Source organism: Phaseolus vulgaris, chromosome 8 (genome assembly GCF_051622355.1).
Source record: "Phaseolus vulgaris cultivar YP4 chromosome 8, ASM5162235v1, whole genome shotgun sequence".
NCBI lineage: Eukaryota > Viridiplantae > Streptophyta > Magnoliopsida > Fabales > Fabaceae > Phaseolus > Phaseolus vulgaris.
The window spans coordinates 54,398,727-54,455,897 of record NC_143505.1 but is presented as its reverse complement, the minus strand read 5'-3'; the positions used below and the strand labels follow the sequence as shown (position 1 = coordinate 54,455,897).

At 30.1% G+C, this 57,171-nt stretch overlaps 7 protein-coding genes across 20 annotated transcripts; 4 read left to right on the top strand and 3 right to left on the bottom strand.

The window, feature by feature from the left end:
- The first annotated feature begins 10,953 nt into the window (after positions 1-10,953).
- LOC150025665 (uncharacterized) lies at positions 10,954-13,875 on the top strand. Its single transcript, XM_090294160.1, has 4 exons — positions 10,954-11,008; positions 12,663-12,964; positions 13,065-13,432; positions 13,545-13,875. The coding sequence occupies exons 1-4, from the start codon at positions 10,954-10,956 to the stop codon at positions 13,873-13,875; spliced, it is 1,056 nt and encodes a 351-aa protein (XP_090150286.1).
- Positions 13,876-16,085: 2,210 nt separating this feature from the next.
- On the bottom strand, positions 16,086-18,284 carry LOC137823821 (uncharacterized). The gene is made up of 5 exons (XM_068629106.2): positions 18,033-18,284; positions 17,695-17,837; positions 17,298-17,395; positions 16,788-17,014; positions 16,086-16,621 (listed from the first exon to the last, which is right to left on the bottom strand). The coding sequence occupies exons 1-5, from the start codon at positions 18,175-18,177 to the stop codon at positions 16,215-16,217; spliced, it is 1,020 nt and encodes a 339-aa protein (XP_068485207.1). The 5' UTR covers positions 18,178-18,284; the 3' UTR covers positions 16,086-16,214.
- A 2,975-nt stretch (positions 18,285-21,259) lies between these two features.
- Positions 21,260-24,332, top strand: LOC137823820 (elongation factor 1-beta 2). The gene is made up of 6 exons (XM_068629105.2): positions 21,260-21,509; positions 21,618-21,734; positions 21,844-21,910; positions 23,205-23,322; positions 23,597-23,710; positions 23,937-24,332. Exons 1-6 carry the CDS (start codon positions 21,424-21,426, stop codon positions 24,098-24,100), a joined length of 666 nt encoding a protein of 221 aa, XP_068485206.1. The 5' UTR covers positions 21,260-21,423; the 3' UTR covers positions 24,101-24,332.
- Positions 24,333-27,213: 2,881 nt separating this feature from the next.
- On the top strand, positions 27,214-29,776 carry LOC137823819 (putative E3 ubiquitin-protein ligase RHC1A). 5 transcript variants are annotated; one of them, XM_068629102.2, is made up of 2 exons: positions 27,214-27,348; positions 28,550-29,776. In XM_068629102.2, the coding sequence occupies exon 2, from the start codon at positions 28,585-28,587 to the stop codon at positions 29,590-29,592; it is 1,008 nt and encodes a 335-aa protein (XP_068485203.1). In that variant the 5' UTR covers positions 27,214-27,348; positions 28,550-28,584; the 3' UTR covers positions 29,593-29,776. The 5 variants fall into 5 exon arrangements, with proteins under 5 accessions (XP_068485203.1, XP_068485202.1, XP_068485200.1 ...); XM_068629101.2 differs by having other exon boundaries at positions 27,244-27,348; positions 28,530-29,776; XM_068629099.1 differs by having other exon boundaries at positions 27,294-27,409.
- Positions 29,777-34,678: 4,902 nt separating this feature from the next.
- LOC137823817 (uncharacterized) lies at positions 34,679-38,143 on the bottom strand. Of its 3 annotated transcripts, none has more exons than XM_068629097.2 (2): positions 37,677-38,143; positions 34,679-36,695 (listed from the first exon to the last, which is right to left on the bottom strand). In XM_068629097.2, the coding sequence occupies exon 2, from the start codon at positions 36,675-36,677 to the stop codon at positions 34,731-34,733; it is 1,947 nt and encodes a 648-aa protein (XP_068485198.1). In that variant the 5' UTR covers positions 36,678-36,695; positions 37,677-38,143; the 3' UTR covers positions 34,679-34,730. The 3 variants fall into 3 exon arrangements, with proteins under 3 accessions (XP_068485198.1, XP_068485199.1, XP_068485197.1); XM_068629098.2 differs by having other exon boundaries at positions 37,926-38,135; XM_068629096.2 differs by having other exon boundaries at positions 37,656-38,115.
- Positions 38,144-41,291: 3,148 nt separating this feature from the next.
- LOC137826264 (uncharacterized) lies at positions 41,292-45,241 on the top strand. Of its 6 annotated transcripts, none has more exons than XM_068632164.2 (6): positions 41,292-41,540; positions 43,109-43,181; positions 43,306-43,399; positions 43,798-43,911; positions 43,984-44,038; positions 44,415-45,241. In XM_068632164.2, exons 1-6 carry the CDS (start codon positions 41,508-41,510, stop codon positions 44,898-44,900), a joined length of 855 nt encoding a protein of 284 aa, XP_068488265.2. In that variant the 5' UTR covers positions 41,292-41,507; the 3' UTR covers positions 44,901-45,241. The 6 variants fall into 6 exon arrangements, with proteins under 6 accessions (XP_068488265.2, XP_090150650.1, XP_090150649.1 ...); XM_090294524.1 differs by having other exon boundaries at positions 41,353-41,540; positions 43,989-44,038; XM_090294523.1 differs by having other exon boundaries at positions 41,423-41,540; positions 43,767-43,911.
- A 368-nt stretch (positions 45,242-45,609) lies between these two features.
- On the bottom strand, positions 45,610-53,757 carry LOC137826749 (uncharacterized). 3 transcript variants are annotated; one of them, XM_068632885.2, is made up of 7 exons: positions 53,583-53,757; positions 53,414-53,492; positions 52,259-52,349; positions 51,839-52,177; positions 51,538-51,648; positions 46,409-46,929; positions 45,610-46,295 (listed from the first exon to the last, which is right to left on the bottom strand). In XM_068632885.2, exons 3-7 carry the CDS (start codon positions 52,344-52,346, stop codon positions 45,735-45,737), a joined length of 1,620 nt encoding a protein of 539 aa, XP_068488986.1. In that variant the 5' UTR covers positions 52,347-52,349; positions 53,414-53,492; positions 53,583-53,757; the 3' UTR covers positions 45,610-45,734. The 3 variants fall into 3 exon arrangements, with proteins under 3 accessions (XP_068488986.1, XP_068488983.1, XP_090149508.1); XM_068632882.2 differs by having other exon boundaries at positions 52,259-52,346; XM_090293382.1 differs by lacking the exons at positions 51,538-51,648; positions 51,839-52,177; positions 52,259-52,349; positions 53,414-53,492; positions 53,583-53,757 and adding an exon at positions 47,153-47,293.
- Positions 53,758-57,171: the final 3,414 nt, after the last annotated feature.

The following is a 57,171-nucleotide window of genomic DNA, read 5'->3' as shown; positions in this document are numbered from 1 at the left end:
GTTTTTCACACCTTGGATGGTGAACTGTTGGAAAATTTGTCTTATGTTTCCATGACTCCTTCATCTGGATATTTTTCTTATGCTTCCATCACTTCTAACTTACTTTTATTTTTCTATTTAGCATTATTTTATTTTTATTTTTTTATCTAGCATCATTTTAAAAGTAAAAAAATAAAATAAAATTAATTTTAAATGTATTAAAAAAATATTTTTAATATTTAAAATAAAAAATGAGTTTTTACAAAATAAAAATAAAAATAAAAAAGTAATAGATTAAAAATGTTTAGTTTAATTTTTTTTAAGAATGAAGAAAAAAAAATTAAATCCTACAAGAACATCAAAATTGAACCTATAAACATAAATTAATATATATATTTATTATTATTGATGATGTAATCATGTTAATTTAAAGTAAAAAGTGCAGAATATAATTATAAAAAAAGTCAAAATCAATTAATATTAATTAGTAGTGAACACATAGATAATATTGAAGTGTCTACCCTAAATACAAAATCCTAAAAAAAAATTAATGCAAATGTTAGTTACACTTGATGCTTAAAAATGAGAAGAAAAAAATGTAAAAATAAATAAATATAAATAATAAAAACAACAACAATAAAAATAAAAACAGAAACATAAATAAATAAAAAATAACAGAAAAAATAATAATAACTAAACACAGAAAAGATATAAAATAAAAACAAAACAAAATAAGATAAAGATAAAAAATATAAAAAAAATAAAAACAAATCTAAACAAGATGATAAGAGATAAAAGGCAATAATAAAATTTTCATGTTTTGTTTTTTTTAAATAAAAGCTTTCATGTTAGGTATCACTATGCCACTTAAGATCTCAGCTAGGCTGACACCTCAAGTAACAACAATCATTTACCATTTTCATGTTTTGCTTATATGCTTTATATCTATAAAAATTTAAGTGTGAGTTTGAGTTTTAAATTAAGTAGAAATAAAAATATTCAACTACTTATTTGAAAAAGACTTACAATTTTATTAGTACCAAGTACCTCAAATGAATCTCACTTTTAAACAAACAAGTATTATGATGAATGAACACGAAAAAAATTGATTGTTTTCATTTAAAAAATTAAATGTTTTTTTATGAAAAAATTGATGATTAAAACAGGACACTATAATTTCTCCGCCTAATATATTTTCTAACTTCCTCACTTAATATACATTTTTTAAAACTTACATTTTTTTTAACATTGTATTATTTAAACTAAAACTGTGGATAAAAAAGAGTTAGATCCTCCTTTAAAGAACTTGAAGAATATAACAGATCTTAACAACCAATAATTTGAATATTCTCTTGCCAAAATTTTATAATAAATCTTTACAGTTTTTTAGTAAACTAACTAACCTAACCCACAAGTCCATTAGGTAGTTTTTATTTTAAAGATATATTAAACCACGAAACATAATGATATATCATTATTTATTTTAAAATATTAAAAAATTCAATTATTTAGTTTCATATTTTTCATTAAATTTTTTGAAAAAGATATAAAAGTTTTTATACATTATGTTACAACCATTTCAAAATATAACTAGTTTAAAGTTTAAAATTTAATTTTTTTCTCTATTATACTTAAACTTAATTATCATATTCACTTATTATTATATTATATTATTATAGATAACAGTTATATTACGAATCTTGAAGTGATATTACTCCTTTAAATACAACATCTACCAGTTCTCCACACAATAGAAGTTCTCCACACAGTTCTGAAAGAGTGAAAACGAATCTACAAAGATGATCTTCATTATTCTTATTATGATGGCAGCAACTTTGCCCTTCTTCCTCAGAGGTACGTAATTAATGGTTATATTTCTTTCTTGACTTCATTTATTCTTTCTTGATTTATAACTATGTCTGTTATATACATGTTCCTGTTGAAACTGTTCATAAGATATCTATGTGATTAGTATAAAGAATAAAGACTTAATATTATGTTAGTTCTTTTTGTTGTTGCATGTAAACATGAGTCTGATTCAAAGTTTCATCATGCACCGCCATGCAAATGTAGTTCTTGAAGGTTGCTATGATTTCTTTAAAAAGCTGTGAGTTCTGGAATGTACTGAACAGGTTTCTGTTACTGTCTAAGACTGTAGGATTTCAAACAGTATTCAAAAACCAGTGTGAGTGATGAACTACTTGATGAGAATACATTGCAGAACTAGTGTGCAGTGTGCATGCACACACAAGAGAGATGATTAAGAAGAAAAGTGTTTTTTCAAACCAAATCTCTTAAATTTTTCTTAAAATGCATTAGGGTTTATCTTGGTTAATTTTTTTTAATCTAAAAGTTGATATTGATTAGACTATAGTTTCATATATATGTTTATGATGTAAACAAATTACTACTGAATTATTACTATAAATTAACTGCTAAACACTTAAATAAGTTACTGTTTTATTATAATATGATATTTTGTTTTTAAAAGTGGTTGTAGACTGATTAATTTTATAAGCAAACTTTATTCTATTGCGCACTATATATATTAGTATATATGTATGTTTGAGTTTAATTTGTATTTTTTTTTCCACTCACAATCCATTGTGATACATTTTTATTATGAAAATAGTCTCTCACTAGTTGTCAATGGTACCTAATTGTTGAAATATATATATATATATATATATATATATATATTTATTTTTTTTGTTTTTTTTTTTTGTTTTTTTTTGTTTTTTCATTTATTTATTTTATTTCTAAAGAATATTAATTATTATTATAATAAAATTGAAATAATATGAAGAATTACGAGTTCAATAATAGCTCAAAATATTAATTGTAATATTATTGAAATAGTTTTTTTTATAATATTTTGACTTTATTATGATAGTTATTATAAATATGAATATTATAAGATAAAAAAGTAAAAGGTTTTCTAATATCCTAACACATTAGGTCAAGTATTAGCCGAATAATAGTGATTTGAGGAAGAATTGATACGTTGAGAACTCTCATCATATTATAATTGAAAAGAAAAATATTTTTTTAAATGAATTAATTTTAAAATTACATCAGTCAAATTATAATTATAAAATAATGTTTTCCAATTTGTAATTTTCAAAATAACATTTTCTAAATATTTATATGAAAAAAAAGTTTATTTCACACTAGTTTTTTTTCTTTCATTTACCATTTTACAACCCTTTTAATAATAAAATATTCTATTTTCTTAATAAAAATTAATATAAGCAAAATTTTATAATAATAATACCATGTATCAAATAATAATAGCATGTACCATATCATTGTTAATTTATATCTTACAATTTATTACTGACTAAGTTTTATATCTCTACTTTATAGTTACTCTGTCGTTATCAGGTGAGGATAGAAGTAGTGATGAAAATAATCTAAAGAAGGGGCCATGGACAGCAGCAGAAGATGATATATTGGCAGCATATGTGAGGAGACATGGATCAGGAAATTGGAACGTAGTGCATAAAAACACTGGACTAGCTCGTTGTGGGAAAAGTTGTCGTTTAAGGTGGACAAATCATCTAAGACCAGATTTGAAAAGGGGTGCATTCACCGATGAAGAACAACGCAAAGTCGTTGAGTTACATGCTTTGATGGGAAATAAATGGGCTAAAATGGCACAGGAGGTCTCAATTTCTTCTTCTTTTACTTCTCACATTTTCTATCAAAACAACTATATACACTTATTTTCAACAGTACTTACCCTTTCATGTGTTGGTTTAGTTGCCTGGACGAACCGACAATGAAATAAAGAACTTTTGGAACACTAGACTCAAGAAAAGGAAGCGAATTGGCTTAGGAATCTACCCAGATAACATAAAACCTGTGTTTAATGCTCACTGTGTCAATGACTCGGAAGTAGGCGCATCATCTTGTGTACCACAAGAGGTCTTCAACAATTTCAACACTCCAAATCAACCACTCTCTGTACCACCAATTTCTGAGGTACCTGCAGACATGCAACTGCCTGAGGTACCCGAAGAGATGATGCAACTCGAGGTACCCGAAGAGATGATGCAACTCGAGGTACCTCAAGAGATGATTCAATTGTCTAGGGTACCTGAGGAGATGATGCAAATGTCCGAGGTACCTGAGGAGATTCTACTTCAAGAGTAGTAAGTTGTAATATTTTTTTACTAGAATTGCAATCTCTTTGTTACCTTCTTGCATTAGACTCACTCCTTCATCTCAAAATAACATAGTTTTAATAATTGATCAATAAATGCAGTGATGAGTTCTTGGAGGATTTCGTGAATGGTGGTAACTATGAATATTCAGGTGACCCTTCTTCGATATCAGAGCTGCCTCCATTGCCATCATCACTTGATGCTTTACAATTTGATGAGCCAATGGTAGTAGTGAGGCAGGTTCCTGAGGCTGTGACTAACCAACACTATATACCACAATCTCCACGCAGCAATGGATATTTGGAGTCCATATTTTATCCACCAAAGGTTTCTCAAGAACCAGAGAATTACTCCAACATGCAAGGGGACTTAAATGCGGGAAATAGAGAAAATCCTTCTGAGCAAATAAAGCATGAAAATGAAGATATTTCAAGTGACTTTATTTGGGTAGAGGAAAATGGTAGTGATGCAATGAAGGATACTTTATACAGCATTATCCATCCTTTTTTCCAAAGTTAAAAATTAGACTTCTTTTACAAATTTTATTTTATATACTTTATATATATGTTATTCTTCTTTTACTTATATATCATGGCCTTCTACGTCATGTATCAGGGCGATAATCAATCCCAAGAAAACAAGTCTTAGCCCTTTTTACTTGTAATTGCTGAATGACAGGTTTCAATCACAGGATGAACTACTTATTAGAAAAAGACTTACAATTTTATTAGTATCAAATACCTCAAATGAATCTCACTTTCAAACAAACAACTGTTATATATGATGAACGAATGAACATGAAAAAATTGATTGTTTTCACTTAAAAAAATTAATATTTTTTTTATGAAAAATTTGATGATTAAAACAGGACACTAATTTCTCCATCTAATATATTTTCTAACTTCCTCACTTAATATACATTTTTTTTTAAATATATTTTAAACATATTTTTATTTTAATCATTGTATTATTCAAACTAAAAAATTGTGTATACACAACGAGTTAGATCCCTCCTTTAAAGAATTTGAATAATATAACAGATCTTAACCACCAATAATTTGAATATTCTCTCGAGAAAATTTTATCAATAAATCAATCTTTATAGTTTTTTTTAGTAAACTAACTAACCCAAAACTCCACATATTTAGTTAGTTTTTATTTTAAATATATATTAAATCACGAAACATAATAATATATCATTATTTATTTTAAAATATTAAAAAAAAAAATTAGTTTTATATTTTTCATTAAATTTTTTGAAAAAGATATAGAAGTTTCTTGCTACACCATTTCAAATCTCCTTAAACTAGATATTTTTCTTATGTTCCATGACTTTTAACTTCTTTTTTTATTGATTTAAATGTAGCTATACGACTCAATCTTTCGTATAGTATTACTTATACTTTTATTTTTTTATCTATCACTTTTTTTACCTTTTTATTTTTATTTTTCTATCTAACACCATTTTAAAAGTAAAAAAAAATAAAAATAAATAAATTTAATTTTGAATGCATTAAAAAAATATTTTTAATGTTTAAAATAGTTATTAATGAAAAAAGAAATGATTTTTTCAAAATAAAAATGTTTAGTTTAATTTTGTTTTAAGAATGAAGAAAATAAAAAATTAAACCCTATAACAACATAAAAGTTGAATCTATAAACATAAATTAGTATTTATTTTTATTACTATATTGATGATGTAATCATGTTAATTTCAAGTGAAACATATAGGATATAATTATAAAAAAACAAAGTCAATTAGTATTAATTAGTAGTAGACACACAGATAATATTAATAATTTTAATTTTGAATGCATTAAAAAAATATTTTTAATGTTTAAAATAGTTATTAATGAAAAAAGAAATGATTTTTTACAAAATAAAAAAATAATAATAAATTAAAAATGTTTAGTTTGATTTTGTTTTAAGAATGAAGAAAATAAAAAATTAAACCCTCCAACAACATAAAAGTTGAATCTATAAACATAAATTAGTATTTATTTTTATTATTATTGATGATGTATCATGTTAATTTCAAGTAAAACATATAGAATATAATTATAAAAAAACAAAGTCAATTAGTATTAATTAGTAGTGGACACACAAATAATATTGAAGTATCTACCCTGAACTAATGCAAATGTTACACTTAATGCTTAAAAATAAGAAAATAAATGTAAAATAAATAAATATAGAAAATAAAAACAACAGCAATAAAAATAAAAATAAAAACAGAAAAGATATAAGATAAAAACCAAACAAAATAAAATAAAGATAAAAAATTAAAAAAAAAAAAAAAAACCAATTTAAACAAGATAAAAATAAAAGATAAAGATAAGATAAGAGATAATATATATTACAAATTTAGAAGTGATATTACTCCTTTAAATACAACATCTACGAGTTCTCCACACAATAGAAGTTCTCCACATAATAGATTGAAAGAGTGAAAACGAATCTATAAAGACGATCTTCATTATTGCAATTATAATGGCAGCGACATTGCCCTTCTTCCTCAGAGGTACGTAATTAATGGTTAGGTTTTCTTCCTTAACTTCATTTATTCTTTCTTCATTTATAGGAACTAAGTCAGTTTATATACAAATTCCTATTGAAACTGATCATAAAATAAGATTTATGTGATTACTATTAAGAATAATAAAGACTTAATATTATGCTAGTTCTTTCTGTTCTTACGTGTAAACATAAAAGTCACATCATGCACCACCATGCAAATGCAGTTCTTGAAGGTTGCTATGATATCTTTAAAAAGCTGTGAGTTCTGGAATGTAAATGTTGATATTGATTAGACTATAGTTTCATATATCTTGAAAATAAAATATAATGTTGTATTTGGAGATACAAATTACTACTGCATTGTTACTATAAATGAATCAGTTGTTAAACACTTAAATAATCTATTATTTTATTATAATATAATATTTTATTTTAAAAAGTTATTGTAGACTGATTATATTTATGAACAAACTTTATTCTATTACATATTATATATATTACTATATATGTATGTTTGAGTTCCTTATATTATTTTTGGTATCGAACTTCAAAACTATTTTACAATGTTTTAATTTGTATTGCTTTTTTTCACTCACAATCCATTGTGATACACTTTTATCATGGAAATAATCTCTCACTAGTTGCCAATGGTACCTAATTGTTGAAATATATTTTTTCTTTGTTTTTTTGTTCTTTTTTAATTTATTTATTACTAATACTATTAATTATTATTATAATAATAAAAGTGGAATAATATGAAGAATTACGAATTCAATAATAGCTCAAAAATTAATTATAATATTATTAAAATAGTTTTTTTATAGCATTCTCATTTTATTATAATAGTATTATTATAGATGTGAATATTATAAAATAAAAAAGTAAAAGCCTTTTCTAATATCCTAACACAGGTCAAGGATTAGCCTAATAATAGTGATTCGAGGGATTATATGTTGAGAACTCTCCATCCTTAATATTTTTTTGAAATGAATAATTTTGAAATTGCACCGATTAAATTACAATTCTAAAGTGATATTTTTTAAGTGTACTTGTAAAAAATAACATTTACCAATTATTTATATGAAAAAAGGTTTCTCAGACACTAGTTTTTTTTTCTCGTTTCCATTTTACAACCCTTTTAATAATAAAATATTATATTTTCTTAATAAAAATTAATATAAACAAAATTTTAAAATAATAATACCATGTATCATTGTTTATTTATATCTTACCATGTAGTATTGACTAAGTTTTATATCCCTACTTTATAACTATTATGTCCTCATTCTCAGGTGAGGATAAAAGTAGTGATAAAAATAATCTAAAGAAGGGGCCATGGACAACAGCAGAAGATGATATATTGGCAGCATATGTCAGAAGACATGGATCGGGAAATTGGAACGTAGTGCAGAAAAATACTGGACTAGCTCGTTGTGGGAAAAGTTGTCGTTTAAGGTGGACAAATCATCTAAGACCAGACTTGAAAACAGGTGCATTCAGCAACGAAGAACAACGCAAAGTGATTGAGTTACATGCTTTGATGGGAAATAAATGGGCTAAAATGGCACAGGAGGTCTCAATATCTTCTTCTCTTACTTCTCATTTTTTGGCATAACAACTGCATGCACTTATTTTCATCAATACTTACTTTTTCGTGTGTTGGTTTAGTTGCCTGGACGAACAGATAATGAAATAAAGAACTTTTGGAACACTAGACTCAAAAAAAGGAAACGAAATGGCTTAGGAATCTACCCAGATGATATAAAACATGTGTTTAATGCTCACAACTCAGAAACTACTCTACCTACTTACACTCACTATGTCAATGACTCGGGAGTAGGCTCATCATCATGTGTACCACGTGAGGTGTTCAACAATTTCAGCACTCCAAATCAACCACTCCTTGTACCACCAATTTCTGAGGTACCTGTAGACATGCAACTGTTTGAGGTACCTAAAGAGATGATGCAACTAGAGGTACCTGAGGAGATGATGCAATTGTTCCATATACCTAAGGAGTTCCTACTTCAAGAGTAGTAAGTTGTAATATTTTCTTACTAGAATTGCAATCTCTTACCTCTATATTGACAACTTGCTTCACCATACAATCTTTAATTGATGATATAAAAAAATGATATTTTTGTCATTTCATACAAAACTTGAAATTTTAGAAAAAGAAAGAGAGTTGTATATCGTAGCAAGATTGTCAATGTATCATTTTTCTGGTTACCTTCTTGCATCAGATTCACTCCTTCGTCTCAAAATAACATAGTTCTTATAACTGATCAATAAATGCAGTGTTGAGTTCTTGGAAGATTTCATGAATGGTGGTAACTATGAATGTTCAGGTGGCCCTTCTTCGATATCATCAAAGATGCCTCCATTGCCATCATCATGTGATGCATTACAATTTGATGAGCCAATGGTAGTAGTGAGGCAGGTTCATGAGGTTGGGACTAACCAACATTATAGGCCACGTTCTCCACGCAGCAATGGATATTTGGAGTCCATATTTTATCCACCAAACGTTTCTCAAGAACCAAAGAATTACTCGAATATGCAAGGGGAGTTAAATGCCCAAAATAGAGAAAAAATTTCTTAGCAAAGAAAACATGAAAATGAAGATATTTGAAGTGATTTTATTTGGGTGGAAAAAAATGGTAGTGATCCAATCAAGGATACTTTATACAGCATTATCCATCCTTTTTTCCCACGTTAAAAATTAGTCTTCTTTAACAAATTTTATTTTATATACTTATATATCTATTCTTCTTTTACATATTTTATACTACAAAAAGCCACCTTTTATGTAAATTTTATAGATTTTATTTTCTTTTGTATGATTATATATTTTTCTACGTATTTTATATTAGTTTAGTTTAAATATATGTTCTTATTATTTTGTTTCAAGTTGTTTAATTCTTTTATTTTATTTTTGTTTATCATCACTTCATGTAGGCAATATTATTCGAACTAAGCATCAACATTTTTATTTTTATTTCTCTTATAGAAATATAGAATAGTTATATTTGATTAATTTATTTTAAATAGTTAGTTTTTACAGTGATTAATATTGAGTTGTAATATTGCACTAGTTAATAGTTAATTTGTTTGAGTGTTTTTTTCTGCACCCATCAAAGTTCTTCATGCACCCATCAATATATGAAAAGACGATTTTACTCTTTTTTTTAAAATAACTTTCAGAATATCAGTTTTGGAATCTTATTGGACATTCCCTTCCATAATTTATAAATATATTCTAAAAAATATATTTTGGCGAAGAAGTAAATTTTTCACACCTTGGATAGTGAACAATTGAAAAAAATTTCTTATGTTTCCATAACTTCCTTTTTTGTTAGTTTAAATGTAGTTATACTACACTTTCTTGTTTTGTTTATATGCTTTGATATTTATTAAAAATTTAAGTGTGAGTTTGGGTTTTAAATTGGGTAGAAATAAAAGGTTTAATGATTTATTAGAAAAGAAAACTTACAATTTTATTAGTACCAAATATCTCTAAATCTCACTTTCAAACAAATAAGTATTATGATGAACGAATGAACATGAAATTTTTTTTTGTTTTCACTTTAATGAAAAATTTGATGATTAAAACAGGACACTAATTTCTCCCCCTAATATATTTTCTAACTTCCTCACTTAATATACATTTTTTAAAATAATTTTTAAACTTATATTTTTAAAAAAATATTGTATTATATAAACTAAAAATGTGATACACAACGAGTTAGATCCTCCTTTAAAGAAATTGAATAATATAACATATCTTAACAACCAATAATTTGAATATTCTGTTGAGAAAAATTTATCAATAAATCTTTACAGTTTTTTAGTAAACTAACTAACCTACAATTCCATACATTTAGGTAGTTTTATTTTAAAAATATATTAAATCACGAAACATAATGATATCATTATTTATTTTAAAATATTAAAAAAATCAATAATTTAGTTTTATATTTTTCATTAATTTTTTGGAAAAAAATATAAAAGTTTCTATACATTATATGTTACACCATTTCAAATATAACTATTTTAAAATTTTAAATTTTAAATCTTTCTGTATTATTATACTTAAACTTCATTATCATATTAACTTATTATTTTATTATAATACTGATATTGAAAATATCTATAGATATAAACAGTTATTCTCGCTATTATAATATTGATTGATAACAAATACATTTCAAATTTAGAAGTCTTTTAAATGTAACATCTACCACCAGTTCTTCCCACAATAAATCTGAAGAGTAAAAACGAATCTATAAAGATGATTTGCATTATTGTTATTGTGATGGCAGTAACCTTGCCCTCCTTCTTCAGAGGTACGTAATTAATGGTTAGGTTTTCTTTCTTAACTTCATTTATTCTTTCTTCATTTATAACTAGGTCAGTTCTATACACATGTTCCTGTTGAAACTGTTTATAAGATATCTATGTGATTAGTGTATAAAGAATAAAGACTTAATATTATGTTAGTTCTTTTTGTTGTTACATGTAAACATGAGTCTGATTCAAAGTTTCATCATGCACCACCATGCAAATGTAGTAGTTCTTGAAGGTTGCTATGATATCTTTAAGAAGCTGTGAGTTTTGGAATGTACTGAACAGGTTTTGTTATTGTTCAAGACTGTAGAATTTCAAACAGTATTCAAAAACCAGTGTGAGTGATCATATAGGTTGAACTACTTTATGAGAATACATTGTAGAACTAGTGTGCAGTGTGCATGCACACACAAGAGAGGATTAATGAGAAAATCAGTTTTTTTTCACATCAAATATCTTATTTTTTTCTAAGATTGCATTAGTGTTTATCTGGGTTAGTTTTCTTAATCTAACAGTTGATAAAAAAAATCGTGGAAAAAATATTGTTTTAATATAACGATTATTAACAAATTTTAATAATACGTCATCCGACTAACCACCACAATTATTTTTCAAAATGTCGTCACAATTATTTATGAAAACTTTTTCTAAAACTTTTTTTTTTCACCCAAAACTTTTAAAAAATTCCAAAACTTATTGATTAGACTATAGTTTCATATATTTTGTAAATAAAATATAATGTTGCATTTGGAGATACAAATTAGTACTTATTGTGTATTATTACTATAAATCAATTATATGTTATTTAAATAAATTATTATTTTATTATAATATTTTATTTTAAAAAAAATTGGTTGTAGAAGGATTAATTTTATAAACAAACTTTATTCTATTGCGTACTATTTTTGAGTTTCTTTTGTCTCCTTATATTATTTTTGGTATCGAACTTCAAAACTATTTTACAATGTTTTGATTTGTATTATTTTTTTTTTACACTCACAATCCATTGTGATACATTTTTATTATGAAGTTGTCAATGGTAACTAATTGTTGAATTATATTTTTTCTTTATTTTTTTCATTTATTTATTTATTACTAATAGTATTAATTAATATTATAATAAAATTAGAATAATATGAAGAATTACGAATTCAATAATAGCCCAAAATATTAATTATAATATTATTGAAATAGTATTTTTTTAATATTTTAATTGTTATAATAGTATTAATATAGATATGAATAATATAAAATAAAAAAGTAAAAGTTTTTTCTAATATCCTAATTAGGTCAAGTTTTAGCCTCATATTAGTGATTCAAGGGAGGATTGATGTTGAGAACTCCCATCATGTTATAATTAGAAAAAAAAATAGAACAAATAATTTTAAAATTGTAGTGATCAAATCATAATTATGATGTGTTTTTATGTTTAGTTCTCAAATTAATATTTTTCTAATCATTTATAAAAAAAAATATTTGACACTAGTTTTTTATATAAATTAATTATGATACATGGTATTATTATTTTATTTTAAAATTTTGTTTATATTAATTTTTATTAAGAAAATATAATATTTTATTATTAAAATGGTTGTAAAATGAAAACAAAAAATTAACGTATTACTGACTAAGTTTTATTTCTCTATTTTATAGTTACTTTGTCCTCGTTATCAGGTGAGGATAAAAGTAATGATGAAAATAATCTAAAGAAAGGGCCATGGACAGCAGCAGAAGATGATATATTGGCAGCATATGTGAGAAGACATGGAACAGGAAATTGGAACGTAGTGCAGAAAAACACTGGACTAGCTCGTTGTGGGAAAAGCTGTCGTTTCAGGTGGACAAATTATCTAAGACCAGATTTGAGAAGAGGTGCATTCAGCAATGAAGAACAATGCAAAGTGATTGAGTTACATGCTTTGATGGGAAATAAATGGGCTAAAATGGCACAGGAGGTCTCAATATCTTCTTCTTTTACTTCTCATTTTTTCTATCAAAACAACTAGATCATGCACTTATTTTCATCAATACTTTTTTTTCCTTGTGTTGGTTTAGTTGCCTGGACGAACAGATAATGAAATAAAGAACTTTTGGAACAATAGACTCAAGAAAATGAAACGAGTTGGCTCTGGAATCTACCCAGATGACATAAAACATGTGTTTAATGCTCACAACTCAGAAACTAATCTACTTACTTACACTCATTGTGCCAATGACTCGGGAGTAGGCACATCATCTTGTGTACCACGTGAGGTCTTCAACAATTTCAACACTCCAAATCAACCACTCTTTGTACCACCAATTTCTGAGGTACCTATAGACATGCAACTCTCTGAGGTACCTGGAGAGATGATGCAACTCGAGGTACCTCAAGAGATGATGCAACTGTCTGAGGTACCTGAGGAGATGCTACTTCAAGAGTAGTAAGTTGTAATATTTCCTTACTAGAATTGCAATTCTTTGTTACCTTCTTGCATCAGATTCATTCCTTCATCTCAAAATAACATAGTTTTAATAACTGATCAATAAATGCAGTGATGAGTTCTTAGAAGACTTCATGTATGGTGGTGACTATGAATATTTAGGTGGCCCTTCTTCGATATCAGAGATGCCTCCATTGCCATCACCACGTGATGCATTACCATTTGATGAGTCAATGGTGGTAGTGAGGCAGGTTCCTGAGGCTGAGACTAACCAGCACTATAGACCACGTTCTCCACGCAGCAATGGATATTTGGAGTCCATATTTTATCCACCAAAGGTTTCTCAAAAACCAGAGAATTACTCAAACATGCAAGAAGAGTTAAATGCGGGAAATAGAGAAAATTATTCTGAAGAGAGAAAACATGAAAATAAGATATTTTAAGTGACTTTATTTGAGTAGAGAAAGATGGTAGTGATCCAATTAAGGATACTTTATACAGCATTATCTGTCCTTTTTGCCACGTTGAAAATTAGTCTTCTTTTACAAATTTTATTTTATATGCTTATACATGTATTCTTCTTTCACATATTTTATTTTATCAAAAACCACCTATTTATGTAAATTTTATAGATTTTATTTTCTTGTGTGATTACATATTTTTCTTCTACATATTTTTTATTAGTTTAGTTTAAATATATGTTCTTATTATTTTGTTTCAAGTTGTTTCATTCTTTTCTTTTATTTTTGTTTATCATCACTTCATGTAGGCAATATTATTCGAACTAAGCATCAACATTTTATTTTTATTTCTCTTATAGAAATATAGAATAGTTATATTTAATTAATTTATGTTAAATTAGTTAGTTTTTATAGTGATTAATATTAAGTTGTAATATTGCCCTTTTTTTTTTTTGATCGGCAAGTAATTTGGGATGTTTCTTTTTCATCCATCAAAGTTCTTCCTGCACAATGGAAAGACGATTTTACTTTTTTTTTAAATGACTTCTGAATTATTATTTTTGGGATTTTCTTGGATCTTTCTTTTAAAAATTTATAAATATATTTTGAAATTTTTGGAAAGTAGTTTTTGGAAAAAATTTCGAGAATAAAATTTTCAAAATGTATAATACATTTCGGAATGTGTTTTCTAGAATATTTTTTTCTTAAATGAATTTTCGAAAGAGTCTTTTAGAATGAGATGAAATTAGATAGCGCATTTTTAATATTTTATTTATTTAATGGGGGTGCGGGAAGAACTTTGAGAGGGTGCAGAAAGAAATAGCTACCCTTTTTTTTCATGAAATGAGACGGACCAATTAAACAAATTTAGATGGGTCATATAAGGTAGTAGAGTCTATTGAGATTTTTTTAAGTGATGAAAAAGAAATTCAAGGGGCCAATATATAATTTATAATATATAAATTAAATAAACCTTGATTGTAATATTTTTATAGTGATTTTAAACATGTGTTCATGTTATTATTTTTTAGACCTTTCGCAATGGTTGCTAAACCAAAATTGGGTTTTGACATTATAGTTTTCTTCTACATGTTTATGAAAACAGCCTTAATTAAATATTTTATTAATAAAAAACATTTTCAAACTAATAATAAATACAAAAAAAATTAAGTTTATTACTCATTAATTATTTTTTTATCAGCAAAGACTCACTAGTGAATATATATATATATATATATATATATATATATATATATAAAGATCTATAAATAAGTAGTTTATTAGAAGTTATGGAATATTACCACTTTAATAAACCACTGGTTACTTTATTTTTCACTTCTTATTTCAATCTCATATCTCATCTATACTAATTATATTTTTTTGGTAAATAATAAATTTGCCATATGCAATGACAAAAATAATGTAAAAAACTAAAATTATTGACATGTTTTTCCATTTGTGCCAAATAAAGGGCCTATTTGATTTAAATGCTACTTGAGAAAGACTTATCTCTTACTTCTCCATGTGTCATTCTAAGACATGTGCCCTTATCCCAACAAAATTTTGTCATTAGACAAGTACTTTGAAGAAATTGAATATGAATTTTTTTTATAATTAAACTAAAATTAATGTATATAAAAGTTAATTTGTACGAGTCTGTATTAATTAGTTTTTTAAATGAATTTTAATATATATTGATTATAATTTATAGAAAGTGTTTTTTTATTTCCTTTTTTGAAAAGGCTTACACAAATTGTGTTTTGTTTGATCATTGAAGACATTTCTAATGATAGGGTAAAAAATTATATAAGTAAAGGTATTGAAGAAGAATACTAATAAAAATTATGTAACAACTAAAAATGTATCAATATTTTTCAAATATAATGTGAAATTATATTATTTCTGAATTAGTTAAATATTTTTTCTTTTTTAAAAATATTATAAGACCTACTATTAAAAAGGTTAAAACAAGTTTTATAAAAATTAAAAAATTAAAATAAATAAATAAAATTGATTAAAAAAATATAAGGATTGACTAAGGAAGATATAATCATAGTTCAAAAATATCTTGCTTGTAATTATTCTCTGCATTAGTCATGTACCTTGCTAGTAACTATTCTTTATTACAGATGTATATTGGTAGTAATAATAGGAGGATTATATATTTAAAAACAATTCCATAATATGAGGAAATCATACTATGACAGATACAAATTCGTTACAAATTGGTTAATCTAACAATCACATTTTAGAGGTCACTAGAGAAGAATAAGATACGTTGACACAAATGTATGATGCATATTATAGGCATAAATTTGAAACTAGTTTCTTACATGAAAATTACTCAGACTAAAATATTGTTCACTCACTGTGTACTCTTCAGAGCTTCCAAGAAAGAAGTTTTTAGCTCCACCAAGAGGTTGCCAACTTTCTTCTTTCTGATACATGGTGTATGAGTTTTCCTTGTTGCTACCACCACAAGTTATGTTGTAATTTTCTTCTTTTAACTTGTGTTCAGATTCTAGGTCCTTCTCCTTATTACCATGGTTTCTGCTTGCATTTTGTTCTCCATCCTTCCGGTGTTGGCCTCCTTGTGTTTGATTAACCATTTGCTTACTGTTCTTTTTTTCTGTGCTCAGTTGATCAGGAGTTGAGTTCCATACTTCATCATGGTGGCTCTTTTGTTCCTGTTGTTGTTTGTGGTTCATTGAATAATCTGTTACTGTACCTGCACAGATAGTTAGAATATGTAAACTATAATAACTTTGTTAGTTGCTAGGAAAACATTTGCTAATGTTAACCCTCATGTGAATTGCAGAAATGAAATGTGTAGAAGCTGATAAGGATCACAATTAATGCAACGAGATGAAATCTTGAAGTGTTGGAGTATTTACTGTTGGGAGAAGTCTCAGTGCTGAAGAGGTAAAGAAGATGGTCTGCTGAAATGTCTGGTAGTGGTATGCTGTCAGTGTATGTTTCATGGGTGCTGCTAGTGCTGGGGCGTGATTCATGGGGGAGGTGTAGTGGTCCTCTTAAACGTATAATTTTATTGAAACGCCTTACTCTTAATATACCACACGAAAGCTTCTGAAGGAAAAACTCCTCTTCATTCTTCATCTTCCTGTGACCAGGTTGTAGTAAGATGATTCACTAAAGAAAGATTAGATTATACAAACTATATATCAGAATTATGTTGTGATTTTGTTGTTAGAAACAGAATACTTGAACTTGTAAAGGGTGATTAATTTCTAAGTGATGCTCAAATCTATGTGTTCATTTGGTAGGAAGGTATGATTTGCAGAAATTATGCTTTAATGGATTTGATAACAGATAATCAATGTATAATTTCACATATAGCTCATGAGAATTGGATAATTCTGATAGTTAATTTAAATTCATCTTACCTGTCTAGTATAAGCCAAGTTGCCTTTAACTTCAGGGCTGATTTGAGTGCAACAGCCTTTAATGATGATCCTATAGCCATTTCTATCTTAAATCCAACCTGAAAATATGGTGTGCAAAGTTAACAAGATTAAAAGCTAGTGGGTTTATAGTTTTGTTCTCTAGTTAACTCTTGATAATCTCGTCTCAACATAATCATGTGTATAGATGAGTACTAAAAGAACAGATGAAATCATAGAATGATCTTTGTCATTTGTTCTGTTTATTGAATAGTGTTAAAAGGAATATTGGTCATGTTTTGAATTTAGAAGAAGCTAATGGTCACAAAACCTGGTGAAATTCAGAAGGAAAACAAAATAGAGAAAGATGTTGTTTACTAGTGTTTATAAATTATATGACCTTTTCTGATTTGTATAGCTGAAAAGTTTGAGCAATGTTTTTATTCTTCATATACTCTTCCTTCTTTCTGGCAGCTTGTTCCTCTACCATCTTCTGGTTTGCTCCAAACATTAACCTGCTATCCACACTGCTTTTGTACCCCACTACCAAAAAATTGATGCAAAGAGAATCAATAAAAACGATTAACATGCTTTGGAAAAGATAGTCAGATTACTCAACACAACATTTATAAATTACTGTCTTTGATTTTCCATTTTCTTTCTTCCAAAAACTACTTTAAGGGGTGAATAAAACAATATCATAAGAAGCACCCTGCAATCTGTGGAATGATTACTCACTAGGAGTCATAACTTGATGCATGACTACAATCAGTGTGAGCATATCTCCTGGCACAAGTGACAAGCTTCTTAGAGACCATTCCAAAATTCTGCCATTGATTTCTCTAGATGCATCATGGATCACTACTACACTTTGCCCTTCCATAGCCCTACCCTTATAGGGGAACTCCACCTTTTGTAATTTTTATTGCAGAATAAGTGTTGTTGTATAGCACAGTAAGTCCTAAGGGGCCAAGACTAGCAGCAACTTAATAAAGGACTAGGTGTTGGAGACAGCTTGTGTCCAAAGTGATAATATCTTAAGATAGCATTTCTTGTTCTTATCCAGTATCCTAAGTAACCCCTTAAAAGTTAATTATTATTCATTATTGGCCTTAATGGCTCAGCTTTGGTAAAACCTAAGCCAATTCCCCTAATCATTGTCCCTCAAGGATTGCCACATTAGTAGGACAAGATATTTGACCAAACTTTCGATGAGAACGAATGGTTTCTTTGTGAGGTAACGAAATTACCAAGCCTCTCATCCTTCTGCATGCCTAATGCTCTGCACTTGTAGAATTTTCATGTTATTTTCAGGAAAAAATACCAGTTTATGATTATGAAAATTGTTCTATGATGCAGGTTTTCAGCATATAACTATTTTGAATACGTTAATAACAACAAAGTAAAAGTAAGTTGTATCTATAAAGTACAGATTTGTGTCTTTGCCGTACATGTTATGTGGGGAATCGTAAAGAGGGTAGAACCAAAACTTGACTTAAATTTGGGGCATCTGATTGGATTCAGCAAAATTTGATTCTAGAGCCAGCAGCATAGCTAGGGATATTGTTTATTACTAAGGATGATTTATATTAACTATGCGGTAAAAATATTTATATTAGAGCTTTAATATAAGGTTAAAATGTTAAATATAAACTAGTTCATGCATTTCAACTTGCAACTCTAGTCCAACACAATCGCATTAATTCATTGTTTTAAGAAAAAATATATATTGACAATCTTGCTTCAGAATACAACCTTTTTCTTTGCTTAAAAATTCAATTTTTATATAAAATAAAAAAGGTTCATTTTTTAATATCATCAATTAAAGATTATATAGTAGAGCAAGTTATATATCATTCCTCTTGTTTTAATTTCATTCACAGGATTTTCATTATTATATTAATTAACATCTCAATAAAAATAAATGAATACTTATTGAGTAAATTATCCAGAAAATCATGATATTTTCTTAAATTATTACACTTATATTTTATAGTTTTTTCACCATTAGATATGTGTAAGCTTTGAAAACTTAAGAAGGTACTAAAAAAGAAAACAATAATTTTTTAAAAATAATGGACAAATTTATGTATTTTTTTTATAAGGAAACTAGTGTATTAATGTTTTTTAAAAAAATACAAAGGGTGTGTTTGTTCAAACTTAATTCATGTATTATGCACAACAAAAATGTCAATTTTAGACTTTGTATGCTTCAAGGAGTGTTGAATGTAAATGGTTTGGATCAAAAGGGTGTATAAGAAAGGGAGAAAATATATTCGTGTGAGTATTGATTTTTCTTTCCTCCTCCTCAGATGCAAAGATTGAAGCCTTGTTTAATATTTCATATATTTTATTTTATATATATTTTTTTCTTTATAAATAAATTTGTTGTGCAATTCACTCTACATATAACATTTTTATTATAAAATGTCCTCTAAAATATCTATATGGTTATGCATTTACATACAATATAATTCAAAGGATAAAAAAAACTTTCAAAATGTATAAATAAATATAACGGTAAATAAATTTGTATATATGTAGATAATAATAATAATTATTATTTAAAGTTATCAAAATAACTTATTCAGTACCAAAAATAATTTACAATATTTTAATTAATTAAAAAAAATCTCATATTATTATTTAAATATTATTAAATATAAAGATAAATTTATAAATTTACATTTTACACCTTTTAAAAATATTAAAATATTTGTCACAATCATTGTATAGTTTACCAACTTCAATAATTTTTTTTTACAAAATCAAAATACAAACATGTTCCTAAATATTCATACATTCATTTCCTCAAATTCCCACGTGTACTCTCCCAAACCACAACCACGCATAAACTTAAAAAACCACACATAAACTTAAAAAGGAGCTAGAATTAGTAAAATCAAAATATTATTATCTTAAAGGTAGAATTAGTAAAAAAAAAAAAAATCATGATCCACGACTTTATCTTTGAGAATTTTTTTGAACAAAGAAATTGTGTTTTATATACACAATTTGACTTCATATAATTTTTTTACTAAAATTATATTTGGTAAATACAACTTTAATAGAAAAAATATTAAAAGAAAAAAATAAGAATCGTACTTGATAAGCACGATCTTAGAGTAAAAAAAAATAAAAGTCACACTTATCAAACATAATTTTAATAAAATAAAATAAAATTTGTACGAAACAAAATCTTATACGTCAAACACAATGACTGATATTATAAAAAAATAAAAGAAAATTAAAATTATGTTGATGAAGCACAACTTCTTCCAAATCATTATCTACAACTTAATCTGAAAGTACAAGTTAAGTAAGTTTTGTCTATTTTAAATAAATTAAAAGATTTTGGTAATGTTTGATAAATCAAGACATCAAAATATTATTTTGATTCCATTTAAAATAAAATAAAACAAAAAAAAACAATATTAAATTTAAAAGAAAATACTTATTTTTTAAAATTAAGCCACACAAGTAAAACTAATCTTAATTTTGAGATGCAGTAACTTGACATATAAACTTTAATAAGTGTATATGTTTGATAAAATAATATATATATATATATATATTTAAATATATTAGTTCATAAACTTAGAAATTGGTTTTATTTAACAAAACTAAAATTGATTTATTTAAATTTACATAACTATGTTTTTCAACTTGATTCGACCTATTTTATTGAAGAACACGCACAACAAAGTCTATAACAAATATCCTTTTGGGTGAAAAAAATTAATTTTTTGAAATGGCATATAATACTATTGAAGTGAAATGAAACAACTTTATGAGTTGCTTTTGAATTTTCATTTTAACAAGAGAGATATTTATTTGAAAATAACTAATTTTTGTTTATAAAATTTATCTTTAAAAAACATCTAATTTAGTGCCTTTTTTAAAGACTTAAAAATTTAGAAATGATAATTACAAGAATTAAAAAGGATTAAACAAGTAATTAAAATAAGGTTTTTAGGTGAATTTCAGTTCAGAAGTATAAGGTTGGGACGGATTAGGGTTTGTGAGTATGCAGACTATAAATATCAATTATTGAACGCAGACAGAGGCTTTTACTATTCTCCTCACTCTTCTTCACTCTGCACTGCCACTCTTCAATTCAATCACACCAATGGCTGTCACCTTCTCAGATCTACACACCGAAGAGGGTATCAAATCCCTCGATCAATTCCTTTCTGGGAAAACCTATATTTCTGGGTAATAATTATACCATTCACTCAATTTCTATTAAAAATTCAATCTTTCACTGTTTCTGATGTTTGGGTGATTGAATCTGTATGTGGCTTGTTTTTTGTTTGAGTTCAGGGATCTATTTACAAAGGATGATATCAAGGTGTATGCAGCTGTTGTGGAAAAGCCTGGGGACTCTTTCCCCAATGCTTCCAAGTGGTACGATGTTGTCTCTTCTCATGTTGCCTCAAGGTTTGTTCCTCTCTCATTTCTTTTCCTCTTATCTATGCTGCAAATTTTGTTTTTTTTTTCTTCGTAAGATTTTGCCATTTTTTGTTAATATCAAATTTTGTTTGAGTAGCTTCCCTGGGAAGGCTGAAGGGGTTAGATTCAGTGCCGTAGCTGCTCCAGCTGCACCTGCCAAAGCGGTATGTGTTTTCTTTAATTGTACATTTGTTGTCTTGTGTTATTTTCTTTTAAAAAATCGTTTTTATATTGAAAATGTATGAATAATTTTGTCTTAAATCGTGAATTTTGTTGTTGATAGGAAATTAATGGGAAAGCCTTATGTAAATAAGAGCGTGAGGGTTGTTGATTGCCATGCATATTGTCGTATGTTATGATTCTAATTTTTATAGTTGTTTTGTGGAATATGTTTGATGAGGGAGGTATGAGAATGAGAGGCACGGTGGAAATGCAGGATGGACAACTTCAATTAGATGTTCAACACAGTTTTTATAACACTGATCCCACAATTCATTTTTTCATAACTTCATTTTACTTTGTGAAATTTGGAAAACAACATAAACAGTAAAGATTCGACTTTCACTCTCTCTCTATATGATTTGTTTTCTCGTCAATCAATTGTAAATTGTAATATGCGTGCGTGCACAGAAGATTATCTGACCAACTATACCACTTCTTTGCTTATTCATAATGAACTATGAAGATATTGACTTAATGCATGCAAAACATTCTGCCATTTTTTATCCATCCCAAACGTTTTTTTTTGTTTTAAAATTTCTTACTCGCCAGCTTTACCTTTCAATATTTTAACCTTGTAGCATCTCAAATTTAAAACTATCTTTTTAATGGAAAGTGATTATTTTAAAAATTATTGTGGAAATCTTAGATAAGTGCTTAAAATAGATGACAGCAATTGTATTATTATTTTCTTTTAAAGAATATACTTCCATTCAGGTAAACACCTGGATGAAATTACTTTAAAAAGATAGTTATTAGCCATACTAATGTGAAAAGAGCAGAGTTTGATTTTTTTAACCATACTAAGTGAAATGTTTAATCCTGAATGAGATAGTTATTAGCTAAGATAGCAACGTTGGAGGCACATTGTAGAGTTGAACAGTATTATAATTTACTATTTCTTAGAAAGTGGATTAAGTCTAATTTAACTTCACAAAATTATTTAATAAAGGAAAGGTTTATATATACTTATATGTTATAATTTGGCCATATTCTAATTCGATATAAGATCTTCAACACACTCTCTGATTGGATTCATCAAGATATGTTTACTAAGTGAACTCGTTATCTAGTATAACAAATATTAGAGCAGTACACGTATTGTAGAATATAAACTTTTGGCTTTTATAGTATACAGATACTTATTGTGAAGTGTTAGATATTATTGTAGTTGTTCTGAAGCTGCTAAGTGAACTTATTCAACTGATTTAACCATTGGGATTTATTTGAATTTGTCAGGCTGCTACTGCTGAAGAAGATGATGATGATCTAGATCTCTTTGGTGATGAGACAGAGGAGGATAAGAAGGTAGCAGAGGAAAGGGAGGCTGCTAAAAAGTCTACCAAGAAAAAAGAGAGTAAGCCTTCTTAAGAGCATTGCGACAGTAATTTGTGGTCCACGAAACATTTCCCATAAATACAATATTGATAGAAGCTGTCCTTGACTTTGTTTAATTCACGTAAACTTGCTTTTCTATTTGGGGAAGGTAGGTACTAGGCATGTTGTTATATGGTAGAATAATATGTTGAAATTTATGATGACTTCTCACATACAGAGACCTTTTCTTATCTCTAGATTTTACTTTCTTGCTGAAATTGTTTGAAACTGTCACTAAATGACGTTGTATATAGGTGGCAAGTCTTCTGTCCTACTCGATGTTAAGCCTTGGGATGATGAGACCGACATGAAGAAGCTGGAAGAGGCTGTCCGCAGTATTGAGATGCCTGGTTTATTGTGGGGAGCATGTATGTTCAAATTTTCATAAACTTTTCTCCTGCAAATTTGATGCATTCACTATAATGGCTATGCATTGTCTGTAAATTTTGTTATCCTATCAGTCAATCAGTCAGAAATCAGTGTTAACATGATTTTTAAGACAATTAAGTCCAAAACAGCTACTATACATAGTAGTTTGTGGCTGCATGACATCATGGTAAGTGTATCTAAAATGGTTTGTTCTAATTGATACAGCCAAACTGGTGCCAGTGGGATATGGAATCAAGAAGTTGCAGATCATGATGACAATTGTGGATGACCTTGTTTCTGTGGACACCCTTGTCGAGGAACAACTGACAGTTGAGCCACGCAACGAGTATATCCAAAGTTGTGACATTGTTGCATTCAACAAAATTTAAATTTTCTTGTTGGACTTTGAGTTTGGCCATTTTCAAGCGGCTGATCAGTCTGTGAGTCTGATTGATACTCCCTCCCTTTCATCCTTCATGTTTGGTCTGTTTCAGTAGTGGTTTTGTTGCAAGAATTGTGAGAAGGAAAAGAGACATAGATATATCAAGTATCCATGTTATCATGTAACTTTGAATATTACTTCTTAATTTAGTTATAAATGAATGATATTCTTGCATTTAATTGTTTATAGGTTCTCAACTCTAATTTCATTGAATGTGCTTCAAGGGTGTGTTGCATAAACAATTTTGGTTCCTGACTCGTTGTAACAATTATATCTATATTCTTTTCAAGCTGTTTATCGGTGCTTAGTCGTTCTTGGAACCAACCAAGAATATTCTTCACCAAAGCCAAATTTGCTGACCTTGGCTTTATCAACATCACCCATCAATCATTACTGCCACCACAGCTACTGCAACAAAACCCCTTATATAAAATTTGTGATTTCATTCTTCTATATTACACACTAGTATATTTTTAAAAAACACCATACTTAAGTATTATTCTTTAGTTTTTACCCTTTACTATCATTTTCTATGCTTTTGGTTGGAAAATACAAAAAAAAACTTTTCTTCTATAGTTTGTGAAGAAGTGTTAAAGTTGACTTTCAAAAGAAGCTAATGTGTTGACCCTCAAATTTTTGAAGGTAATATATATTTGAAAGAGTGACATGAAAGAATATGATATCATAATTAATTCTACTACAATGACCCCTTTTATAAACAACTCAAATTTTGTTTAAGACTTTTTTTTTTTCATTTCAACTTTTATATCATCTTAGCCTGGAGCCATTAGTTTATCTGTTCAAATCCATTTGGGCATATGGACACATTCACATAATTTCTACAAGTATTATAAACTGATCATACTAAACTCTCTTTATCACTTTTTTTAGAAGTTTATTTGTAGTATTTAATAACTGAAATTTTGAAAAGGTGTAAGATGATATTGACACCCCATAACTTTTTAGAAACATGATGTTACTTGACTAAAACCACCTTTTACTTATATTCTCATTCCATTTAGTGGAGGCAAACTTAAAAAAGAAAATAATACATTATTTTTTAAATAACAAATGAACTATTTTTTCTTCTTTACAATAATGTTTAATATAAATGTAATATCAACAACAGTTATATATAATATTTAAATTTAGACCTAAATTTTACGTTCTTTTAAGATAATATTAGAGTGAAGTGGTATGTTAAAAAATCTACATTGTTCATTTTGTAAATTCAAGTTAAAGTTAACTTTCATTTCTTAAATATTCTATTATATACATTATCTACTACCACCAGAAAATGCATACTTAAATATTCAATTATGAGTGACATAATGCTTAAACAAATGGGGTTAATGCATTAATTAGCCACCATCACCTTGTCTATATATATATATATATATATATATATATATATATATATATATATATATATATATATATATATATATATATATATATATATACTCATGGTCCTTCATTAGTTGTTGGATCCATTCATAATTGATGTAGGTCACTTCTGTATTGTATTATCTGTCTCTCCTACATAACTTTTTGCAAATTTTTTAATAAAATAAATTGTTGAGTTTAAGACAAATAATATGCTCTCTTTTAATCAATCCTTAAAATATTTTAAAATTCTCTATAGGTTTCTACATTTGTTTTCTATAATGTATATTATTAACACATGTTTTGATTGACACGAGAATAGTAAGATTGTGTGCATGTAATAGAAAGAACTTAGGTCAAATATTTAATTTATTAACCACCAAATCTTGAAAGAAAAAAATATTAGGAACTTAAATTGGTTTATGCTCTATTATTGTCATATATATTAGAGATTTGAAACTTATTTAAAAAGAAACTGGGTTGAAAATATATAATTTTGTAAGAAATTAAACCATATCATATTATATTGTATAAACTTAAATATATTTTAATTTATGCTATTCTATTTTATTATAGTTTCTAAAACAAATTAAATTTTGTTAGCACAATATTTTTTCTTAATGTTTCTTGTTAATCCTTACTCTATAATCAGTATTCAAAAGAAAATATTAATTAAAATAAAGAAGTTAAATAAAAAATAATTATATTATATTATTTCTATAAATAAGATAATTACACAAATTTTAATTTTCTAAAATTTAAATATATTATAAAAAAAAGATTGGATTAATTTATCAATTTTTATAAAATATTATTTAAATAAAATAATTAATTTAAATTTATTTTATATTTAATTATAATTATTTAATCTACATAAACAATAAAAACATTATTTAGTTGAATTATGAATACTAAAACAATCTAATTATTTTTTTAATTAATATTTTTTTAATGTTAAATTAACTATCATTGAGGATAGAAACTAAAAATATTTTAAGAAGATAACAGGTATTCAAAACTAAAAAAGCTTTCTAGAGATTAAAACTAAACAAGACCATATTTATATATTTAAGTTGATTATATATATTAAAAATATTATATAGAATGTTAAAAAAAATTGTTACAAATTCTATATATTTTACCAAAATATAATTTTGTAAAACAGGTAAACTAAAATAAATTATATTTAATAAAATATATTTATAGAAGATAAAAAAAGACACAATAATGATGATTATAGTTGTACATTTATATAAACTTATTTTTAAAGGTTTTAATTCAACTCACTCACCATATAATACAAAAGAAATTAATGTAAAATTATTATAAGGTAACTAATATTTTCATATTTAAATATAGGATTTACAATTATGTTAGTTATATCTAAGATAACTAACATATTTCCCTCAATTTAGGATAGAATCACAGAATGAACTTACAATGCAATTGATTAATTAATGTTCCAAAATTATATTAACAATAAAAAAAGTTAATAAATTCATAACAAAATCACACCAAAACACACAAAATAATAACTCCGTGTTCTGTTTAAATTTGATTCAAACAGTTTTAGAAGTTAACTCAAGTAACCGCAATTCTGCAACAAACACGGTAAAAAAAATGGCTGTGTTTCGTTAGTTATTCAATGGAAACTGCTTATAGATTGTGTTGGAAATTTCACACTGTTTTCTTTTCTCCCACTAAGAATTTTACTTTTATTTATTGCATAAAGGAAAGAGTCACAACAAAAATTCTGAAGTGGTAAAAACAAGACTTTTTAATCAGTGGAACAATTCAGAAGCAGAAAAGGTCTTCTTCTCTCTCCTCTCGCTCTACTTTCTCTTTCTTTTCTCAAACTCAGAATCTTGAGGTACTAACCTTTGAGTTCTTACTTCTTCTTTTTTCCTTTGATAAGTTCACTCTGATGAATCCTGAACCTTTCTTAGCAGATGCAATTTTTTTTGAGTTTATAGCCCTTTTTTTTGCGGTTGATTGTGCATGATTTTGAGCTTATTTTGGCCATTGGAGTAACTGGGTATTGATAAATTGAATCCCCATTTGAAAAAAACCTCTTCTTTATTGACAAGTTTGTTGCTGTCTTCTTAATTTTAACTTGGGGTTTAGGTATGCTTTCTTTCCACTGTTGCTGCTCCAAGGTTATGTATGATTCAGGATAAGTGTTCTTTGCATCATGGATGAGTTTTGTTATTCCTTTATTCATATTTAATAAATTTGTAAATCCTTTTAGGAAAAACTTGATTTCATTTCAATTTTTCTATTATGATGGATATGCAAGCATTTCCCCCTTTTTGTTACTGTTGGACCTTTCTTTGTTGTGTTGATGTATGGAAATTTGGCTTCTGTATGAGAACAGATTGTTGTTGCAATTGTTGTTTTGTGTAATTTACACTGATATCTAACATCTGCTTTTGATGATTGTACTTTGTGATTTGTAAATTGTTTTGAAATTTAGGTGCACTTGCAACGCAATTTCTGTTACATTATATACTTACGGTTAAAATTTATTGAAAATCTCCACATTATGAGAGAAAGTCATTAAAAAGGTGTGACAAGCATCCTTTCTTGAGCCCATTAAATTTCAGTTGATTACAAAAACAATAAAAGAATATGTAGTTAGCTTTTCTGTCATCAAATTTGTTCTTTTGTTTCATAGATCCGAAGATATAACTCTGGATCAACAGCTTCTTTGTTCATAGTAGTCTTGACTCTTGACTTTTGACTCTTGACTTGTCCTTGGATCAAGTTTTAGTGACAGGGTGGTTTACTGTGCTTTTATGTACTGTATGGTTGATTTGCCCTTGACTACCTTGTTCATTTGAGTTACTAAGTTATTCTGTTTAGACCTACATATTAATACTAGCATTGTAGATTGGCTTATTGAATCTTATGTATTGATTTCAACTTTATAATTATTGTTTTGATTAATCAATTGTTAATCATTTCTGAATAAGTGGGTGTCTTTCACACAGAACGTTGAATTTTGGTGCAGATTTTATAAATTAAAAAATCCTGTTAGAAAGAAAGATGTCAAGTGGAGCAACGCACTGGTGTCATGCATGCAGACAACCAATTGTGCTTGATGGGGGAGACACTCTATGCCCTTACTGTGATGGAGGATTTATAGAAGAACTTGATGAGTTGCGAGGAGCTGCACCCCATCATACATATTCATCACAGTCGGGAGAGTTTAATCAAATGCCTGACCTTGTTGATGCTATACGTGCTTTTATGGGGCAGAGAGGTTCTGACCAGAGATTCGGGCTTATGGATGCTGTTGATAATTTCATGAGGCATAGAATGGCTGGAAGGAACTCAAATTTTGATGTTAGAGGGAGGTCAGGGTCTTTCCCAGCTCCTGAACAGAGTTGGGGTGTTTTTAGTTCTGGTCCTTATTTAATATTTCATGGTCAAGTTCCTGGATTCACCTTGGCAACTGGCAGCCCTAGAGGTGGTCCTAGGCGTGTTGATTTTGGTGATTACTTTATGGGTCCTGGACTGGAAGAACTTATTGAGCAACTCACTATGAATGATCGCCGAGGCCCACCGCCAGCCGCACGATCTTTGATCGATGCTATGCCTACTATTAGGATAACACAGGCACATATTCGCTTAGATTCACACTGTCCAGTTTGTAAAGATAAATTTGAACTGGGCACTGAAGCCAGAGAGATGCCATGCAACCATATTTACCATTCTGACTGTATTGTTCCTTGGTTGGTTCAGCATAACTCATGTCCTGTTTGCCGTGTTGAGTTGCCACCTCAAGGACAGACTAATTCCCGCAGTACAAGTTTGGGAGGAAGGAATGCCGGCACCAGCAGCAGTGGCGGAAATGATAGTAGCTCCAGGGGCAGGGAGAACAACAGCCCTCAGAACCATGGAAGGAGAAATCCATTATCATTTTTGTGGCCATTCCGCTCCTCCTCTAGCTCAAACAATAATCATTATTCTGAGACTGGGGGAAGCAGTTCTTCCACCACTCCTGACCAGAATAATGGAACAAGTTATAGTGGTTGGCCTTTTGATCACTAAATGTACCATTTCTTCTCCTTGATAAGTATATTTTCCTGTCTAATAATGCTTGTAATTTAAAATGCCAAGAGTTTATTTAGATTGTATTTCAAACTTAAGCTCATGTAAGGAAGATCAGTTAGAGGCTTCTTAAAATCTTTGTACATGAAATTGCCTTGTCAGTTGAATCTCTTTGCAACTTCAACGTTTCACCTGTCATTATTCAATTTGATTGTTTCTTGCTGCTTAGTTGGTTTGTTTGGTTTCTTTAGGGTCTAGGCAGCAAGCACAAAATGCCAAAGATAATTTGTTTTTCAGATGAAACTTTTAGCCACATCAGGTTTCCTTCATGAAATGTCTGCATCATCAAGTTTATGAAGTGCACTCTTGAGAATGTTGTCAAGCATGGTTCTTGCAAAACTCGCTTGTGTGGTCTAACAATGGAAGAAGCCCTTAGGAAATAATTTGGTTTAGTTGGCAAAAAAGCGTGGTATTTTGATAAGTTTGGTTTGAGTTATAGCCAAAATAGTATGGGAAATTTGTTGGAATTCTGCCTACAATTTTTACATGTCAATGAATGTGTTAGTCCTTGCTTGCAGCATGCCATGATGAATTGGTTTCTGTTTGGTTTATTGTTGTTTCGTGTCAAATAATGGTTGAGAAAAAAGTAAGCAAACATTGCATCCATTGACATGATTCTGATGTAAATCCAAATCAGTCAGTAAGAGATTTACATTAGAATGCGTCTCACAATGACTCAAAGAACACAAACAAACACTTAATTGTTCTTTGTTAGAGTCTTAGTTTGCTAACCCACCCATCAACAGCCTAAATAGGTTGCAAAATTCGAATGTAGGATATCAACAAATTTTGCTACCATCTTTTGGGTCAAACTTAGCAGCATGAAGAGATTCAAAACCCTTGACACTTTCAAAGCTTAAATTAATGAAAAAATTAAGGAAAATGTAAGAGGGCATAGTTTTTTAGTTTAGGAATTGAAACTATAACATTGTTATTAAGTGATTTTGTTAAATTTTGAAAAGGTTAAAGGTAAAAACTGATTACTTTTACATGTGCTAAAATTTTCACTCTAAGTATCTGTAATTCGAATTCTCCTTCCATGTAGAAAAATGTAATATGTACTGCATTGAAATTTCATTTAGCTTTGCTATATGAAAATGAGGATAAGTCACTATACTGAGTCACTGTATGAAACATTATCACATAGATAAAGAAAAAGAACACATATCACATAGTGGGGACCAACTTCTAAAGGGGTTTGGAACTTTGTGATGCTTATTCATATATGTTTATCTTTATCTTTAATAAATTTTGTTTTACTTTACCTTTTCTTTCAAGTTTCAAATACAAGTTAAAATCACTGTTATCCACAATCACTGTTAAAATACACGTTAATTAAAATGGTTCACATAATTCAAACAGTTTCATAAAAATAGAAATTATTTATTTAATAAAAACAAAAGCCAAATGTATATTTTTAGGTTTTAGTCCACTGTTACTATTCATGAAATGAACAGAGGAAGTAAGCAAGCTTAAATAAATTTTAAAAGGTATTAAAAATAGTATTTATTTGTTTAGAACTCAAATAAAATAAAAGCAAAAGTTTAGCCAAAGTAAGCATAAATAAAGTAAACAAAATTATAAGCATCTTCAAACTTTCTTTCTTCATTTCATTTCCACTTTAATTTTTATCACACCATTTATTTCTCAATTAGTATTTGTCCTACTTTTTTTTTTCACTCTAATCAACTTCATTTTTTGGTTTAGGAACACTATCACTCTTTTAGAAATGATTAAACTATGGTTTTGTGATTTGGTGATGTACACAGAAAGACAAAAAGGTGGGACTGTGTTTGTATGCATACATTAATTACTATGCCTAGGAGTCACAAACACCATCATTCTCTCCCTCCACACCTTTCTATGCTCTATCTGTCAAAAAATATACAAACAAAACATCAAGACTCACATTTCAAAACCAAATCTGCAAACTACACTCAATTTTTATACTAAAAATATGAATCCAAATTGGTCACCAATATCCCTTTAACTCCACAAAACAGTTCTTTTTCTCTCTTTTAAATGAAAAATCTGAACAAAACATAGATTACTATATATACTGCAGAGTTTACTGTGAAAGTTATATGTGATCTTGATATTAGTTTTTGAACTAGCCATTGAATAAAGTAGGTATTCTTATACTGTCATAGAATGAAGCTGTGGCAGACTAAACAGAAGAAGGATATGGAGGCTCCATCAAACCACTACTTTTTTATTGTATGAGATATTTGTAGCACTTTTGGCTTTGCAAAATTATTGAAAGGAAAATGGACAGTTCACAATCTCTACACATTCTTGTATGCTTTAATAATGGAAAATAGAGAAAATGGTTGAAGAATTCACCTTGCAAACAAAATAGAGCCAACTGTGATGCTGCCAACTTGGACAAAACTTTGTGAGTAGTTATCAATGAAACCAACACCTAGCCGCAAAATGCATATAGAAAAACCAAAATATCTTGTCACATTAATTTGTGTCTTCATTCATTCATTATTATTATTATTGCTATGTTCTTCCTTTTCCTTTTTAGTGTTTGATCTCTAATCAATTTGACAGCTAGCAGCAGACTCACTACCACCATTTATGGCATCTATACTATGGTGGAATTTCAAACTAAAATCTTGATTTTGGCAGTGAAAAAGTGCTAATGGATGGGAAATTAGGAAGTGACAGAAAGATTTTGATCCCACTTATTTGGTGCTTACAGATAAGGTAAAAGTGATGACAGATTATCTTTTCACAGCAACTCCTTCAATAAAATTTTAATTAAAAAGAAAACAAGAGAAAAAAAAGATATTATATAATAAACAATACAATAGAAATAAATAAACATAGAAAATGATATTGTATAAAATATTTATAAATTGTTGTATAATAAATGAGCTAACATCCATGCAGACAAGCTTTGTCCCAAAGTTTCTTCCCACATGGCTGTTTTAATTTTATTTTTTTTAAAAAAATAATTTTAATTTAGAAAAAAAAAAATCTTTCTTAGAAGTGTTTATGCAAGAATTTGATAAAAGAACTTACATAATAACTAAAAGCATTTAAATGCTAAAGAAAACTGCTGCTGTTTAATTTGACCGTTATAAAAACACTACTGTTCTAAACAAATTGAAAATTTTGTTTGTGATATGAAAATTAAAGAAATTTTTCAATTTGACTGTCCAAATTGTAGTCGTTTGTACTATTTGATTTGAATATCCTAATATGCATGCATCATCTTACATATATAGTATGATTACTGAAGATGTAAGACACGTATAATGATAATTATTAATAATATGAAGATGATGATAACTCAATATTCGAAGTATTTAATGATCATCATCCCATATTTTATTTCATTTTACTTACAAAGAAGTTTTCATAGTAGACAAATTCACTCTCAACTTCAGACATATTTGATCAAGCATTTGACCTCAACAATAATTAAAACTATATTCTATTTAAAGTAATATATTTATCAACATTATGTAATTGTTTTATTTTAATATTATGTCATGTATTTCCACTCCTTTTATGATATAATATTGTAAGTTTGTCATATTTTTAACTTATTTTTATAAAACATTAAAAGAGTCTAATTTATATGAATTAATTAAAATGATTGAATTACTATTTTAATTTCATATCAAATTAAATGAAAATTTAAAAATATAAAAATATGATTACGTTTGAATTGTTTAACCATTAGAGAAAAAATGAATTACTTAAATGAAACAGGGCATTGATGACCCCAAAGTAAAATAAGATATTCATGTTAAGTAATCTTAATATTTGCAAATTTGGATTATTTTCTCAACAAGTAATAGCCATTGCAGATAAGCTTCAAATTAGTAATTGAAATTGCGTAATGGGAATTTTACTCTAAAGAAAATTGATGATAATGCTAAAACGGAGGGAGAGTAAAATGAATAGAAAATAAATTATAAGTACAAAGTAGAAAAGGAAATAGGAGAATTGAAACGAAAACAAACTTGTATTGTAGAAACTATGATTCTTTAAATGTTATATTAATAAGGATCATAACAGGCACAATTAAATTTGATTTTTTAATACTTGTTAAATTTAATGTGATTTGATTTGAGAGTTTGATTAAAAAAATGCGATGTGTGTTTAGAAAGTAATTAGAGAGTAAAATAAGGAGTAATTTAAAGAATAGTTAAAGAGTAAAATAGTGGGCAACTTAGAAAATGATTAAAAAGTGAATATTAAAAGAAGATATAGCAAATGTTATTATTATAGTTAAAGATTATAGATAAAAACAAATAACCGTTGAAAAGCTTCAATTGAATCCATTTAGATAATTTAGTAATGATGGGAGAAAAGATTTTCACAATAAGAAAAACCATTGTTCCGAATGGTTGGAAACTGTCCGTAATTCGTGCCAAAACAATTTCTGTAAGAAAGTTGACATGAATCTTTTGGTTAGAAACATGAATTCATTGTCTTTTTTTCCCATAGAAATAATTCATCAGTCTCAAAATTTCATAATAATTCATCACTATCTCAAAATTTCATCTTTAATTAATCTAGTTTGGTCGAAAAGTAAATAAAATCTAACTAAATATTACTTTCATTAAAAAATAAATTTAGAAACAGCGTCAGAAAGATTCAACTCGAGTTCAGAACCTGTGCCAATCTCTTGTAATTGTGTATCCAATTCCACTCTGGGATCGTGATTTTTCACAGTTAAGAATAAGCAAGTGGTAATAATTTCAACCCTTTTTAACGAAATTGATGTAAGTTTTAATCAACTACTAGTACGGTTGTCACATTTGGTTAACTTAAAACGGTCTCCAGTTTAGATATTTGGTTAGCTTTAAATATTATTCATGACCACTAATTTTTCTCCATTATTGTCAGCTTGGTAATGTTTTTGTGACTGAATTTGTGGTTTAGAAGGTGTAATTGGCATGTGAGCGCAAAAGCATGCAAAATATTCTTGGATGTTCACCCACTGAAAGCTTACCATCAACAATCGTCAACTGTAGAATCATAAGAGCCAACATCAAATCACACATTTTTGGGTCTTTTTTTTTTTCTTTTTATTCATTAAACTTTCTCCCCTCATTTTACAGAGTAGGAGAAGAAACAAACTGTCTCGGTAAACTAAAAAGATCTTTCCCTTCAAAGGGAGAACCCCAGTCCCGGGAACCAGTAGATGTCTCAGCAGAAGCTACTCCACCATCTTGCAGTCCAGGCATGGGAACAATACTCCTATTTGAGGGAACGGGTCTCGATGATGATTGAGCAACGACTCCTGAAGCATTTGAGTCATACATCTGAGAATTACTCTTTGAAAATGGTGAAAATCCTAGCCATAAACCGTTTGACCTTGGTGAAGCTAAACTTCTATCCAAGGACCAGTCTATGTTAGTATAATCAAACTGCATTGACCCTCCAGTGCTCCAGTCAACTGGAGAGGTTTCCCCTGATTGGCCGGCTGATCCTAGTCTGGAAAAGAGGCCTAGAGAAGTAGCAGCAGCAAGAGTTGGAGCTGCACCTGCTCTATTCCAATTGCTATTCCCTTGGCAGGTTGCTTGGTGATCTACTGAATTGCTACTGCCACCCACAAACTGTTGTTGAGGTTGATACTGAAGTTGGTGGTACCTTTGATTAGAACTGAGGTAGTTTGGACTGGGGCTTCTAGTGTTCGGAGCATGAGATAAAAAACCATTAGATCTCACAGCATCTGGACCGTTAGTTGGATACCAACTAGCAGCTATTCCAGGAGGCGATGAACTCATACTTGTGGCTGGGACTTGCTTTGCATTTACAGTTTGGGGCCGCTGCATCATGATTAACGGTTCCCTAGATGCTACAGGTTGAAGGTTCTTAAACTCACCTCCAACAGGCACATATCGTGCTTCAGACTTAGCAGGTGGGGCTAACATTTGCAACGGTGATGCCAGGGAATAAGAAACAGAAGAATTAGATCCTGAACTTGACCACTTTTTATCAGCTGATACAGTAGCCTGTTGGGGCTTTGCCCATTCCGACTTTGGTTGGATTCTCTTTAGAGGTTGCATATTTCTATTACTGGAATCTGAAGGTACTCCAATCGTTATTGCAGCCTTTGTATAGTTAAATTCCTTATCATCTTTTTTGGGTTGATTTGGTAAAGGTACAGGTTTTGTTTGTGGCCTTGAGCTCTGATTTGCAACTCCTGACTGCTTAGCATTGTTATTGATAGGAGGATCACCTGTTTCCTCAGGCTTTGGTGGTGGATCAAGTTTCAACTCTCTCAAGGTTTCAGCAGCCTTATCAAGATCACCGTCACAGTTAACAACTGCTCTTTCAACCTCCTGTTTCGAGCAATCATACCTGGTTACCATGTCTGTAATCTGAACCAGCTCATCTGATATGTCAATTTTCAAATTGCTCCTATATATGTTTGTATCCTTGTTACCATCTGCTTCTTCACCACCTTCAAACAGCCATGCTACTGATTCCTCAACCCTACCTTCGTTCAATATCAGTGCCATTGTTGCTCTTTCATGAGAAAAGCCCATAGCAACAAGCTGCTGAGAAAGTGCCTCAAGTTTCCTCGACATAAGATAACCAGTACACCGCTCATGCAATTCCTGTGCTCTCCTTTCTTTCTGCCGCTGATGCTTCCTCTCATTTTTCTGGCGGATTTTCTCTCGCTTGTCATTGTCAGCTCCTGGTACTGATGATTCTGATCGAGCAGGGGCATTAGAACTTTTCTCTTTATGTTCTTCGGACTCACCAGACCAACTACCATTGTTAGAAACAGAATCATACTCGGCACCAGCAACCACTGAGTTGACAGGATGCTCATCTGTCTCATCTATGTTCCGAAAACGACCATTAGCATGTATAGGTGAGGTAGGTGTTGGTGAAATGTCCAGTGTATGGAATGTTCCCAATAAGGGGTTATATGCACTGGCTGGAACACCAGCCACTGCATTACCAGATCCTGTAGGCTTTGCAGCAGCTTTCTGGGCTTCCTTGCTAGCTTTTTTGTCTTTAGACTTGGATCGAGATGCAGGAGACATCGTTGTGAGACAATAGCCCTGTAACATTTAAGAAAAAGTTATTGTGCATTGCTTTACAACTGACTACCAAATCAATACAGGATAACATGCACCAACAAAGACAAACAAAAACTCTCATTCCCCCCCAAACTAAAAATCTCTTCATATAAGGCACATCTTGTGTATAGATCCTTTGACAAATGAGTAGCCACTTACAAGTAAAACACTAGACACTACTAAGGGGAAAACAAAACATATGAACAGAGGCAAAAAGAGAAAGTGAAGAAGCCAAAACAATAAGGGCATGTTTTAGAAAAAAAACTTTAAGGAATATGGAGAGAGGGCGGGGAAGGATTTCCTGTTCGTAAAATATGTATTTTGTGAACAGAATATAATCAACAATAGTTTCTTTCACCAACTGTTCCTAACTTCATCTATGTGAGTACACCAACAGAAATTTATACATTACACCTCTGAGAAAACAGCTAGATCTCTCTGCACAGGCATTACTAGTTTTTCACACATGTATTGGAAAGACAATACCGAGACTACACAGCCATGTATCATTTTCCCCAGAGTTCAGCCATTCAATCACGCCCAAAATTTTAAACAATTAACTGTAAGGCAAAACACCACAATTCTATGTTCTCCTGTCTTCCATTTCAGCATTAATCAACACAGCAAACAAAAAAAATCTTCTAAGAATACACTCAGACGCAAGTACACACCAAAGCTTGTAGTCTAACTGAAACAAAACCCTCAAGACTCTCCTAAATTTCCACAGATCATCCCACCCCTAACAAGAATTCAAATTCGGAGAAGCAACCATGACCCTACAATTCCCTATTAAACTGATATGTAATACCTATCCAAACACCAAAAAATTTCCATTTCCTGGCAAAACCAAACATGTTGCCAAGAGTTGGGCACTCAACACGAAGAAACGTATAATCACAGCAAACTCAAAATAAAAAAAACTGCAACCAAGGTCAAACGAACAAGTATCAGCATGAGTCTCACGCTATTCCCTTTCGAGGATCCACTGTATCCACACTTCACAATCCAAACAGACGAGAAATTCCCAAATCCCGCGGACGCAAAAATGCGGAATCTGAATTACCCAATTCCGTGATTGCACGAAGCTCGAAACTAAAACGCGGCTACTCGCCCACGACAAACAAGGCAGCAGAGGATCGCAGCTGCAGTTCGATATTGAAAGAGAGAAAAGTGAAGAAAAAAAAAAGTATACGAAGAGAAAGAAGAACCAACCTAGGGTTTCGGAGGTGAGAGCGTTGCTGTTAATGGTAACGATAACGACGAGGAAGATGGAAGATCAACGTTGAATGGCGAAATGGTTAGAGAGAGGATGGAGACAGAGAAAAGGGAGATAGGTTTTTCGAGGCTCAAACTGAATTTGGCAGAATTAGGGTTTTGAAGAAACAGAGATCTGAAAATTGATAAAACGAACAAAATTATTTTAAAAAAACTAAATAAGAGGGGAATAAAATAAATAAACATGAACTGTATTTATAATTATTACCTAAATTCTACATTTTTTAACTCCTTGTAATAATAGATCTCTTAACTACCTTGTAACAAGTTTGACAAGTTGAATTTAGACACTTATTTATTTATTTTTAAATTCAAACTCTAACTTAACCTATACAAGACTTAGTAGTTTACTCTATTTATTCTATTGAAAAAAGACAAATTAAAAAATTGTATATTAGAATTTAAGTAATTAAATATTTTTCGACACAATAACCATATAATAATGATTGGACAGAAATTTTTGCTCACAAGATTAATTATAAAAGTATTATTAATTTTATTACCCTTAATGTCTTTTAACTAAAAAAACCAAATCATTAGTAATAATATTTTTTTAAAATACTTACACAATAAACTAAATAAGTTAGTTATTTTATTTATTTATTTATTGAGAAATTGCGAAACACGCATGTAATAAGGTTGCGTGTATTTATTTTTGTATAATATTATTTTATTTTTACAATTTATTTTTATATATATATTATTTCTTTATTGTTGTAAAGTAATATGTTTTATATGTACAACGAATGAAAACAAAATAATAATTTTAAGGAATTAAAAATTTAAAATGATTTAAGGATAAAATATAAATATAAAATATTCATATAAATATTAATAAGTGATTTTGCAATTTAAATACTAAAATTTTAACATAAACAATAATAACTAATGTTAAATTCCAATGTTGTGTTTTACCCAACTATGTTTGGTAGGTGAAGTCAATGCATGAGAGGTTCTCTATAGAATAAGTTAATACATGAGAAGTCTTCAAAGAGAAACAAATTGGAGATTAGTTTGAGATTAACATAAGTTAGAGAATTTTTATGACTTAGTATTAGATGGACTTTTTAACTAATAAAAGTTTTTTCCACCTTTTTGGCCTATGTGGGTTTCTTCCTAACCTAAACAATTCCTTACACTTTTTTTCCAATTTTTTTAATGAAGAATTATGCAAATTGCTTTTAGAATGAGAAATTTTAAAAATAACACCCTCATCTCTCACTAATATATAAGGTGGAATCAATCCTTTATATGAAAAAATCATGATGATTGGTTACTATGTGTCATGTAAAACATTTGGTGATAAAAAAAACACTTTATATTAGCCTCTACCAAGACAAGTTTTTAGTCAATAGAAGAAATATTAACTACATTATATTGATATGAAAAGAAATGGGAATTTGATGCCAATCAAGATTGACATGAAAAGGAATATGACTTATACTTTGTGCAAGAAATGGGAATGGATATTGGTTTGGGAACATATATCATCCACTTATATAAAGGTGAGGCTTTTGATGAATTTATGCCTTTCTAGAAATCAAATTTTCCTTACTCTTTGTCTTTTGAAACATTTCATCATCTAATAAATCATATAAATGGAGTATACAAATTTTTCAAAGAGTATATAAATGGAGTATAATAGGCTTCTATCTGGTATGTTTTTAGAATTCTTTATGAATAAGTATGTTGTTACTTGAAGTATCAGCCTAGATCAAATGTTAAGTTGTATAATGATACCTAAGATGAAAACTTTTATTTTAAAAAAATATTGTCAAAGATCCACTTATTTAAAAATATTATGTGAATTATTGTAACTTTTTTTAATATATTCTGTTTAATTTATAAAAGTAAAAAAAATGTATCTTACATATTTTCTCTTCCACCCAACTTTAAGAGGTTTAAAACATCTTTTTTATAATTTATTATAGATTAATTTTAAAGGTTAAAATTATAGATCATATGAAATTACATGTAAAACTCCTAATTTTATGTGAAAAAGTGTGAAGCAAGTTGATCATTTAAATTGATCAATTCACATAGTCCATATGAATAAAAAATGTGACAGACCTATGAATTGTTAAATATGTTTAAATATTTTTATTTATTATTTTACTAATATTATATGTTTACAACTACAACTTTAAATTCTATTTAATACTTTGCATTACTATAGGTATATTTTAGTATATTTTTTAATAAATAATAAATTATTAGTCTTTAATTTTTTTAATTGTTACATCTATCAATTTTTTTATAAAATATTTAAATTTAGTATTAAAAAATTATAAAATATTTTAAGATTTTTTTTTAAATTTTTTAATTATTTTATGGGCAAGTTTTGCAGTGGGACTCATATTTAAAAGATCAATGCAAAATGAGTCAAGAGCTTAATAGTCATTATTTTCAAGCCTAATTAAAATAAATATTTGGTCATTATTTAAAATTTAATAAACTTAAATAGTATAGCGTTATAAAGTATCTAGATCAAGCGGGAATTTGAAGAGCCAAAGACATTTTAATCTAAAAAAAAAATGATAAAATAAAAATTAGCGAATTAAATTGAAAGGTCCATGACAGAATTTATTTGCAAATCATTGACAATGTAAAAAGAAAAAGGATTGCAAGAAAGTCAATCCTTAACAAAAAAGGTCACGGTATTTTACAGACATAAATTTTAATATAAACAAATCAAAAAAATTTAACAGTAATATGAGAAAAATAAATAAATAAAAATCTAATTATGCATGTTATTATGCTATTTACTGGAAAATATTAATTATTGGCTTAATATTCCCATATCTAACATAAAAAATGCATGTAAAGGGTACTAAACATTTTTTAATATAAATTATATTATAATAAAAATCTAATTGGTTATTTTTTCCCATTATTTAATTATTTTATTCAATTTTTTCTCTCTACTAATAAACAGTTTACTGGAAATTTTCAATTTTTAAAATACTATAACGTGATCTTTTCAAGATTTAATTAAAATTATAGTTTAAAATTATAATAAATATTTTACATTGTAAAGCGAAGTTATTTGAAATTCTTGATAATTTATAAAAGATATTATAATTCTGTTTAGGAATAAAAAAGGAAATAGTAGATTTAAAAAAGACCAATAAAAACGTTCTGTGTGAGAAAACATCTGTTTAAAATAAATATTAAAAATACATTAAAAAATATTAAGATAAGTATTCTAATTTAAATCTATAGAAAGTTAGGTAAAGGTTGAGATTAGAAAGAAAATAAAATTAGTTTTTTAGAATAGAAAGGAACGGTGAATATTAGAAGTTTGAAACAGTGTGAACCGTAGAAGACTCCTCAATTAGCGCTTCGTGGGAGGGGGGAACACTCCAAACACAAACATACGACAAAACAACAATAAAAATATAGTGTTTTTCCCACTTTGTTTCTTCGTCTTCTTCAACGTTAATTTTGTTTTCCTTCCACTTTGTAAAATGTAAAGTGGGGTTTGGTCTTTTTCTCCAACCGTTTTTTTTTTTTCACAACATGAGGAAGAAACTGGACACTCGTTTCCCTGCGGTGAGTTATCTCTTTCCCTTTGTTTCTCCATTTTGAAAAGTTGTTTTCATTTTATGTTTGCTATTTTTATGTTGTCTTTAGGCTGGTTTTGTTGTGGTTGGTTTTTGGGTAACATGGGAGATGTGTTTCTCTTGGTTTTGATGTTCTGTGGTTTATGTTTTGATGTGGCTACATGTTTTGTATTGTCACGCAGGCTTTGGAATTGTTTTGGCCTTGAATTGTTATTATGTTAATGAATTATTTTTTAAAGAGAATGTTTTGCTGGTGAATATTGTTTTAGGAACTGTGCCCATTGGACGTTAGTTATTTTGGATGAAATAAGTTTTCTGACCGAAAGACAGATAAACACAAGCACCTATCGTGCAAGTTTGTCCTTTCAACCATATTTTTTCTATCTGAAAGTCTCGATTCCGAGACATCTTAAGGAATCCAAGCCTAGTTCTACTAGAGGCAACTATTTGGTGAATTTTGATGTAGTGCAATGTATTCAATGAGAAAGAAAAAATTGCTTTGAAGGTGTGATTGCTGCACATCTTAATTCTTCTTTATTATTACTGTCTTAACTGAGATTTCCTGGTGTAGTTTCTTTTTCGTTTTATTGGCTACCTACTTTGGAAATGGTTGTTGCCCTTGTAAAACATGATTTGGTTGTGGAATATCGTTTACCGATTTTGGGATGTAAAACTTTATCTTTATTTTGGCACTGCTTTAGGTCATATTTTGTGTATTGGAAACTAGGACAGAATGTTGGCAGTAGTACTTATTCCCTTCTAACCTATTTCCAAATTTGGTATTATGTCGATTTAGAAAAATTCCCTGAATTTGGTCCCCCTCAAGCAATGGTATTTTTTTGAAGGGATTGTTTATTCCTTTGTTAAAATCACTGCTTCTAAGTATTCTCCATACCACTATAAATTTTGAGGATTGCATAAATATCACATATCAGTATCACACATTCTTAAACAGACAACATCGTCATCAATAACAACAGAAGGCTTTTCCCACTAGTTGTGGTGGAATATATGAATCAAACATAGCTACAATGTCCTATTATAAGTCGTCATGTCCATATTAAATCATTTAAATACAAATATAGTGTTTCTTGATCTCTCCCTTTTTCCACCTATGGGACTACCCTCCATCTTATGTGCTTTATTTATTTCGATTCTATAGCTTTGCTTCACACATACCTAAACCTTATTCATGTGGGAGACAGACACGAGGGTCTTCTGTGGCCCACCTTGTGTTCTTACACTACTTTTGACCCCGTTGTACGTATTTTTGACTGATCAATTATATGCAATACTTGCTTAACTTTTGTACTATTACTCTTTTCTTCTTTTAGGAAGGTAGTGGTGGAATTTGAGCATTGGTTACTTCTGGTGGGGTAGGACAAACAGTTTTTTTTTTTCCGTTAAACAACTTATTTATTTAATTTCTTTTAGTTGAAAATTTTGCTCTTCATTCGTAGTGGTGGAATTTCCTTAATTGTATTAAACTGAATTCTCTTCTATCTTCCAGTCATTTTAGTAATAACTGTGTTATCTTATAGAATTGGTATTTGACAGGCCAGGATTAAGAAAATTATGCAAGCTGATGAGGATGTAGGGAAGATTGCAATGGCTGTGCCACTTTTAGTTTGTAAGGATTTTTTCATGCATATTCTATTTTTTTTGTCTCCCTCAATCATGATTTATTTTCGTGCTTTTGGGAGTTTTTAATGAATAATCTCTGATTTATGATGATTCATGTTTATGCGTTGCAGCTAAAGCACTAGAGTTATTTCTACAAGATTTATGTGATCGAACATATGAGATAACTTTGAGGAGGGGAGCAAAGACTATGAATGCTTTTCATTTGTAAGTGAAATTCCTATTTCGTCTTTATTTGTTTAAATTTGTCTTTGTCATTTCTTTACTAAGTAGTTACACCTTTTATTCAAGCCTGCACGTTTCTTTGATTTGGAAGGAGGGTGTGGGAGGGTTGATGTACTTATAAGAACATCACATCATATCTACAATAATAATGATAATATGCTCTGTCTCATTATTATTTCTTAGGATTCTTCTACGTATTTCATATTCCATTATGTTTGACCTTAAATTCCTTTCTTCTGTCTAAGATAATTAGGCATATTAATGACATTTGCTGAAGAAAATTTTGGGATGGTCTTGCTTTTGGAAGCCGTGAGTGTAGTGTTGACCTTCTCTTTCTGTTTTTTAAAAGGTCAAGTTACTTGCATCCTTTGCCTTTGCAGAAAACAGTGTGTGCAGACTTTTAATGTCTTTGACTTTCTGAAAGATATTGTCAGTAAGGTTCCTGATTTAGGTGGTTCTGTTGCAAATGGTGATGATCATACTGTCAAGAGGAGGTGTGCTCTGGTCAATACTCTTGTTAGTTGGAACTAGTTTCAGTATGCTGAATTTTTTCTATTTTATATTAGGAAAGTTGCTGAAGATGATAATGATAGCCACGAGGAGCCCAAGAGAAGTAACAGGGTAATATATCAATCAACTGTATTCTATTACTTCATCAGATGTTAGCATAAATTTTTCTTGGGTGATTAGTTTTTGCTGAGTAATTATATATTGTTCCTCATACTGTGAACCTTTTGCTGGTTACAAAAGAATTTACTAATTAGGCAAGTTTACTAGTGGCTTTTGAATGCAATTATGAATGAATTATGCTACTACCTTTAGTCTTTAAAACTATTTGGAAAGTTATGGTGAAAAGTGTTGTTGTAATTCTGCAAACTATAGAATTGGCGCTAGCACCTTATGTGGAAGTTCTAGCTAAGAGACGCAGCATTCTAAAGAACAGCTGTTTGATGTTAAATGTTATCTGAATAATGATTTTTTTTCATGATTTGAGCAGGCAGAGCCTGGACATACCGGTGGCAGAGGAAGGGGAAGGGGCAGAGGTAGGGGTCGTGGCCGTGGAATTAGAAATGTAGATCAAGAGATGAGTTCACATGCCAAGTGTGAGGAAGATTCTGATGCATTGAAGCAAAATGAAAAGCAGACTCAAAGCAATGAAAGCATGGAGCATGTGTCATCACCTGAAGAAGTTAAGCAGACTCTTCCGGTGAGCAAGCCGGCTCAAGTGTCCATTCGAAATTTTGACTTAAACATGGACCCAGATGAGAATATGGATTTGGTAGCATCACCAACTCCTGTCCCATCTAGTTCATCTGCAAAATCAATATCAGAAGAGAAGCATGATGAATACCCTGGGTGGTCCTTGTCTGATATGGAAAAAATGACCATTGATCCCATTCAACTAGCTAACATAAATGGAAGGATTGATGAAGATGAAGAGGATTATGATGAAGATGAAGAGGATTATGATGAAGAATTGTAAATACTCCTGTATTGGTTTAATGATGATTTCTCATATAGGCCAGTCACTAGAAAGCTCTAATGGGTAACTAGAGTAGATTTTTTAGAAGTAGTGTTAGGCAGATACTTAGTAGTTAGGAAGATTAGGAGGGATGATAGGGCATTGATTACTCTCCATACAATCTTTGTTTAGACCAAAAGTGGAGATATAGATTCTTACAATTAGAAATAGTCAAGGTATTGTAATTTGAGAAATTTTAATCTAGTGTAGGTATTGCCTGTGGTAGGCACCACATTAAGATTTTTGATGTATCACGGCTTATAATAAGGAGTGCCTCTCTTAGGCAGTGCCTTCTTAAAGTATTTTATTTTTTATGATTTTGTTCTCTTAATCTCATCGTAGCATAAGTCAAGGATCTATAAAGAGTTATTATTATGTACATAAGAACATAATCGGGGAGTGACTTGTTGATGGAAAACGGTGACATTTCTGTAACGTAGTGTTGTAATTACTTGAATATAATTAGAACCTGCGAAACACGAGAAAAGTGGAGTTGATGCAATAATGGTTTTGCTTACAAGTAAATGGTCCTACAAAATACATGGAGATGCATCGTGCACATTTCAATTTGAATGGGAAGTCTGTGATCCTAAAGGACTTGAATCTGCAGTTTTGTAGCAAACAAACCGGCAAAGCTTTGAGGTAAGATAAGCATTTTTAATAATCTCAATTTTAAACACAAACTTTATTTTTTCACAAATGTATTATACAATGTGGTGGAGACAACCACCATCCAATAATTAAGACAGACAAAAATAGGAAAACACACCAAATGGTAGGTGCATAAGTAATAAGTTACTCCAGTTTGACACGATAGTATCTAGACCAAATGAAGTCGAAGACGCTAAATTGAAAGAGAAGAAACAAAAGTAATGGGAAAACCCCCATTGAAGCCACTACATAAGAAACCCACTTGGTTTTTTGATGAAAAATCAGAAAGGATGCTGCAGTAAAAGCTACAACCATAGCAGCAACGGAGATGATTAGTAACACACGTCCCAAAGTCAAGCTGGGATGTATTGATATGACAAATTCACTTTGTGAGAATCTTGAAGAAGTGAAATTTGACAAGAAAGAGAGTATGGACGCTGAAGAAGTGAATAATGCGACTGCATTTGTTAAGATGAAGACAATGAACCAGGCATTGTTCTTGTCACCTGGAACAGTGAGAACAGCAGCAAATGCTACGGTAGCAACAAGTATTGCCACAAGCATCCCATAGTTCGCCATATCTTTGGCTTCACCTTTAATCTCTTCAGATAACTGCTTGTGTTCATCATAAAATACATCAATTGGTCTCTTCCCCTCCTTGTTTCTCACACTCCTTAATTCACGAGGAACGTTTCTCTCCACTTTCTGTTTATCAACAAAAAGTAGGTGTAAAGATTTCTCAACTGATGTCATACAATACTACATATTTATATAGTGATAAAGAGGTAGGGCGCAGAGAGTGATGACAAAGAATTCACCTTGAACCATGCAAGCTCTCTTTGCATTTGCAAGTTTGCTCTTAAACCAGAGAATGATCGGAATTGAGGTGGGTGATGAGCAGCCATGTGTAGAACGTTGTTAGCTTCATTGTCCACTGCTCTTACCAAATGCTCTTTCCCACAATTTAAACAGTGAAGAAAGCTATCAAAATGTCTATATAGAACAAGCAAATGCAGTAGATTCCGTCCAGTTTTGGGTTCCTTTATGGTCATGACAGGTTCACGACTCTTATCAAGAAGGTATTTCGTACCCTTAACGTTTCCTGATTTTATTGAATCAAACAACACTGCCGAGGGTTCAGTAATCAACTTCACAAACTTGTCGTTTTTCAATTTTCTAACTTCAAGCCATAGCTTCTTCAACAATTCCATACCCATTGATATTGATCCTCCTGCATCATTTTCGCCCTCTATTTTCAATTCTGGATTAAGTTCAAACCACAGCTTCTTTAACAATTCCTGACTCACTGATGTTGATCCTCCAGTATAAAGGTCGCTCCCTAATTTCATGTTCCAAGAAATTATCCACACGAAAAGAAAGAAAAAAGTTCAATTAAAAACTGATAACTTATGAAAACAACATCTAATTATAACACTAATATTAACGATGTGTTAAACGCAGAGGAGAGAGAGAAAGAAGAGATGTGGAAACATGCAAATATACGTAATAGTATCCTAACTGTCTAACATCCCCCTTTAAACTTATGGAGGTGGAGATCTAACCATAAGTTTAGTTCTGAAAGCAGTGAACGAAGATTTGGAGATGAGTTTTGTCAGAATATCAGCTACTTGAAACCGTGCCGGTAGATGAACGAGACTAACGTGCTGCTGTTGAACATGATCCCTGACAAAGTGGAGATCAAGTTCAAAATGCTTTGTGCGTGAGTGCATAACAGGATTTGCATTGAGCAGGACAACACCGAGATTATCTGAAAAGAGCTGGGGTTTAGTATAGGGTATGTGGAGTTCATGGAGTAAGGATTGTAACCAGAGAACCTCAGTAAGCACATCAGCAATGCTTCTATATTCGGCTTCCGTACTGCTTCGAGAAACTACATGTTGCTTATGAGAGGACCAAGCAACCAGGTTGGAGCCAAGATATACACAATATCCTGTGGTAGATTTCCGATCATCCATATCACTTCCCCAATCAGCATCACTAAACGCAAGGATGGTGGAAGAAGAGTTGTGTTTAATGAGGAGCCCATGCGAGGATATTCCCGCAAGATATCTGAGTATTCGTTTCACAGCTTTCCAATGGTGGTCTTGAGGATTGTGCATGAACTGGCAGACTTCGTTGACGGCGAATGCAAGTTCGGGACGAGTGATAAGGATGTATTGCAGAGTGCCGACAACGGAGCGGTATAAGGTTGGGTCAGTCATTGCAGAGGACGCGTCCTGTTGAAGCTGAAGAGTGGACTGCATGGGTGTTGGAAGAGGATTAGCCGAGAGCATATTTGTACGCCGAAGAAGGTCAATAATGTATTTGCTTTGACACAACAATAGATCTCCATTTTGGGAGCGAGTTACTTCAATGCCCAGAAAGTAGTGGATAGGGCCGAGGTCCTTCAACGCAAAGCATTCACTGAGTTGGGAGATGAGGGTGGTGACTTCGTGTTTTGATGATCCTGTGATGATGATATCGTCAACATAGATTAAAACATATATTGTATATGAAGGCATAAATTTGACAAATAAAGATGTATCACTTTTGGTTGCATGAAAATCCAAAGATTGGAGAGTGGAACTTAGCTTTTGGAACCAGGATCGTGGAGCTTGCTTTAACCCATAAAGAGCTTTTTGAAGTTTGCGCACACAAGGTTAGGAGATGCGGACTCAAAACCTGGTGGTTGCTTCATGTAGACATCTTCTTGAAGATCACCACTTAGAAATGCATTATTCACATCTATTTGATGAATGGGCCAAGCAAAGGTGACAGCATGTGAGAGAACAACCCGGATAGTGGATGGCTTGACAACGGGACTGTATGTTTCATTATAATCATACCCTGCAATTTGAGTAAAACCTTGTGCAACCAGACGTGCTTTATGACGTTGTAGAGAGCCATCAGCATTGTATTTATTCTTAAAAAGGCATTTGCATCCAACTGGTTTGGCATCAGGAGGAAGAGATGTGAGGGTCCAAGTTTTATTGCGTAAGAGGACATTATATTCATCATGCATGGCTTGTAACCAAGGGGGGGAAGAGAGGGCCTCATGAACAGTGGTAGGAATGGAGGAATGAATATTAGTGTGAAAAAGTTTTGGTTTGAATATGCCAGCTTTAGATCTAGTTACCATAGGATGATTATTGATGGGATTGGTGGCAGGGGTAGAAGGAGAAGTAGGTGAAAAAGTAGAAGGAGAAGAAGGATGGGTAGGGGACAAAGGAAAAGTAGGTAAGGTGTGAGGTGGATGAACAGGAGAGGGTGCAGGTGGCTGAAAAATGGTTGGCGAAGGGGTATTAGGGGTAGTATTTGGAGAATGAGTTATATCAGAAGTAGGTAAGGTGTGAGGTGGATGAACAAGAGAGGGTGCAGATGGTTGAAGAATGGTTAGCGCAGGGGTATTAGAGGTGGTATTCGTAGGATGGGTTATAGCAAGGGTAGTGAAATTGTACTCAGAAAGAGTGTAAGGAAACAATTGTTCATTAAAAATAACATGTCGAGATACGTAAGTCTTACCATTTGATGAAAGACACAAATAACCTTTATTGTGTAAGCTGTATCCAAGGAATAAGCAGCATTCAGATCGAAAATCAAGTTTATGCTTATGGTACGGGCGAAGAAGAGGGAAGCAAGCACAACCAAACATTTTAAGAAAAGAATAATCAGGTTTATTTTTAAAAAAGCATTTCATGTGGTGATTTGTTTGAAAGAACATAAGAGGGGAGGGCATTGATAATGTGCATGGCAGTAGTAAAAGCTTCTCCCCAAAACTGAATTGGAAGAGTAGCAGCCGCAAGTAAAGTTAAACCCATTTCAGTGATATGACGATGTTTTCGTTCAATGGTTCCATTTTGTTCATGTGTGTGTGTGGACAAATGAGACGGTGATGAATACCAAGAGTATGTGTGATGTTCTTAAAACAGAGGAATTCTTTGGCATTATCAGTTTGGATGGCTTTGAGTGTGTGACCAGTTTGTGTTTCAGCAAAGTTTTTAAACCGTGTAAAAGCAGTAAGAGCTTGAGACTTATGATGTAGAAGAAAAAGCCAAGTATATTTGGTATATGCATCCATAAAAGATATGTAGTACCTTGTACCATTTTATGCACACACTGGGGAAGGACCCCAAATATCAATGTATACAAGAGCAAGAGGTACAGTGTAGGGAGTGGTAGATTTAGAAAAAGGCAGTTGATGAGCTTTACCACACATGCAAGCATTACAAAACTGTGTTTGAGGTTTATAAGCAACATTACATGTTCGTAAGATATGTTTAACAACATCAAAATTGCAGTGACCTAATCTATTGTGCCAGAGTTGCAAAGTAGGAAGCGTAGGTTTATAAGCAGCATGATTAACAGTATAAGCGTGAGTGTCATGTGAGGGAGGGAACACATAGAGACCTTCCTTAACAGTGCCTTGGAGTAAAGTCTGATATGTGTCCTGGTGTTTAACATAGCAAGCATTAGCAGAAAATTCAAAATAGACATTGTTATCTTTTGCGAATTGAGCTACACTGATAAGGTTTTTAGTTATATGGGGAACATGCAGGAGATTGCGAGAACAAACATGGTATTTGTGTGAGGAACAATATAATGTGCAGAACCTGTATGCATAATTTTCATACCTTGATTATTACCTAGTTTGAGAGTTTCAGGTCCATGATGGCTTTGTTTGGTTGTGAAAAGGTTGGAATCATGCGTGACGTGGTGCGTGGCACCACTGTCAGGGTACCATAATGGATCTTCAAGAGTGGAGGGAGCTCCAAGAATGGAAGGAGCAGGATCGGAATGAATCGGAGGTGTATATGCAGTGATATTGGCATTGAAAGAGCTTGAGGAAGAAGGTTCATACCTGTGCCAACACATATCTGCTGTATGGCCAGATTTATGACAGATTTGACAATGCTGTTTTTGCGATTGCCAAGAACCAGATTGAGATGAAACAGGACGCGCAAATGTGCGAGATCCTGCAAACCGATGATGAGAACGACCACCACGGATGACTGCATGAGTGGGCTTTTGTTTGAAAGACTTATTGGGAGACCACGTAGTGACAGTGTGATTGGCTTAGACAATCAAGGATAGAGCTAGCCGATGTTTGTCGAAACGTTCTTCTTGGGCAAGGAGAAGAGCTTCAATCTCATCCACATTGTAAGGATCATTGCGGGAAATAATAGAGGTAATGAACCCATCATAATCTTCAAGAAGGCCATCAAGAATAGCATCCACATGTTCTGTGGTAGATACAGGTGCACCAACAGCTGCTAATGAGTCCACCGTCTTTTTGATATCAAGAATGTATTTAGAAACGGAGCGATCTTTTTTTGACATCGAAGAGTTGCAGACATCGAAGCGAGAAGCCAGGAAACCACAAGTTGATCTTGTTGTTGATGATGGAGATAAGCGGGGTTGGGAATCTGTTTTTGTTCCGCATTGAGAAGATATCGAGAAGGGACAGACTCACCTGTTAAGAAATGCATGAAGTTCAGACCGCGTAGCATAGCGAGCACTTGGTGTTTCCAAACAAGAAAATTGTCATCGTCGAGCTTCAATGATATGGGAGTGTGGAAATGATGGAGTTGAAGCAATGACGGGACAATGGTAGAGGATGAGGATGAAGAAGAAGAGGAGGCACTCGAGGCCATGAGAGATAGAAAAAAAAATTGGCTCTGATACCATGTTAAACGCAGAGGAGAGAGAGAAAGAAGAGATGTGGAAACATGAGAGAGAAACTAATTCATGTATTAAAACTGCCTGCATTTACAGAGTGTTATGCATATATATAACAAATATACGTTACAGTATCCTAATTGTCTAACACGATGTGAAAATATAGATGCATAAATTTCCAAATAAGAATCCAAAGGATATGCTATCAGATATAAAGATAAAAACTCGTTTAACAAAAAAAGAAGAAGAAGCTGAACCCTTGAAAGCTTACGTAGAATTTCTGAAGGCTTTCGCGCCAGCATATGCAATGCTGTTAGCTTCTCTTCATCTCTAGCAGTGGTCAATTGAAGGGGATATTTTTTAAATAATTTCATGGCCACATCTGAAATGCACAAGTCAAATAGCGATGGTGAACAAGACATATGTACAAAGAAGAGTAGAAGACTCCAACAACAACATATATATCAGTAATATCTAAAAATAGAAGCATTTTGAAAATCATTAGATTGGTTGAATTAGTTTGTAAAAGATGATAACATAACAAGTAATGAAAGAGAAGTAGATGATGTTACCAAACATGTTGTTGCTAACGGTGGTAAAGAAGAGTTTTTGAATATCCTGGTAATCCATGTTGTCAAGCTGAATCTGAGAGGTGAAATCATGCACCATTTTGTGTTGGCCAGTTAAAGCAGCCAAGTGAACTGGGAGCATCCCATCTGATTTTCTTATTAGCTGGTCTTGTGGGCTCAAAAGCTGAACACATTTTTCCACAAAAGTAGTGCTCCTTGAAACTACTGCTATATGAAGAAGTGTGTCGCCTCTATCAGTCAATGGCTTGCGTACAATATTAAGATCACTTTGAAACTTGTCCGAGACCCACCAATCCGCGCGTGCACACATTTGGAAATAATCTGCAATCCTTTCAAACTTAATTTAATCATTCTAATTAATTCTCACCATTACCAAATAACCCATCAAGATTTGTAACTTACCGTCATCTTCCTCTCCGGAGTTCATCAAGTCATCTGGTATCGTAACGGTATACTCATGTGAAGAATCTTCCACATCGCCATCGCTCATCTTCTAACCAAAATCACCCAATTAATTACACATACAACATATTAAGGACACAACTTAGTAAAGAACCATAAGTTTCTTCACGTTGCTTTCTTATTATATATATTTACATTCAGTCTAATATAATTTAACAGATTTCTTTCTTACATATATTATTAAGGTGAAGCTTTAATTTTGACGGGAGAATAAAAAAACTTATTTCTACGAGGAACACATTTTTTTGCTATATTTTATTTAGAATGCCCATCAAAATAATTATACTTAATGTAAAACAATTTACTATATTTTTAGAGTTCTTTTCATAAAAAATAACATTTTTAACATGGAGAGCATTTTTTTTTTGTATGTTTTTGGATTATTTTAAAAAGCATGTGATTAATTATAATATATTCTATGAAATTTAATGCTTATATGTTAAATTGCTCATTTAGTTCTTGTAATCTCAAAACCAATCTTAACACTAAAAAAAAAACATTAAATATAAATAATTTTAGAGAAAAAAAATAATTAGTTAATTGACTATTTTAGAGACTAAAAGAATTTTTAATTTTTTAATTAATTTTTAAATTGATATCTAATTAGCTATCAAGATTTTCACTACTAAATTTAAAGTCACATAATTGGTAATTAAAACTTTGATAATTAGATTCCAATTTAGAAACTATTTAAGAATAAAAGAAACTAATTTAGAAACCAATTTTTTTTAGTTTCTAAAATGATTTCTAACAACTAATTATTTTTTGTCTATACAATTGGTTCTATTTAATAATTTTCTTTTAGTGTAATTTCTAATGTCTACACTTTAAATTATTCATTTTAATTTTGATTTATGGACAAAAAACATAATTATTATGTTAGAAAATTAAAAAGATAGATTTTTTTTAAATCATTTTTTTAATATTTTATAATTTTAATTTCTAAAACAAAAAATAGTTTAGTTAATAAACATGAAATGTTTTAAAGTTTGTAGGGGGAAGGTGATGACAGAGGCCTATAAGAGGAGGCATAATAGTAGAAGGTAAAGAGTAGAGAGAATAAAGAAGAAGAAGTGAAAGTGATGAGAAGTTTACGAGTGGTGATCCTTGAAGGAAGATAGATGTGTACTGTTGATAAGAGAGACCTCTTTCTACTCACAAAACTTTTCTACCACTGTTATAAGGGAAAGGCATAGAGGGTTTAAACAGAAGGCATAGCAGAAGCTAAAAAATATATAGAGAAGAAAGTGAGAATTGAATTTACCTGGGAAAATGAAGTGGCAAGTAGAGTGTGGTGACTGTTGTAGGCGATGACAGAAGCTAATAACGCAGTTGAAGCTAAAAATATATATAGAATCAAGAAGATAACTGTGGGAAGCCAATGGTGATTATGGTAGCAACTTATTGATGCTTCAGTTCTGATATGATGGAGAATGAAGAGTGAACACCACTCTTATATTCTCTTCTATTTAGAGATCTCTTTCTACTCACAAAACTTCTGTTCTTGTTTCAACTTTTGCCTTTCTTTCTATTTTTGCACAAATACTTTTTTTTCTGTATTTTGGTGGGCCATAGGGTTATTTTCTGGAATAAAAATGATCTTTTCAAAATATATCAAAGTTGAAAAATTAATAATAAGATGTTTGGAAAAGAAAATGAGTGGTAAAACAAGTAGGAAATTTAACTGTATGTGTTAATTCCTTTATATTTTTATTTTTCTGATATGAAAGGTGCTGTGTTAATTTTTGTGATTCAAAAGTAAAGGGAAGAAAAGCGAAGGAGAATTAGATTCCAAAGAACATAATGAACTGGAACTTTCCCAACGTTTATGACCATCTATTTCTCATGTGGGTGTGAATTAATGAAAGTTGATTATTTATTTGCAACATTTTATATAAGGGTTGGGAGACTCAAAAAAAAGTGTATTTCTTTATTTATTGTTCATAAAATAAGATTTACAATGCTACCGTAATCTTCTTGAAAAAAGGTTTTGTTAAATCTCATTAAATAAACCTCTTGTTATTTGTTCTTGTAGAGATGACTTCAACTTGATGTAATGACTAAAACAAATGTATGTATCGAGTGAGGCGTTTTTTTTATGTATAGAGGAAGGGTATATGTTGTTTTACTTGGAAACAATTATATAATTTCTGAATATTTTTCTGCATAAGAGTTAAAGATTTTGATTCAACTTTGATATTATGGATTAAAAGGAGAATATAAGCCGAGAAAGGAAGAATGTTGATAGAAATTACAAATACTCACTTTCATCTTTAACTTATATGTTTTTAATTGGGTTTCTAGGTCTCATTAAAGTCATATTATATTCATAATTTCTTTGAAAATTGTAAAATTAGAGTTTAAGTTTAAAGCCTATTTAAATATAAGGTCTAATTCGGTTGAAAATAAGGCCAAAGATCATTTCACAACTTTTAGTTTATCTTTTTTTTAATTTATTTTTATTTTTTTTTATTCTTCTATTATGCAATACAAGAAAAATAAATTTTAAGGAAAGTTATTTAGCTGGAGATTGATGAATTGATTTAATTAATTGAAGTTTTTTTTAATTAATGGAGGTTCATGTACTAAACTTTAAGTTTAAAAATAAATTAGTTTAAAAATTTCCATCTGTTAAAAATTAGTTTAATATATGTTTTGTATGATTGTGACAATAAAAAAATACAACAATATTAGTAACTGATTGTGACAATAAGCAATGTTGAAACTCGCAATGACAATAATAGTAGTGGTAGTGGTCTCTCTTGTTGCTACCATAATGATTGAGGAAATTGTAAATAAATATGTTTTATTAGTATTAGTATTATTTTTAATTTATATTAATATAAAGTTTCATACTCTCTTTTGATTTGTTTTAGGATTCTCTTGTTCACTAGAGAACTTAGGATTATTTACATTGTGTGGTTGAGATTGTTGCTAATATTGGATAATTTGGACACCTTGGACGTGTTTGTACTATTGGATATAATGTGAACATTTGTTCAATTTTTGAAGTCTCATCTTAACACAATTCCCATTCCTTCGCTACACTTAGTCAGGAGTATCTATATCAACTAAGGCAACAAATAAAGGAGGTATAACTCAAGAGCTTACACAAAACTTAATGCAGGAGTTTGACAAGCAATTGGAGACCTTACAACTCTCGCAACAACCAACTTCTATAATACAACATGACTTGAATCTCGTTCTCAAAATCAACACTAAAGAGAGTTATGCAGTTATAAATCCATTGAAGGATGACGTTGGCTCAACTATCCAACATGGGTTGTACACCGATTGTGATTCTTCCCTTCGATTGATGACTCTCGGGAGGTGCTATGAAGGGGCCACCATCTTACCCATTGTGCCTTTCCCCTCTCATATGGTAAAGGTTTTGGTGGAGAAGGTTATGGTGATGTTGCAGTTTATGTGCCAATATCAGAGGTTGTTATTGTAGCACATACACTACGGACCTTCATTGCCTAGCCTAGACATCTCGTTAGACTTACATCAAAGCCTTTAGTATATCTCTGCACTAATATCCTTACATTTATATGAAATATGTGATATACTAGAAAATGTAAATTGATAGAGGTTGAGATTATGTAATATGCTATAACTCACCAATACACTGATAAATTGTATTATTAATTATGGACTTATGTTAACTAGATTTCAAATGTTGCACATAATCATTAGACTAAGAAAGAATGAAATATGTCATAAAAACGTGGACCAAGTATTTTGTTAGCATATATAACACTTAGGTAGATAAGATACTACTATAGACTTTTGTACATTAGATTTTTACTAAACTTTTTGTTTTTTTGAAACTTTGTTCAAATTTAGTAAGTATATTTTATATACACTTGTACTTCTTGATTAATTAATCTATTACAACAACGAAATACTTAAGTTTTTGTTCCAATGTATGAGATTGTATCATGTGCATGTTTGTTTATTATGCATAAAAAAATAAGTTTAAATAAAAACACATATGACGATGGTTTGTCCAAATCATCATCATTTTCCATTTTAATGATGTTTATTTATACCAACCGTTGTATTTTTAGGTTTTTAGTGACAGTTCTTATTAGCAATTGTTGTTGTTTCATGATTTTTTTTTATAAATATTGACGACAACTTGTCTATGTTTGTTGTTATTGAGTCCACTTATGATGACAATTCATAGTAAAATCCTCGTTAAAAGGATTTTAAATGGACAGTCCAATACATTCAAGAAAACTTGATAACTTTAATTATAACATTTCCATAACTATTTTTAAAAGGCTTTTACTGAAGATGAGGAAGAAAGAACACTTTGACTCAAGCTTTTAAAAATAAGAGTTAACAATAAAAAAACTGAATGAGTGAGTGTTTGCGGGTGTGTGTGAGAGTGCTTGTACATGATAAAAGAAGAGTAGAAGACTCCAACAACAACATATATATCACTAATATCTTAAAATGCAAGTAGTTTGAAAATCATTAGAATGGTTGAATTAGTTTGTAAAAGATGATAATATAACAAGTAATGAAAGAGAAGTAGATTAAGAAAAGGAACAAATAACAAGGTTGTTTAATTGGTTGTAGATGATGTTACCAAACATGTTGTTGCGAATGGTGGCAAAGAAGAATTTTTCAATATCCTGGTAATCCATGTTGTCAAGCTGAATCTGAGAGGTGAAATCATGCACCATTTTGTGTTGGCCAGTTAATTAATTCTCACCATTACCAAATAACCCATTTATGAAATACCATTTTCTCAAAATCTTAACCTAACATAAAAAAAATTATTAAATAAAAATTAATTTTAAAAATAAAATGTAATTAATTATTATATTGATTAAATTAGATAT

Excerpts from the sequence above, each read along its gene's own strand:
- LOC150025665 (XM_090294160.1), top strand. The coding sequence starts at position 10,954 with ATGATTTGCATTATTGTTATTGTGATGGCAGTAACCTTGCCCTCCTTC. Across the intron at positions 12,965-13,064 it reads GGGCTAAAATGGCACAGGAG|TTGCCTGGACGAACAGATAA; the intron begins GTCTCAATATCT and ends GTGTTGGTTTAG. Across the intron at positions 13,433-13,544 it reads GAGATGCTACTTCAAGAGTA|TGATGAGTTCTTAGAAGACT; the intron begins GTAAGTTGTAAT and ends CAATAAATGCAG.
- LOC137823821 (XM_068629106.2), bottom strand. The coding sequence starts at position 18,177 with ATGGAAGGGCAAAGTGTAGTAGTGATCCATGATGCATCTAGAGAAATC. Across the intron at positions 17,838-18,032 it reads GCATCAAGTTATGACTCCTA|TGGGGTACAAAAGCAGTGTG; the intron begins GTGAGTAATCAT and ends ATTTTTTGGTAG. Across the intron at positions 17,015-17,297 it reads ACTTGGCTTATACTAGACAG|GAAGATGAAGAATGAAGAGG; the intron begins GTAAGATGAATT and ends ACCTGGTCACAG.
- LOC137823820 (XM_068629105.2), top strand. The coding sequence starts at position 21,424 with ATGGCTGTCACCTTCTCAGATCTACACACCGAAGAGGGTATCAAATCC. Across the intron at positions 21,735-21,843 it reads TCTTCTCATGTTGCCTCAAG|CTTCCCTGGGAAGGCTGAAG; the intron begins GTTTGTTCCTCT and ends TTGTTTGAGTAG. Across the intron at positions 21,911-23,204 it reads CAGCTGCACCTGCCAAAGCG|GCTGCTACTGCTGAAGAAGA; the intron begins GTATGTGTTTTC and ends TGAATTTGTCAG.
- LOC137823819 (XM_068629102.2), top strand. The coding sequence starts at position 28,585 with ATGTCAAGTGGAGCAACGCACTGGTGTCATGCATGCAGACAACCAATT.
- LOC137826264 (XM_068632164.2), top strand. The coding sequence starts at position 41,508 with ATGAGGAAGAAACTGGACACTCGTTTCCCTGCG. Across the intron at positions 41,541-43,108 it reads TGGACACTCGTTTCCCTGCG|GCCAGGATTAAGAAAATTAT; the intron begins GTGAGTTATCTC and ends GGTATTTGACAG. Across the intron at positions 43,400-43,797 it reads ACTATGAATGCTTTTCATTT|AAAACAGTGTGTGCAGACTT; the intron begins GTAAGTGAAATT and ends TTGCCTTTGCAG.
- LOC137826749 (XM_068632885.2), bottom strand. The coding sequence starts at position 52,346 with ATGAGCGATGGCGATGTGGAAGATTCTTCACATGAGTATACCGTTACG. Across the intron at positions 52,178-52,258 it reads CTCCGGAGAGGAAGATGACG|ATTATTTCCAAATGTGTGCA; the intron begins GTAAGTTACAAA and ends AAAGGATTGCAG. Across the intron at positions 51,649-51,838 it reads CGTTAGCAACAACATGTTTG|ATGTGGCCATGAAATTATTT; the intron begins GTAACATCATCT and ends TGTGCATTTCAG.